The sequence below is a fragment of the Toxotes jaculatrix genome, chromosome 4 (assembly GCF_017976425.1).
Source record: "Toxotes jaculatrix isolate fToxJac2 chromosome 4, fToxJac2.pri, whole genome shotgun sequence".
NCBI lineage: Eukaryota > Metazoa > Chordata > Actinopteri > Toxotidae > Toxotes > Toxotes jaculatrix.
This window is the reverse complement of record NC_054397.1, coordinates 14670584-14737699: the sequence shown is the minus strand read 5'-3', so window position 1 is coordinate 14737699 and position 67116 is coordinate 14670584. Positions and strand designations below refer to the sequence as shown.

Below are 67116 nucleotides of genomic sequence, written 5' to 3'. Positions count from 1 at the left end.
AGAGGGCACATGTAAGTTTATTATGGGCACTCTGTTATCATTCCGAGGGCTTTCTGCCATCTCACAGGCGCTCGCTGCAGGCTTAAGATGTTCTACACACGACCATGACCCCTTGCATGATAATTTGGTCGCATTATAATTTACTCCATAACTCGTGTATTTATGCGTGCCAGGCCTGAGGCAGACGCCTTGCACAGTGAGTTAGATGGGCTGTCAGAACGCTACTCTCAGAAATGCCTGGAGCTGAGCCGCACTGAGCAGAGCAGCAAGAGTCGAGAGACAGAGCTCGGCCACAAGGAGAGAGAGCTGGAGCAGCTCAGAAGAGAGAACCAGGTTTATATACAGTGCATTCTGTGTTAATATAACACCATACCACTGATACCACTGCCATCACATTCTTTTTTAATAGGGTTACATTTACAAGGAAATATGATAAGATACAACATTAATAAAAATTTAGTTCACAGTATTTCTTCATGGCATAATTGGAGCTAAACATTCTCTTTTTTTTTCAGGAGCTTAAAGCCAAACTGGCGGAAGAGATCAGCCGCATGCGTTACTTCATCACGGGACAGAGGACGGACATGGTGTCTCTTGGCAGCACTGAGCGCACTGCGTCAGAAGTAGAGGTATTGATAGTAATTAAGTTTCATGTTTGTGACCAATTTAGATCCTACGCAATCTCAACTCCTGTGAAAGTAGGTGATTCTAAAACATCTTAACCTCTTGCTGCAGCCCAACCCAGTTTCATTTATTGCACCTGGAATTTTAACCTGGGCGTGAAGGACAAATGCTGACATCACTGTCACCATAGAAGCAAAAAAAAACCCAAAAAAACAAAAGACAACAATTGACATATGTGCTGTGGGATTTTGAACCCACTTTATTGAAACAAATATATCACAGCATTTTTACTGTTTTGTCTTGTCTCCCCAAATAATGGTTCCCTGTAGCAACACTGTCCCACCTTCCTTTTTTCTGGTGGCCTCATTTCTGTTGAGCATCTGTGGCTGGTCACATTCTGCCGCAGCAGATATCGCCACCTACTGCCTGTTCTGCAGCACATACTTCAGAATGACAACCTCCTATGTCATTTGGGCAGCAATTTAAAGTTTATCTCTAGACATCCTGGCAGCTCAAACAGGCCTGTTTAGACCTGCAATGATTAGCTGATTAACTGATTCATCAATCAACAAAAAATTACTGATTGTGACTGATAAATCAATTAAGTCATTTATCAGAACAAAGCACAGAACATTCTCTGTTTCCAGCATCTCAAACGTGAGACTGTGCTGCTTTTTGCTGACTGAATATCTTTGGGTTTTGGATTGTTGGTCTGACAAAACAAGCAATTTGAGAAGCCTCCCCCAGCACTAGAAATTTATGATAAACATTTTTGAACTATTTTCTGACATATCACTGATTTTGAGGCTTTTTTAAAAAGTATTTTATTAATGTCACCCATTTGTTTCACTTTAGTTCTAATATGTTTTATATGTTTGTTTATTTCACACTTTTTTTTTTATCTTATTTTGTTCTACATGAAATGGCCTGATTTTACTTTACTGGAAAAGTGTTTTATAAGTAAAGTTTTTTACATGATTAATCAAAAAATAATAAACATATATGAAAATAATGGTTAGTTGCAGTCTCAGTCTTAATCTGGTAATATTAAGAAGTTACACTTTATGTCTTTCAGGTGCTGCTAAGAGCAAAAGAAAATGAGGTGCAGTATCTTAAAAAAGAAATCAGCTGTCTGCAGAATGAAGTGCAGTCTCTGAACAAGGTATGTTTTATAATCTGACCATTTGCATTATACAAAGTATGAAAAATAATATCATCCTATATTTTACACATTTACAACTATGACTCAAACTGATCTCCCTGCTTGACTTTGACACATCTACCATATCTGTCTCAACCCTGGCTCCAGGAGAAAGAAGCAGCTTATGAGCGTTATAAGGAGGCCTATGTAGAGCTGAACAACATAAAGGGTCGCAGCCAGCTGGAGATGGGCTCCCTCAATGAACACTTGAGACTGGCCAACACTGCACTTCAGGAGAGAGCAAGACAGACCTGACCAATGAGGACAGCTGTTTTAAATTTACCTGTAAAATCAAAGACAGCAAGCGAATATAAAATGAAAAAATTTAACATCATTACATTAGAATAACAATATGTGTTGTTATGATGGGATTTGAGACAGAATAAGAATGATGGCAACTATTGTGTACTTGCAAACCACCATGCAAATGAATTTGCAATTTGATAAACAATTAAATAACAACAAGTGTTTTCCACATGTAATTGACTTGTTTATTGAGCTGACAGACATAAACATGCAAACAAGAGTGAGGGCACAACTTGTAGTTTTGATAGCCTCACATGATATGAGATTTCTTAAGTGATTTAAATGAAAACAAGCTAAGCAGAAGGAAGGAGAGATGGTTCGAGGTAGAGGGATGTATTTGGAAGTCAAAGTGCCCCATCTTCCCCGTCTTCCTTGTGCCGCCTGGTATGCTTTCTGTCTGTATTGCAAAGCATCCTGTGGATGTAAATAAAAAAATATCATCAGCTTTCAACTGTTAACAGTTGTCATCACTGCAAACATGCTACAAACTCCACCCTTTGAACACAGATAAGACTGTGCACAAAAAGCACCAAGAAACAGTGTTTAAAGGTTAAGTAAGGTGCGGCTAATGTACACTCTGACTTTACCATTTATTTAAGTTGGCTTAGTCATCGTCGTCGTCGTCCTCAGGGACAAAGATATCATGCTCCTCCAAAAGAGCTGCAAAGTTCTTGCTGATCAGAGTTCCCACATACAGGAAAGGCACCACCACTACTGTCATGCGGATAAGACCAAATGGTGTCTGGAAAACATAAGGAGGAAATGTGACATCAAAATTAAAGATTAATTCAAGAGGGGAGGACACATGAACTTTTCCAATTACCAGTAGACTCTGTGTCAGCATCAGGCTAAGCAAAACATTTTCCAAAGGTTGTGTACTGCATTTACATACACTTTAAAGTTAAAAACTGAGAGAATCCACCACCATTTCAAAGTATTTTTAATTGAAAATGCTTTAAACTAAAGCACATTATTAACAGATGTCACAAAGGTGGGTCTTGTTTTGAAGACGACCCCTGTCAAATAAAGTTTAAAGACCTTCATTATCTCATGGCATATTCCTGATAAATGCGTTTAATCAAGTACCTATTACTAGTTTGTGAATATATCCTTTGTTTTCCTCTAAAGGTGCAACCTTTCATGCCTCGACAAAGCACAGTAATATGTTTAGTGTTGCGGTCAAGTAATTACTCGCCAAACAGGGCATCAGGAGCGAGTCTACACAATGTTTCGCCTGACTACATAAAAACGTAGACTTATAACACGAATGTGAAGTGAATAGTAAAAATAACGCAGACGTTGTAATTGCTTCCTGAAAGTAGTCCATCGTTCGTGTAAATACACGTTGCATTGGTTGGCCTGACTAACCGAGGCCGTCTCCTGGCTTCCGATTAGCCATAGTTGATGTCAATTCAGCGCTAAGCCCCGCCCACTCCGTGACTGCTTTTTTTTGGTCGGTTTTTCAGTCGGAAAAAATACTCACTTTATCCGGTTTCGGTAGGATTGCTCCCGAAGCCGTTGATACTGCGGTTCGAATAGGAGTCGTCCTGGATATGTTCGATGATTTCAAGCCGGCGTTACGGCTCATTAACGCCGTATTTCTGGTAGAAAGCCGCAGCGAGAGCCGCAGTATACTCGTCGCCATTTTTTCAGTAAATAGCAGAGGGAGGGACGACAGTGACTTTTACTATGGGCGTGTGTTGATATTCGACACAAAACACCAGTAATCAATAATTTGGACGCGAAAAAAATAATCAGTTATACATTGCTATATAAATATAAATAATATATAAATAATACATAAATTATATATATATATATATATATATATATATATATATACATTTTTTATTTTTATTTTTATTTTTTTTTACAGATATTTGTAATATCTGTTAAGGTTTTTTTCATTTGTCAAATCGATAATTTTTGTACTTTATTTACAACACAGGTATAACAAAAGTAATATGATAAAACTGTGAGAAACAGGTTTGGTAAGTCAGGATTGTCAACTAAGGATATTTAAGTCCATTTATTTCAAATTTCAACTTAAATTACATTCATTTAAAACATTTAAATTACGTTTAATTAAAGTGTTATTTGGAGCCAGACATAGATGTGTGTAGCCTATGTTAAATTTCATATACATATATATGGTAATTTAGTTTTTTTTTTTACGTCACCACACCAACCAGCGCGCGGGGCTGATTGCAGCACTTCCTCGAGGCATGGGTGCGCGCTCCGCGGCAACGCGCTCGGAGGGGAAGTGGAGAGACGGAAGAGAGGACGTTCAAAAAACTTGCCAACTTTCAACTGACTGGCTAAAAATACAGTCAGAGACTATGTTACAGCAGAATTGGCGATTTATTTCGATACAGATTTAGCCAGCTAACCAAACCGCCCTATCTACAATCAGTCACCGCTGTCTCCACTCGGCTAGCGCACTCCGGCAGTTTTCAAACAGACTTGCTCAGCCGACCCGGAGCCGTCCAACGTTACAAAGTCACATTTAGCCGCTGGTAAAGTGGTGTAATATCCAGCAAATTGTACTGACGAGACACACAACCAGCTCACCGGGCTCAGCGGGACTCGGGCTTTTTCTGCTTGTGGGAAAAGTTGTCCGCGGTGTTGGTGGTGGTAGTGGAGGAACCGCGAACGAGGCCTGCTGTTGAGGAGGCTGCATGTGTGAAGACCGCAGCTGGCGAGGAGTGATTCAAACTGCGTTACTTAGCTAAACACCCAGACAAACATGTCGGCCCAGGCGCAGATGCGAGCGATGCTGGACCAGCTCATGGGGACGGGGAGAGACGGTGAGCTCGGCAGGCTGTGTTCGGTGTCTGATTGATAAAAACCGAGATAGTAGTTTGAGTTGTTGCTAGCGCTAGCCGGGGCGAGCTAACCAGTCTGCTACACAGTGACAGGCAGGCATGCTTTACAAGCCAAGCTAGCTCACATGAGGACAGTCAGCCGGCTAGCTACCTGTTGTCTTTGAGTTTACATGGCCAGTTCATGTGTTAGGCACATCTCCCACAAAACCCATCTTGCTAATATTTTAGCATTTTACTTGGTCATGGAGGGTGTGCTCGTTTTTTCGTGGCTCCGTTTCTTCCCACCAGATGTTGTCATTTTGTCTGAGTCTGCTCGAGCAGCTAACTTTAAGCTTTACTGGTAAAGCTACAGATGTATGACTCATTCATTGCAAGTCTGACTCTAGTACCAAAAACGATTTAGTATGTATCTTGTTTTAGTCGGGGGACTGGCTCACATAAGACGAGATTATACGTCTTTATTCATGTGTGTCTGCTTTTTTGGTTTCCTTTTTACAGGAGACACCATGCGGCAGAGAATCAAATTCACAGATGAGCGGGTTTGCAAAAGTCACCTTTTGGATTCATGTCCTCATGACATTCTGTCAGGCACTGTGAGTATCATATTTGCAACATATATGCCTTTACACGGAGATCTTTCTCATTTCTCATACAGTTAGAGAGTATAATGATGGTTAAATCATTGGTTTTGTATCTGCTCCAGCACATTAGACTTAAAATGTTACAGTGACTATAAGGTTAAAATGTTGGATTCGTCCCTTTTATACAGTCTTCTGATTTCAGGACCATGTTGCAGGCTGGAGATTGTAAATATACAGACAGAGGGTATTTTTTTGTCTGCCCACCATCCAAATGTTTCACTGTCTTTGGCTCAGATTGAAGGCAGAAAGTCCTGAAAGTAAAAAAAAAAGGCAAATAGCTGCAATACAGGCCTTATACAGCATCACCAAATGTCAGCTGATCTTTGTATCATAGACTTCAGCCAGATTTTGACTGTTAAGGATTGAATGTAATTCTTAGCTTGTCTAATTACTTTCTCTTCCCTTGAACCACTGAACAGTTAGGGCCACACTTTGCACATGGTTCGCCCTCAAATCTGAGAGTCAGCACTTGAACTTCAAAAGCATCATTTAATTTCAGATTCAATATGCTGGAATATACAAATCCAAGACAAAAATCTGCTTCTGTCAATACTTTCTCACTGCACGCTGACTTATAGGCCGTCACAATATGATGCCATTTAATGCCGCATCTTAACATTAGGATTGCACGATGAGTATGATGACAAAGCAATTAAACATAATACATTGACGCCTGTCTGTTTCATGCAGAGAATGGACCTGGGAGAGTGTATGAAAGTCCATGACCTGGCCCTCAGAGCAGACTACGAGATTGCCTCCAAGGAGCAGGAATACTTTTTTGAACTTGATGTGAGTGCCACCCAGTACAGTCACTCCTCAGACTGTTTCCAGGACAGCGGATCATACTGAAAGCAAAGCTGCCTCAGTGATGTAAACCCCTGATGTGGGTGGACATCCATCACTTTCACTCTTAACACTTCCCCTGATGTCTTGATGATTCCTGCCTCAACAGTTGACTGTGGGAGGGGATTTAACGTTATGAAGCAGGTCACATCTGACTAGTTTCTTTTGGGGAATTTTTCCTGCACAGATCAGAAGTTTTTCACAGTGGTGTCGTATGCTATACTGTGTGATAGACTTAATACTATATTCACTTATATTAAAAAAAAAATGTGTTGTAATTGTGTTACTGTCATTTCTCAGCATGTCAGAGTTTGGTTTAAGTGGGGTTGTTGAGTTGTAAGTTTAAAAAGTTTAACAAAAAAAGAAGAGAAAGGTGCATTTGTATCTGAATGTTTTGTGGCTGGTAAAGTATTGTTTTACACAATAAATATTCTTTTTATCTACCATAACCCATATTGTATATTGTACATATACAAAAACCCATTTATGTCATGTGTTTTCTTTCAGGCTGCTGAACATCTTCAGTCTTTTATTGCAGACTGTGACCGCAGGACTGAGCTGGCCAAAAAAAGGCTTGCTGAGACGCAGGATGAGATCAGCGCCGAAGTGGCTGCTAAGGTGAAACACTCACCGTTGACACAGTGAGATTAAGATAACATAACAAACTCTAAGATGAGACTTTAAGAAGACAGATAAACGACTATTTTATTGAAATACATAAAAAATAAGATTAAAGAAATGAGAAAGGTGACACAAAAAATAGCTACATACATTACAATACCAAAGACGATATAAGTGAATCATGCCAATATTTGTGTGAAAGAAGTCCAGTATTTCAAGTGATCATGTGTGAACCATATTTATATATTGAATAAGTATATGGTATAAGAATGAATAATAAGTACAATATACCACTCATAATAATAAAGTACAAAATGTTATAATATACTGTACAGGCATTATGTGTAATTTACACACAGTAATAAGAGAATACAATGAAGTAGTATTAGTAATGTAATGTTATTTCCTGATAATACAATGTAATGTAAAGTAAACTGGTGTTAGATCTGTTTCTACTGATTCCATAGTCAGCTCATTATTTTGTCTCGGTTTCTCTTGCCACTGAAAGGCTGAGCGTGTCCATGAGCTGAATGAAGAGATCGGGAAGCTGCTGGCCCGGGCAGAGCAGCTTGGGGGTGAGGGGAACGTCGATGAAGCCCAGCAGCTGCTGGAAAAGGTGGAGAAGACCCGGGCCTTAAAGAAAGAAGCTGAGGTCAGAAATTTAATAACTGCTTTGTTGTCTCATGTGTGTTTATTGTACATTAACTTTATTATAAATAAAATACTTTTTAATATGTGCTTTACTAATGACTTAAAACATTTTTTGAATTTGTTCACTGTGAACTCCCCTCCATGTCCTTTACCCGTGGTCTATACTCAAGTCTATTATGCATCATAGCAGAGCTCTGCATCATGAAATACAAGTTGAAATTGTCAGTGTAATTTACTTCCCCTCCTCTGTGCTAAACCTTTGCTCCTGCAGGATGTGTATAGAAACTCCATGCCAGCATCCAGCTTTCAGCAACAAAAACTACGGGTGTGCGAGGTGTGCTCGGCCTACTTGGGTCTCCACGACAATGATCGGCGTTTGGCCGACCACTTTGGGGGCAAACTGCATCTCGGCTTCATTCAAATCCGTGAGAAGCTTGAAAAGCTAAGGGTAAGGTTTGCTCTGGACCTAAATCATATGGCTTTAATTTGCATGATTATTGATTAGAAAGACCCGTGACAAGAGCATCCATCCGTTTAGTAGGAATTTGCAGTTATGTATGTAGTATGTTCAGTTGCAAGTATTTTTCAGTTGTACTGTATTTTTTTTAAACCAGAAAGCAGTTATAGAGAAACAAGAAAGAATGCGAATGAGAAGACGAGAGGAACGCGAGAGAGAAGACGAAAGAGAGCGACAGTGGGAGATGGAGCGGGAGAGAGAGCGGGAACGAGAGCGAGAGCGGGAACGAGAGCGGGAATGGGAGAGAGAACGGGAAAGGGAAAGGGAGCGGAGGAGGTAAGACACTTCCTTCCTTTCTTCCACTATGTACGCTTTTAAAAACTTATGTGTTATCTGGAGACTGAAACTTTATGCTTTCTCTCTCTGTCTTAGGTCCAGATCTAGAAGTGGAGACCGTTACAGGTATGTTAGATGATTTTTGTCTTGGTCAGAGACATGAACAGCCTATAATGTCACAGAATTATCAGACATTAAATATTTGTATAAAGGTTGGCATGTCGTGGTTTTTGTAGTTGTACAGGGGTTCAGAGTGAGTGTTCAATGTAAGGTTAGTAGTGTGCCATAATGTGTTTCAGAGTACAGTGTATTATATTAAGTTGTTTGAGCTTTACAAAGTATAAACACAAGGGTGTAGTAGTATACATATCTAGCTGTGATAGAGATATTTCTCAGTTATTGGTGCTGCTAAAGTAAACATGAATTGTAATGGCGCAGGTTAAGTAGACTGATTAGAGGATGTTGAAGGAAATGTAGAAATGTGATGAGGCTGTTGCTCAGTGCCATACTCAAAATAATGTGCTTCCTCTGTTGAATCAGAATTGATGGAAAAAGTGCAGACATGCCATGTATTTAGTGGCTGTGGCTACTGTGTACGCTGCATCAGGAAGTATGTAGATAACCACCTCTGCTTCATCATATAACCTTTATCTGAGAATCTGTAGCTCATAGCTACAGAAAAAACCTACCTTTTTTTTTTTTTTTTTTTTCCACCGAAACCTAAAAATCAGTTTGTTATTATTTATCTAGGGACGGAGGCAGTTCGTCTTCCCATCGTTCAAGACGCCACCGCTCCTCTCGCTCCAGAGAAGAGGGTGGAGATCGAGAAAGAGAAAGGAAACATCGACACAAGGACAGACATCGCTCTCGCTCCCACTCTCACAGGCACAAAAGGAAAAGGTGAGGCTTTTATCCCTCACTCAGCCCAGTGAAGCGTCATTAGGACAGGATTACAGCTGTGAGAGAGCACCTCCTAACTAATGTAACTCAGCCACTCAGATACATACACTCCACATTATGCAGCCAATGATCACACATAGGTTGCTACTTTATATTCAGCAGACATGAACCAGGGGAATGCAGACAAAGTCAACAGAAAGTTGGTTGGATACAACATCTCCACTCTCAGCAGTCTCATCTGATGTTATTATTTAAAATGAAATTGTTGACTTGTTGAGAAATTCACCTGATGTGCAAAGTCTCGTGCTGTGTGTACTTTTCCATGTTTTTTTTTCTTTTTCAAAGAAATATCTGTGACTGGTCGTTTTTCCTCAGAACCTCCAAAGACAGGTCATCGCACACCCGCGACAGAGAGCGCTCATTGTCCCAGGAGAGATGGAGAGAGGGTGCAGGAGAGGGATGCCGTGAAGACAGGGTGGAATTCGGAGAATGGGAGGACAAGGAGAGGTCCACCTCCCCGGACACAGCCAGGGGCAGGGAACGAGAAAGATCCCTGTCGTACGAGCGGGACCGGCGCTCCAGCTCCGAGGAGCGAGAGTCTGGGGAGATATGAACGGGAGGGGATGCCTCCAAAGTCTTTAATTTGGATATATCGCTTAGTGAAAGGAGCATGTAGAGAGGAGAGCGTGTTGGTGCAGGTGTGCGAGTGTGTGTGTGCGTCGGCTTTGTATGTGTGTTCATGTTAAAAGTGGGCCATGTACATTAGAGCAGGGGTGAACGGTGGAAGCTTAACAAGGGGATGAGGGAACAGCTTCGGTGGTGGCGATCGAGGAAACATGCAAACCAACTTTTATAAAACTCTGAATTGAGAGGCTAGAGTCACCTGGATATAGTACAGTCATATTTTTATGCCGTCTTGTCGATCTTATGTACAGTTGACATGGATAAGAGATGACTGAGTGAAGAGACCGAAGTCCTACTTAAAGTCTGTTTTTATTTTACTCACATGAAGTGCTGTTATTTTCTTTTTTTATCATTAGTTGGACTTTTCATGTTATCACTGTTTTTCCTGTTCCATTAGGAATCTGTCAGTTTCAGTAGCTGTGGATATATTTACACGGGTTGGACTCATTAATGTGGCATAACCCTCACAGTGATGTTCGAAATGAGCTGTGAATGACTGAAGGCACTTCTGATGTTTGTGTTTTATTTGCTGCCTTCAAGCCATAATCTCATTGAGAAATCTGATACACATCCTTGAGTCTGATTTTTAATTCAGCATACAGTGAAGAGATTGAAAATAAACTTACTTGTTCCCCCGCGAGAAGTCCTCCAAATATTTCCACTCAGTTCCTGATATGTGAAGACATATAGCTGATGTGCATATTTACATACTGACCGTTAAAGGCCCGGTTAAAGGCAGGGTCCTGCTTGCTGTGATACAACCTGGATGTACGAGGAGGGATTTACTTTGCTGTGCCACCGTAGAGTGAATAAAATTTTCTGCTTCCATTGAAACACAGCGTGTTTTACAGATTTCTCTTTAACTTTGCCTTCTGTCCAAGCACAAGGTTTGGTCAAGATATGTCATTTGTGAGCACATAGCAACCCCCCCCCCCCCCCCTTCTGCTTTATTGATGTACAATACAGTTGTATATAATGTACATAGCTGTACGCTCAGTTGCCATTTTATTAAATACAGCTGTATATTCTAATGCAATCCAATACAATTGTTATGCCATAAAGTTTGCTTTAATTTTGTCTAGGTTTTTTCAGGTTTTTTGACTAGAAGTCCAGTATATACTGGACGTCATTATCTTCAGAGGTGTTAATATTCTCCCCCCTTTGTGTATGTTAATGAAGAGGATAAGAAAATTAGAAACACCTCTCAGTATAATGTAATCCAGGACAACACCACCTTTAACTGTGACACATTGTGAGGTTCATGAGGGTAGATGTTGTGGAAGGGCTGTTGTATTGGATCGCATTCAGTTGGACAGGTTTGCCTAACAAAATGGCCAGCTTGTTGATCCTGGCATTCATCACTGGTACTAAAATCAATTTAAAAAATGATAATAATTCTTGGGAAAAAATAGGCTTGCTTGCTAGCTATTAGGAAAAAAATCCCAATAAGACCAGAAAATTTATTTTATTGTAGGGTCATGGCTGAAAATACTTTGTGCACCTACCTGCCCTACCAGAGTCTTAGGTACTTAAAAGTACCAATTCCACACTGTAAAAATAAATTTTCCAGTCGTTACTGACATTTACATAATAAAATATTCTGTACTCTGAAATTAACGCATAAAAAAATGTTTTGGTTTGTTCACTGTTGCAGGAGTTCCATGAAAGCTCAGAGGCTGACCTGGTCTTCATCATGTGAAGCCACTGTCTAGTTCTTATCTTCTAATGTTTTGCTGTAGGATAAACCCCTGACCAACCAGCCTGTCTTCCAATGTTGCTTCCCTTTTTCTCACCATTCTGACTGTAATATGCAGACCTACTTCCTGCAGTTCAGTATTGTCCTAATAATGCATCAGAGGGTTTAGCGACACTGTTTTGTTCTAACACTCCCTTTGTACAGACAGAGGGTTTGTAAATAATCAACGAAAGTTGGGGAACCTGAAGGGATTGTTTGCATTAACTTTTAACTTAAAAAAGGCCTGTTTCTGTAAAATTCATGTGATTTTTTTTCAGTTTTTGGTATCCTAAATTTATTTTTTCTTCTTTTTTTAATCTTGGGAAGTTTACTGCTGACTCTTTTTACCTCAATTTAAAATAAATTAAATTCTTATACTATTAAGAAGAAAGGCAGAAAAGGCTCAGGTTTTAGAAGCTAGAACCATGATCATTGCACATCAAATTAGATGCTAATTAATTTTTTGTCAATTGGCCGATCATTTCAGATGTTATGTAGTTTAACTTATAACAAACCATTGTGTATTATAGGTGAAAATATTCTTTTGTAACTAGTAACTAAGGTTGCCAGATGACAGTGGAGTGAAAAGCTCAATGTTCCCCTTTAAAATGTAGTGGAGTAGAAGTAGAAAGCTCGATGAAAAGAAAAGAAAAGAAAAGAAAAGACAAAGGAATGATCATGAGGAGGTGAGGTGAGTGAGGTGCAGGACAGCTAAGCAGCCTCTAGGTGGCAGAAGACAACCGCCCTGGAAGGGAACACGTCATGACGTCAGACGTACGTTCAGAAAAGAGGCGCGAGAGAAGATGGACTGAAGAGAGGTTGCGCAGAGAATTTATTTATTACATTGGGAAAACTTAGACTGTTTTAAGTGCCTGTTTTTCTAAAATCAGGATGTCGTTGCTGAAACCCTTCAGTAAGCTGCCTGGTTTGAACACAGCGAACGTCTTGGTGAGTCTGTGTTTCATTAGCTTTAACTATGAACCGCTGCAGAGCCTGAACGCTGTGTAAATAACTAAATAAATATACAAATAAATGTGTTTTAGAGTCAGATAAACTAGCTCGTTCCTCAGTTTACACCGGCACCAATGCACCTAAGCGTAAAAATTGAGTTATTCGTACTGCTGAGTGGAAAAAAAAACTTTGCTAAACCTAACAAAATTATCAACTTTTATCCATTATACACGTACTGTTTTAGATAGTCTCTTTACTTTTTTATATGACAAACAAAGCTAATTTTATCTAACCAAAGCAGCTTTTTAAAAATACTTGCTAGTAATACATTCACATGTCCCCTAATGTGGTGGTTACCAGCCTGGGACGTTAAATCACTCTTTGGTGGTACTGCTCACAATTCACTGTCATGTGCACCATGTCAGGAAGAGTTTCAGGCTGACATTGTTTTATTTTAACTGGTCAAATTCTGAAAAGGTTGGGAACCACCGCCCTAACAATATGGTATATGTCAGAGAGGAGCAGTGTATTAGTCTTGTGTTCAAGAGATGTTTTCAGAATCTGTAAAACTGATTGTAATGTATTTTGACCCTGTACATGTATGTGACATGCAGTTAAAGTTGTCACGAAGTCAAAAGCATTTCTTTCTGAAATACAGTGAGGAGAAGTCTGTTTCTCTTCTATTTTTTATGGCAGTGTGCTATAGTGTGAAGTGTTATCATCAGGTTTTGTGCTGACTCTGAGTGCCCCCCCCCTCCAGCTGGTGGAAAGCGAGGAGCAGTTTCAGCAGAGTTTAGCAGACGTTCTGGTTGAGGAAACTGCTGTCACTGTGAATGTGTGAGTTTTGCTCTGTTCTGTTAAACTGCTGACGTCACCTGTCTGACGCAGGAAAACGTCAAACGCCAAGTACACAACTGGAAACACCATCTGCAGTTCTGTCTTATTCATTTTTAACTAGTGCCACTGTACCACTTTAATTTAGTCACAAGTGATTTTTTTTTATAGTCAAACAGTTGATTTTGTCTCTTTACATTCTTCATTTAGTTTAGATCTGCTGTATAATCAGCAAGGATATGTTGCATCATTCGGGAAAAAATTAGGTTTCAGCTCCAGACTGTTGCTGCATTCATTGTATATCAAAGTTATTGTTATTTACCAGATTCCATCTGGTAAATAACATTGACATCAGATCATAAATACAACCGGGAAACTTGTTTTTTCTGAAAGCTCCACTATCCAACTTAGTCCTTAATAAGACAGCTTAATATATTGTGTAATATGGTCAATGCACAGAATTTTAACCATCATACAAACATCTTGAGTTGTGTGATGACGTGAACGCTTGCAAGTTGTAGACATGGGAATCTTTCCCGTCTCTACAATCCATCCTTTTTTGATGTTAGCACAGCATTACTGACTCTGTTTGCTACTCATCAGTGACCACGTTCAGCCTGACAACAAGCATGTTTATTGTACCAATCAGGAGACTAGCCAAGAGTCTTCCTCTGCCCATGGAGAATGAGGAGAGTCGTCCTAGAATAGACCTCGTGGTTTTCATCATCAGCCTCACCTCAGAGCTCAGGTAACTCTCAAATCCTTTCATTTCCATATTTTAGTCTTTTCACCTGTGTGCTTTCATCATTACATACCGATCTCTGTGCCACAGTTTGGTCTACATGTTGTATGTTCATCAGTAACAACTACTGTTCTCTCCAAGTATGAGTAAATAGTTAAAGCATTTGCTTTATAATACTTAATACTTTTTTGTGATAGTTTCCAGTCAGCAGAAGCTTCCCTGAAATGTTTGGACCCTGGATATTTCCTTGGAAAAGTCTGTTTCATGGTCACTAATGGTATGGAAATGAATTAAATCCTTTGTGTTTGTTTTAAAGGATAAAATGGTGTACAATTTATATACCTTATTCTTTTCTGTATTGTTAACTTACCAAGTCTTAGTTCAGCCTTTTCTTTGTGTCACTCTCTTTGACTGGCTGTCCTCTTATGTTTCTGTCCTTTTGTAGCTCGAAACTCTTCAGTCCCCCCAGAGCGTCTGGACGCTGTCAGAAAACTGGCTGCTTCGCTCCACTGCCCCCTGCTGTTTGCAGAGGATCAGGTTTGTATCAACTTTTGTTTGGAATGGTTTAAATTCAAGATGGCATTTCAGAGACAAATACATGTGAAGCAGTGAAATTTGGTTTGAGGGTAAGCAGTAGATTTTTTTTTGCTATTGATGGCTCCAGGGTATCTGAAGGTCATGAGAAATCTTCACAAGCACTAAATTTGGTTTCTCCAAAAAAAGAGGGGGTTAGAAGGTATTAAAAAGTCTTAAATTTAATGTTAGCTATAAAATGCTTTTGTATCTGATTGCGGGCTGCTGGGAGATGTTGCACATCTTGAATTGGTTAAAACCTGATTGTGCATATGAAAGGCTTTTTTTGTCGAGTTTCAGTGAGCACCATCAGACCTGCAGCACTTATCCACTTATCCCTGTTGGGTTAATTTAGTTATATCCCTTGAAATTCTTGTGCTATGCTCCTGAGAAGTATTGAACAAAAATGTAATTCAGCCAATATGAACGTGAAACAGGTTTTAAATTGCATTATGTGTGGTATTAAAAATGTCTTAATACCATAGAAACATTAAGTTTTAGTCACTCATGCATATGGATTATGTAGCTCAGTGTGCAGTATGCATTTAGGGACTCTGTGCTCTTATATAACTCCAAATGTCTCTACAGTGTGTCTTTCTGTTTCCTTAAAAGCAATCTTGTATAATGTTGCTCTCCTTCAGACACCAGATGGTGTGACCAATGCTGCAGAGAGGCTGCTGACCATCCTGAAGGTGGCGGCTGGTCTTGTTCCCATGGCTACTGCTCTCTACTTGTCCAGCCTGACACGATGCACCGTGCCCCCAGACGTCGACCAGCCGAGCTTTGATTAGCTCCTGTGACAGATTTTTTTTATTTCTTTTCAACTGATGTTCCCTTATTTTATCATGTATATATTTATTTGTGGTTCTGTCTTGTCCTCACAGTAGCATTTTGTTTTGGGCTTATCTCTTTTGTTTTTCTGCTGAAGTGCATAAAAGTAGAACTGGGGCTGAAATCCAAATAAGCATAACCATAAAGAAAACATGTGAGGAAGATAGAAGACATTTTGACATGTCACTTCAGGAAAACAGGTGTACATAATAAAATTAAAATAGGTGCTCCAGTTTCAGAGTCCTGGTGTGGCGCATGCTGGCTCACTGTCATACTGGCATGGTTTACTGGGACGCTTCAGTGGAACAGAGCCATTGTTACTGTTATTAGCAACACCAGTGCTTTCCTCACTATGACAAGTCAAAAAGCAAATGATCACAATAACTGAGCTCACTGTTCAGTTGTTGACAGTTATCCTTAGTTTGACATTATAACTTATACAATGACCTTTGATCAGAAACTTTTGACAGAATCATCTAATGGATTAGCAAAGCAGCAATAATTGTCCTTTTTTGTGTATAATTCATTAGTTAAAGACTATGCACTCATGTTGCACTCACACAGGTGATTTTAATCATTCTTGTGGATTAGACCTCCTCTCAGGACTGTGTAGATATGAACAGAGCTCCCTCACTCTCTGGGTGACACAGCACAGCTGTTCCCACCTTCAGCCTGAGCAGAGGACTCATCATTCAGATTGGAAACACCTGTGTGGGACTGCAGGGACTTTAAATTGCACATATGATGCCACCACAGAGTTTTTCTGTTTTGAATAAGTATAATGTGCATGTCTGTGTAAAGACATGTATGGAGAGCGTGTTTGTTTTCACGGTTGACAGACATTTGAACCACCTGCATGGGGATGCTTTTTATAGTCAAGTAGGTTTTTATCAAACCTTAGTGGAAATACAAGAAAATAAAACATATCTATGATCAATAAAAACTTAACATTTATCTTACATCTTCAAACTTGGAAAAAAAATTTTGGAATTCATATTTTTACTTCATGTGCACTTAGGATGACTGAATTAAAGAAGTGTCACAAAACATTTAAATAATTAAAATATTAGTTGTCAGAGGAAAATGTTGGTAATGATTCCTGCTAGGGATTTTCAAGTGAGTGCCGCTGATGGTTTGAATTTAATAAGCAACTGGATTCCCAGTTGTGAAAATTAATCACAGAACTCTTAATGGTGAGATTTAAATAGCGCAGAATTTATAACTAAATACCTAGTTTGTCGTCTGAATTCCTCCCTTAATTATTTCAATGGTCAATTTTAAGCTGAGCTAAGTTTTACACTGAAGGTAAAACTCATGTATCCACTATTATAAACATGTATTTAAACTGTTCAAATTCATTAAACTCAGTTCAGCTCTAAAACACCAGGTTTGTTTGTGTCTGGTTTCCAGGATGTTCAGATCTAAATTTTACATTTTGATTTTGGCCAGTTTGAACAACTGTGAAACTGTTTTTGGACTTGACCTGAATTTTTATTTATTTTTTTAAATCTGAACTGAGCTTGTAGAGTTTGAGCAATTTGAATATAGATTTTGAATACTGGACCATACAGAGTTCACAGACTTATGAGACAAAAAATGACAAATATTAAAAATAAAAATCTAGCACACAGATGGCAATAATCCCTTCTGATTTCCACTGTCTTAAAAGACAATGTCCTGTATGTCACAAAATGGACAAATAACCAGCTGGTCAGGGAGGAGCAGGGGAGGCAGAGGTGTGTCCCCCAGACTGTGGCCAGAGGCACCGTGCCTGGTGTCACGTCTGCAGGCGCGCACTGACACACACACGCACAAACGCTATTAATAGGTTATCATCATGGCAGTTATCCATCACACAGGTTAACCAAACACTGTTATGGCAGCAAGTCAAAAACTGGAAGGACAACAAGGAGTCAGTGGGACTGGGGAATGTCAGTGATAACAACAATATCTTTGACCCTCCTGGCTCTTTTACAGTAACACTTGACCAGTCAGGCAAAGCAAATGCGTACTTCTTTCCACTTGCTGAAACCTACTCCGACTGTTTTATTGTTTAATAGATAAAAACCTGAGAACTGTGAGTGACCTCTAATGTGCCATTGACCCATTTTGTGTTGTGATTTATGCAGCTCCACTGCTTTTATGATCACCTCAGAGGGTACGGCGAGTCTCAGAGAGGGTCAGATCTCTGAGTGCGACAGTGATATCTGCATCTTCATCATCACCATCATCATCCTCACCTGTTGTTTTCATTTATTCTTTAGTCAAGTGTCAGGCCTTCTGCTTAGTTCTCTGCCCAATGTGAGCTATCATCACGTCTGCATAAATAACATCAAGTGCTGAAACATTTAATTAACTGATTAGCTGGTTGACAGAAAAGTCTGCAGCTGTGCTAGCAGCTCTGTGAGACTGTGCTTCAGCACAGCTGACATCAGCATGTAAACATTTCACCAATTAGTACTAAACACAAACAAAGGTCATCACTTCTGCAGTTTTGTCGTGAGTTTTGGACAAAAACGAATTTTCACCTGACAATGGTGCTGAATGGAAATTTGCGGAATGTCTGCATAAATGTCTGTGCAAAGTCTGGAAGCTAATCCAGTGAGTAGATGTTGAGGTATTTCACTAAATAAGTGAAAAGCTTTAAAGTGATGGCTCTACAGGAAAAATCAGAGGATGATCAGAGTAATTACGGTTTATCCTCTGGGGACCTTGGATATCTCTACCAAATTTCATGGCAATCCATCAAATTTCTGTTGAGATATTTCTGTTTGGACCAAAGCGGTGGACCATCCAACTGACGCTGCCACCCTCAGAGTCCTGCCGCTCCCATGGATAAAAATGTCTGACATTTTCTGGCTGCAGTCTCTCACATGTGTCTATTTGCTCTTTTTCTTCTCTTAAATGTCACTGAATTCAATCGAATTTCATTGTGATAGTTTGTTAAAATAATTTGAAGTCATCACCTCAGGCTTTGGGAAGTTGCAATGTGTATATTTAAATGACATTTTATTCACAAAACATTTAAATAATCGTCAGAAACGTCTCTTTGACTCATGCAGCCTGTGATGAGAGGTCATAAGTGGAAATTACTTTGTTTTTAGGGATCACAAGTATAGATTAACCTCACATTGAATGGCTTCATATAGGATTATAAGATGAAAACTAGACTTAAGGTTTTATTAAGGAATGATACAAGAACCCACGCAGCACAGTTAAGGGTTCAGAGATGAGATTAAATGTTGACACCGGAGCAATTGGAGGGTGAGGAAGGAGAAGCGGGATTCATTTGTGAAAAGTGGAGGGTTGAAGGTTTACAGGAAGTCAGAGGACTTGTAATGTCCCTAAAATGGCTGCTGTGAAAGGGACTAAACGGTGGCCACTCTGCTCCGTCACGTCCACATGGATCAGGTGACCAAGAATGAGAGAGTCTGAAAGATAATACTGTGTGTGTGTGTGTGTGCGCGCGCGTGTGTGTCGTTGGTGACATTGGTGAGGGTGAAGTGTTCAAGTGGAGTTTTTTTGAAATGCATGTGCCTCTGCCCACATTTGTTTGAGAGAGAGTGTGTGCATATGCGTGTCCAGGCTCTTGTTGTGAAGAGGTTTTGTCTTGACCCGATTCCTATCTGGACTGCCTGACTCTAATAGTGTGCTGGATTAGCTTTCAGACTTGATACAGTAACTTATCAAAGACGTCCTTTCTCCCGTACTTTATTATTTATAAAGCATGCCAAGCAATTAGTTCAACTCCAGGCCCTTAACACAGAGCACACAGTTTTATGCGGGTTGTGTTTACAGTATGTTGACTTTTAAGATCAAGCTCATTTAATTGCAATAAAAACCATGTTTGTTACAGAGCAGAAAACCTATGCAATCTAATACAGTCTAAGTGCAGTAACCCTGCAGTAAAGTATATGTTTGTGAAGCATTTAACGTTCTTTATGATCTTCAACCCTATGATAACATACGTGGGCTGTAATTTATGGTAATATATTAATGCATTCATATAGAAGATTAAATGCTTTTATTTTCCAAAAAAAAAAAGCACTTGCATGTGGATAATTTCTTGTCAGCCATCTGACCCCAGCATGACTTGTGTGACATTAATCTTCAGCCACTGAATCCCAGCTCTTTGTAGTTGGCCTCCAAGTCAGCGATGACAACAGCCATCACGTTCCTCAGGGCCTGCTGCCCAGCTGGATCGAGTCCCGCCTTCTCTGCCATGACTTTAACAATGACCTCGGTAATCAGCTGTGAAGAAAATATAGAGAAAAGTTCACAAACTTCTTTAAAATGAGGTTGGAAGATACAAAAAATAAAATTTGGACACAACAGATGTAACTTTTAGTTAAAAAAAAAAACTACATGTGGGGGAAGATCAAACTAACATAAGGCTACATAAATAAAAATATCCCCTCATGCACATCAACCTCACCTTGAAGTTATTAATGGGGATCTTGTGCTTAGTGGCATGGCTGTTGGCCAAAGGTTTGAGGATTGCACCGTGGTTGCCTTTGGCCCTCAGCAGTTCAGCAAGTTTCTTTAGCACAGTGGCACCATGGGCAGAAATAGCTGCATTACCAGCCAAGTCAGCCTTAGCAATGCCAACAAACTTGGGAAACAGGTCCTGGGTTTCCGGGTGCTCTGTGAATAAACTGTAAAGAAAAGGAAATGAGAGGATTCACTAACAGGTGATCATACGCCAACAGGGCCGCAGCTAATGTTGAGGACACTGAGGTCATTGGGAGAAAGGGTGGGGGTTGGGGATGGGGGGCTCTTAAAATCTGGCTTCGGTCCCGTGAACCCCCTGACCATCAGGAAAGACTAATCTTATCTTGTCACAGCCACTGACCGGGTCAGAACCAGGTTCCCATGTGTGGAGTAGTCCGCCTCCACTGGACCCCAGTGCTTCAAAACCAGGTCAAAGTCAGCCATGATCTGAGGAGGTGACGAAAAGGGTCATAAAAACACTACAGAACTCTGATTTGAGATATAAAAACCAGATTCTGAAAGAAAATCAGCAGGAAGTGAAGGAACAGTCAGAGGAAAAAAAAACAAGTCTCTCAGTCACATGAAGTTTGTGTGAGTTACACAAACAGTGTTATCATTTTGTCCCGGAATTGCATTTCTCCTGTTTTATTTGATGGCCAGCCGCCAAAAACCACTGGATTTAAGGACAAACCCATTACTAGAAAGAGATGGATACGCTACCTCATCTGCCCTCACTCAATCTGTAATGTGGCCTCAGTGTAGCCCTGCATTATTCATGTGAAGTGAAATCAGATGCACTGTTGGTTTTGATGCTCTTAAACTGTCACGAGGTAATAAAAAGCATGTAAACAATACATTTTGTAATTGAAAACAAACATTTCTCGCCGTGAATGCAAATATCTGCATTTTAAGTTCTGATATAATTTTTTTTTCAGTAGCGGTGGATATTTTGTTTTAATTCAGGGAATTTTATATTTCAAAAGTGCTTTATTTCTTTTGATTTCACACATATATTTATATATATTTAAAAAACAGTCTTCAGGGCATTTATTTGCATCCTGAATGTATGAGATATAACCAAAATAAGTTGATGCGTTGTTATTCTGAGCTCCTGGTTACCAAACTATTACCAGATTCTGCTTTAATCAACCCGTCATGGTGTTTTACAGAAGATAAGCTTCATTCAAGGTCAATATTCCCTAAATCAACACATTTTATCAATAAGATAAAATGGGAATTATTGTAAGACTATGCTGTGAAACTATAAAAAAAAGTTTTTAAAAAACAGTACCTACCTGCAAAGTAGTAAAATATCCTGTGTGATTATACCAAATTCTTCTTGGCCTGACTCTCGCCCCCCCCAAAGCTGACCTTTTATACTCCCTCCCTCTGTCCTCTCACCAAATTATTCCAGCCCTCCCATCCGACTACCTCTCTCACTGCACGTCTCTTAAAATGTTCATAACACCTCTAAACTCAATCTGGAAACTTTTGATTCCACACAAACATCCTTCTCTGATACGATTATGTGTCACTCGGGGCATCTTTTGTGTTTCATCTCTCTGAGCCTTTACATGCTCAGCTTAATCTTATTCGAATAAAGAAGATAATGTTTACCAGAAACGTGTGTGTGTGTGTGTGTGTGTGTGTGTGTGTGTGTGTGTGTGTGTGTGTGTGTGTGTGTGTGTGCGTGTGTGTGCGCGCGTGTGTGTGTGTGTGTAAGAGTTAGGGTTAAGAATTCAGTTTGGATGGTTAATGTTAGGGTAAGAGAATGCATTATGTCAGTGAGTGTCCTCACAAAGATAGAAGTACAAACGTGTGTGTGTGTGTGGTTAGAAACTTATGTTTTTGCTGAAACTGTTTAAGAGAGTTAGTTCACAACTTTCTGGTCAGTTTGGAGGCTGTAGTTTGTTCTGTTGTTGAACTGTTTTGTGTTTTTTAAAAAAGCTTTGCATATAATCATTATTTTCAGGTTTAGTTTTAGATTTACTTAATAAATTACCAACTGAATGAAAAAGAAAGACATGAATTATAGACTTACATGGGCTTCATGGTGATTTCAGAGCAGCTAAGAGGCGGTGTTAGACCCAGCGTGAAGTAACTGGACTGGCTTTACTTAAACACGATAAAATTCACTTATACACTAAGTTGCCAGTTCATTGAGTTTAGCTAAAACTAAAGCAGCCTAACACAACAGCCCTACAATAAATCCTACCTCCATGAAGGTTATAATGTTTAGTTTTTGTTCTAGAGAGTTTAAGAGACTTTGGGATAATTTTGGAGATTATCGTCTGCGCTAGTGTTGAACTGTTCTGTGTTAAAGACATACAAAGAGGTGTTTCTGATATTTTGTCCACCACATTTGCATGAGTAAATTAATTAATAATCAGGATTAGCCACATATAATAAATTCCGAAAGGAGCACCAGAAAGAAAGACATAAATTACTAAATATAGTTTTAATTCTTCTTTAATTCTTAAGTGTTTAGCTACAGTATATAATTCACAATGTCATACTTTCATTTCCTCACTGACACCTGTGTAGTAGATACTGTCTTTTCAAGGAAGAGAAGCCTCTTCTGGCAAGATGAAATCTATATATTTCCTCCAGCTTATGTTTGCTTTTTATAGATACACAAAGGTAGATGTGTGTACATCAAATCAAATACATCAAATATGTGCAGAATAGCACCATCAATAGAGGATAAAGCACATTGGATCATAGCTCACAAACTTTAATTTAAACTAAACAGGCAACATTTCAACCCAGTTAACATGAAGTAACAGTAATTCATCGGGATAATCCACTTAGCCTCAGTTCTGCCTCCCGGGGAGTACTGTGTACATCAAAGACACACAATAAGACAAGTAAAACATATCAGGCAATAATAACAGTCTGCACAGACAAGTGGTTAACATGACAAAATGCAAGTGGCACATACACAGTTTGAATAATATAATGGTGACAATCCACAATAAATGATTATCATAAAACATGGTTATTATATAAATAACAAGCTATGATGTGTAGAAGAGGTTTTATGTGGGTGGAGATACAAGGAAGAATGAAAACAATGTACAAAATAACTGTGGATTTTATACTTTGATGGAAATCCCACAAAACACACATGCACACAGACACACACCCACACACAGGAAGTCAATGTTATTTAAAACACCACCTCTTAGATTTATCTATATAAACCAGCTGTCATGTGATTGTATAAAAATCAACGTTTTCTTGGATCATCAGCGTGCCACGAGTAATTCACACATAAAATCACCCTCATCACACAGGGCCCTTCACACCTCCTCCATCTCTCATCCCAACTCTTCCCATTGTTCTGCTGCTACAAAAAACAGGACAAACACATGTATTCCACAGAGGGTAATTTGATTTAATTTACTGTCTTATGCATTTGGTGGCTAGAATTTGTTTTAAGTTAGCTTTATTCATGAGTCACTGTAAAGTCTTTTAGTGTTGCCAATGGTGACTTTAAAGTCTCCTCAGCCCCTTTAAGTCATCATGGTGACTGTGACCAGTCCTCGTCATCCTGTGGCTGCTCTTCAGTTATATACTACCACTGAGTTACATGCTGTAGTTCAGAGGGATAATATCAGGCCAGAAAAAGGTCAGACACAACCCAAATAAACCCAATAAACCCCCCCAAACATGCGATCAGATTATAAGATACAATTAATTAAAGACTGAACCACTGGTTTCCAAGCTTTTTGACCTGTGACCTCTTAAAGCTGCTGTATGTAACATTCAGAAAACCATTGTTATTAATAACACTGGTGGGCACTGATGCCGCTGAGACTGCATCAGTGCACGAGACTGAATGTGATTAAATGGCATTATGTTGATAGATGAGAGAAAAAAGAGGTTTTGAGCCAAGGAGAGAACATAAACGTCACATCCTTTTGGATTTTCCTGGAAGAATTGTCCTGAATCCTTTACACAGAAGCTGTCACAGGCAACTGAGAAAGTCAGTTACAATTACCACATGTAAATTGCTTCACATTCTTACATACAGTACCTTTAAAAAACTCAGTGTGTGATTGGAGCTTTGTCAACTTTCAGATGTTTATAAGTTTGTTTCCAGCCTGCGTGGTTTTATGAAACTGTTGGGGAATGGAAGGGATTACATTGTACCTGCATGGGTTTATTGTACCACTGGTGTGTGCATCTGTATTTCTTTGTGTTTGTAAGTAAGTAAAACCTATTAATTTTATTGATTTTTACAAGAATTTAAAATTTTTGTTTTGACAGGAACAGCCACTGGGACCTCCAAGAGGGCCTCGACAAAACATTGTCTCTGTATAGAAAATAACAATACTACTACTAATTATAGTGTGTGTGAATAAGCAGTTAATCTATGAAAAAATTCCATTTATGAAAAACTGGATCTTATTCTTTCTAACTTAAGAAAATACATGACATCTCTAAGCCACAGTGAAATAGACGGACCCTTAGGAGATTTCCATGGAAGTAAAATACAGTGTCTTGCCAAAAGAGAGGGAAAGTCTAATATGTCTGAGTGTACAAAAATACTTCATTCAACAGAGACCCTAAATATCGCTGTTAAGGGGTCCATCTTTAAACTGATTCCTAAAGCCTTTGTCAAGATCATAAAATAATCACTCCAGAGTTTAAGAAGTCTGGGACAAAAGAGAAGCACATGGATCGGGTTACAAGACTAAGCGTGACATCTGTTGCATTGGTCTGCAATATCTGGACGGATCTCAGATAGTTGAGATTTTGAAAAGTGAGCTCAGTGTAATACCTTGAATTGTAGAAGTTATAACCTTGCACAAAGTGTACTTCAACATATTCTGTACACAGCTTCATCCCACCACTGATCTGTGAAATCTACCCCCAGCCCCAGCTCTAGTGCTGTCAACCAAATGACCATTAAAAGCCACGAGTTGTTCATATATCTTGGATATGAGTGATTTCTGAGTTTGGGGTCAAAGGTTCATCCCATGGCTGTTAACAGGGGAGGGAAGGGTAGCATGGAAAAAGAGAGAAGGCATAGAGTCTAAGCTGAGAGCAATGAAAAAAGAGGTGGATTTACAAAATGACAAATATCACTTTAAAAAGCTTTAGAAGTTTTGTAGATGCGCCGGGAACAAGCAAAACCTGTTAAAAAAAACTTTTAACTAAGTATTTTTACAGCGCGACATCGCTTCCTTACTTAATCAGATCAGTTGTTTTTACAGTGTGTGTTAGTAAAAGCCTTGAACACCTCTCTGACCACTGTGCCCTCTGCCGGTTTACTCTTATCATCACAATAGGTGAAAGGTTAGTCCCTCCTACTCTGAGCGGTGATTGGTCCAAACTGCAGCTCCACATCTGACGGTCTATCCAATAGCAACATCCGCTCGCATCACGTGGTTTCAAAGCAACCGGAAACAAGAGTGCGTTTTAAGAGGTTAGAAAAGTGTTGTCGTTTTCTTTTTTCTGTGTTCTTTTTTTAATTATTTGCTGCCAAAATACTTAAAATATATGGTTTTAAATACACCGGCAGGTCAGCAGAGGTATTGTCCAAGATGATGCAGGCTTTGAAAGGCGTCAGACACCTGAAGTCCAGTGCAATAAAACAAGCAGGTAAGTGTCAAAATGTGTATGCGTGCAAACACTGGAGGTGTTTTTAAAATCCTCTGCGCCGCTTGTACGAGAACGACGTGAAATGAATCGTCTTTATATGTCAACCAGAGTTGGAGCAGAGTTGGTGTGTTTGTCTCCAGTTTCTTTACTGAATACAACAATAACACGGGACACACTGTAAATGTTAATGATTTCAACAGTTACTCAGAAAATGTTGTGGATTTATTTTATGTCAGTCATCTAATACATAAATCAAGAGTAAATGACATTAAGCACAAAAACCTCTTTGAAAGAGTGAGTATGTTTTTCAGTAAATGTTACTGGTATGATGAAAACTAACATTGCCTCCAGCCTTTTGTCAGTTTAACTAGATCAGTGTGTAATATGTCCAGTTTCAGAGCTCTCTATTCCAGTCCCGTGGGGAGAGATCAGAGGTAAAGTCTGGGGTCCTGATCATGGTCGTCCTGTGCTTTGTGTTCACGGCTGGTCTGACAACTGTGGCACATTCAACACCCTCATTCCCCTGCTGCCCAAAGGTAATTTATGATTTTGGGGCAAATGTCATGTAAAAGTTAGCACTGCTCTCAGTATCCCAGTTTTAACTCTTCATTCTTACATTATACACTATATAAGTTTTTCCATTGGCCTAATTACTCTCAGAAAGTAAAAATCTAACCCATGAAAGTTAGATCTGGGGTTTTGCAACCTAACTGGGAGCTGTTCGCTGTTAAACTCTTATTCACTGCCACTGAACCTGAAGACTGAATCTTTCTTCACTTTGAGCTTGTATACACAGTATACATCAACATATTCAAAAAATAAATAAAAGAACCATTTTTCTGGCTTGCACACACGTTGTTTGATAATGATATTACTACTACTGCCCTTTACTAAGACACTGACATTACAGTTGCAGCTGTTTGATTTGAGATTTTATGGCTTTTAGCTAAAGACAGTTTCTAAAGATTATAAGTTTTAAATATAGGTGATTGTGTCCCTAAAGAAATAAAGTGACAGCCACTTGCTGAGATGCCTCTCTGTCTCAGTCTGATCCAAAGGGGTGGAGTAATCAATGTCATCATCCCTAGAGCCACACCCTTAGCAATAACAAATGATGACAGTAGATATGACACAGGTCTGACACCTGCTGGGGTCACCACCTCTCCAGGTTGTTTCTGAGCTCTCAGCAGTGTGATTCATTTCAAGCTCTCTTTCCTTCCTCTCAGAGTGCAGGTATGTGGCGGTGGACCTGGCAGGTCACGGTCGGTCGTCACATCGTCCTCCTGGAGTTTTCTACCTCTTTCCTTCGTATGTGATGGATGTACGCAGAGTCGTTGATGGTGTGTGAGTTCAAGAAGCTGCATTTTTAGCTACAAATTCAAATCAAATATCAGTGTTCAGACAACAGTAAACAGCTCTTGTGGGAGCTTTCCATTTTAAAGTGTTCTTTAGGAGATGACAAAGATGATGATGGCAGCTAAACTTTGTCCATAACAAAGAATAAAGCTCTTTTTTTTGTCTCATTAAGGATTTTTAAATTTAATTTTGCATCAGTTTGACTTTGCAATATATATTAATATCGAAAACAAAAAAACTATGATTAATATATCATCCAGTGCATCTGTATGGCAGTTACACCACAGCAGTGATGTTGTCTTTTCACTTACAAACAGTCTCAGTGTTCTGTGACAAGATACTGAACCTGGTTGATGATCTGTGAAATTAACTCCCACAGCTCTGCAGTGGAGCAAATTCTCCATCATAGGCCACAGTATGGGTGAGTGCAGCTATACTGCAGAATTAGAGCAATTAAAATGATTGAGGTTATATTTATGTGTCCACTCTCTTTCTCTTTCTGGCTTTTCAGGTGGGAATGTTGCTGGACTGGTAAGTAACTATTAAAACAGTTTTCATATAATATACAGAGACTGTTTTGTGTTATTGCATCATGTCTTTTTCCATATTTTGTCTTCCACAGTTCAGTGCTCTGTATCCCGAGATGGTGGATGCTGTCGTGCTTCTGGACTCCTATGGATTTTTACCTACAGATGTGGTACTTTTAACAGTTTCACCCCTCAAGACTGGTCACTATAGATCTTGTTGTTTAGTTAAGAGAGATTAATGAACTATGAGCCAGCTAGATCATTTCATAAGGTCCCCCACATCTTTATTGTTACATCTGGCCTGCAATTATTTTAAATGTTGTTCCCCATTTTAATTCTACTCTTGAGAGTAAAAACAATATGTAAATGTTGTTTGACATTTTGAAAGGCATCACATTTAAGGAATACTTTTAGTCACCAATGTAACTGAGAGTGACACAGTTTCGTCATTTGGGTCGGTGCTGAGCATTCGTATGGTATTACTGTGTTACTCCTCTCCATAACTTTTTCACAGAAAGCGGCGCTGTACTGTCTACTCTTGTTGGCAGCTTTGAATTGCTCATTGTTTATTATCTGTTGTCTTGCAGAAAAAAATGCCTGAAGTGATAAGACAGGGGATGGATGAGATGCTTCAGTTTGAGAAAAAGACAGAAGAAAAGAAAAGAGTTTATACTTATGAGAAGGCAGTTGAGAGGTATTACACCTTTCTGTTTATGAAGTTTTAAAAATACTCATCCAGTAACTTTCTTTGTACAGCTGTTCTATTAAAAAAAAAAAAAAATTTCTTTCAGGCTTCTGGCTGTAAACCAGACTCTGTCTGAACAGTCTGCTCACGTCCTTTTAGAGCGAGGTCTGGTTCAAGTTGAAGGAGGTGAATTTTTATCTTCCTCTTCTGTGCTTTGAAGTTTGTCATGGGTGCTTCTCTTAGAAAAACATGAGTTCGTCTCTCTGTGTTTTTCCTCTTATGCTGGAAATAAAACCTGTTTTTCTCTTGCAGGAGTTGTGTTCTCTCGAGACTTTCGTATTAATCTGGTATGTTACTGCTGAAGTGCACCAGCTCATCATTTTACCGTTTTATGTCTCCCAGAGGTGTCGTATGAAGCCCATAAAATGCAGGTAAACTGTGTTTTTATTTTATGATTTCAGAAAAACATAGTGCGCATCAGTTTGGAGCAGAGTCTGGAGATGCAGTCGAGGATAAAAGCCTCCGTCCTTGTTGTTCTGTGAGATATTCTTCCACCTCATATTTCCATATTACATGCACTAAACAACATCTTGCCTCACAAAATATAAATGCGATCTTTCTCTTTGTCTTTACAGAGCAGAAAATGGCTTTGAGAAACTATTTACTGAACAAGATCAAAAGAAATTTACATCCGCTCTTCTCCAGGCCTATAGGGACAGAAATGTAAGTGTATTTTTGTCGTGAAGTAGGCTCACTTGCACCTCCGTGTTTATTTTTAGCCGTTAAGCCTCTGTGTAATTGTGCCCAGTAGACAGACAGACTGGCAGACACCTGCAGAGATGCAAAAGTTGCAGCATTGTACAAACTTGTTGCCTCAGAGGCAGCGGAAATTTTTTATAGCTGTGAACCTTGATACTGACCTACATACTTGGTCAGGTGCTGCTGATGAGTGAGGGTGGCTCTGGTGAAAAATTTCGCTATGCAACAAAAGACAAGCTTGGTGTGTTAGAGCACTAATGATTTTTGTCTTTTTTTTTCCAAAGTGACTATAGTCAGTATTTCTGTAATAACAATGCATTAAATGACAGTGTGAAAACTGTGACAGTGTGAAAGGGGTCACTCGAGGTGACAAACCGACTGCAGAAGGCAGCTGCTCTAAAAACCCACTGTACACAACCTGCTTAGCACCAAACATCCACAGACAGCAGCTAGCTGGTTACCAGAGTTGAGCATTTAGCAGCTATAGAGCTGCACATTTCCCTCAGAAGGTGGAGGAGACCAAACTCAGAGTTAAAAGAGAGTTGTTATTATTGGACTCGACTTATAATAAATCATGATGTTGCTCTATAACTGCTGGAAGTGTTAACAAGTTCATCATATCAGCTAAAAAAAACTAGGTGATATGTCAATGTCATCACAAAAAAAAAATCTCAATTTGATCTCTATCACTTGTCTAATTGTGTGTCTGTCTCTTTCTTTCAGCACACAGTGGTGACAGTACCAGGCGATCATCACATACATCTGAACGATCCTAGTGTTGTCGCCCCACTTGTGTCGGACTTCCTGCGAACCAAAGTGCTGGCGCTGTCAGACGAACTGACAGATGCATCCACCTCTAAGTTATAGCAAACACACAAAGAAGCAACAATTTTACCAGCCAGTACTTAAAATCAGCAGCGTAACATGAATGAACAACTTTTTGTTAATATTTTATGGACCGTTGTAAATTGTTTTATTTACAGTGTACTGTACCGTTTACCGTTTGGTGCTTTAACCACAATCAACCAACTGCCTTAGTGTCAACTACTGTAGCTACCACGTGTTACTTTTGGTGGACTCATGACTTATTGAAAGTATTTTAATATATATTAAGGTGTGCTGTTCATTTTAGTGACGGTGACATTGTGAACAAAATAAGTCTTGTTTCACACCAAGCTGCTTTTTTTAAACTCCAGATGGACTCAGTGTGTTTTGGGCACAGTTTTTTTTTTTTTGCTTACTGATAAAATGAATAGTCACCATTCATAACCAGGTGTAATTAATTCTTAATTGTCATACCAAGTCTGTGTTTATCTCCTTTGTACTGGCAGTGGGTCAACACCAGGCTTTCGTGCAATAATTTGTGAATTTGAACAGTAAAATTTCCGTAACTCAGCATTGCTCTGGAAACTCTCATTATCATTTACAGTTTAAAATTAAGAGTGAGATGTAGCACTTGAAAACGTTTGGCTAATGAAGGCACGGTGAGAGAGCTTAAAAGTAACAAGAACAGAACTCTGTAGTCATGCTAATGGTGTCATGAGGCATCAGTGTTTATTACACACCAGAAAACACAACTGTTGAAAGAATGGCAAAATTGGACAGTCCTTAAATCCCTTTTGCCTGAGGGTGGCACCAGAGGAGAGGCTATGTTGTTGCTTAAATCGAAGGAGTTTACCCTCAATACAATGGCCAGTTGAAGACTAGTCAGCTCTACTTCTTCGGTCTCTGAGCATGTTAACATCTAAAATAATCTTAACTCAAGGTCCACTTACAGTGTTTTTATTCAGAGCTTTCAGTGGCACCTCTCTGCCCATTGAGGGATGGAGTTGTTGCCTGTTTATCATGGAGTTACTTGATCACAGTGTGAAATTTTGTTCACGTTATCAGGTGGTCATATGAGTGACTCTGGGTCAGGACACTGAATAAACAGACAGCATCAGATGTGAGCTGTGAACACCAGTCCAAGACCAGTCACAGTGTTAACTGGGACAAAAGTCACCAACCAGGAGTGAGTGTACTCAAAGTATTATGCAGAGAGATCCCTTTCAGAGGGTTTAAATATAGACTATTAATGTGTCAACTCTATTTTAAAGGTGACTAGAGCTGGTTTATCTGTTTTATATGACTCACTGCAAAACATCTAAGTAATGATTGATCAGTTGTTGAATCTCAACTCTAGTTTTCTTTAAATAAGTGAAAATCTCTGTCAGAGTAGTTAAGCTATTTTAACCTGTTTCCTTCAGAAATCAGGTTTTCTTTAGAAATGACTGTGAGAATCTTAAAAGAATAGAGATGCAGCGTGAAAATCTGTCACTGTGGGGTGTTTTATTTATTTATTTATTCGTTTATTTTTTACTTTTAAAAACTGTGGAACAGAGGGTAGCCCATTCATTATGTCTCTTTAGCAGCCGCAGGTGACTGAATAATGTATCAGCCGTCCCCCTTAGCTGAGGCGGCTGCCTGCAAGACCTTACCCGGGGGCGGGAATGAATGGTCTTCTTCAAAGGCCGCCCAGTAGCCGGCAGGAAACACGGAAGTTAGTTTTGTTAAGTGTCGTGGCCCGGGACGTGTTGATCATTATGTTTGTTTCGAGATGCGAGCGTTAATGCAAACAATACGGAGCGTTAGACACCGAGCAACATCAGCTGCGATGGCTAAAGAAGGTAAGACAGGTGTAAGGTATAACGTTTAACAGACTGCCAGCTGCGCGGAGAGATGTACAGGAGTTCAACTCACTATATAATATAAAACGTCTTTTGGCTCAATCCATCTACACACGAATAATATTATATATAAGGTTTGAGACATGCAGTATCTCAGCTGTTCATTTCTGTTATCTCTTGTCTTTTAGCTGCAGACTTTATCTCAGGGTTCTCTGTACCTGTCTCTGCTTTGTTTGAATTAAGATAATTGCTGCCAGCTTTCAGACTACCACTATTCAGACGATTTTTTTTAAAACAGAGACAAACTTAGAGTCATTAGAAACTGAACTAAGCTACAATAAAACAAGCAGGCAGTATAGTGATTTGATTTAAATTTACAGCTTCTGATTGTTTATTATAGAACAATAATAAATAAACAGTGAACTTATGTCTGATCCTGGTGTCTGAGCTGCAGACTGTTGTTGTTGTCTGTGTGTCCAGTTTCAGAGCTCTCTATTCCAGTCCCATGGGGAGAGATCAGAGGTAAAGTCTGGGGTCCTGATCATGGTCATCCGGTGCTGTGCCTGCATGGCTGGGCTGACAACTGTGGTACTTTCAACAACCTCATTCCCCTGCTGCCCAAAGGTAAACAATGATAGGCTAGAAGATAATGAGACTTAATCAGCAAACTGGGTGAACTTTATTTTATGGCCCATATTTTCCTGGTAATTTTCTAGGACATTTCCCAGAAGAAGTTATGTTATTTGGTCATAATTAGATGTAGACAATGTCCAGTTGGTATACTTGCAACTGATGAGTTCAATGTCTAAAATGATTAGATTCTTAATCTATTTGTTGATCAAAAAGATAAGGCAGATGAAGAAGAGTAAGCCTCAGCAATCAATAAATTCATCTTTCATTTTTTAAAATGAAAAATGTTAAATATTTGCTGTCACCTGTCTTACATTGTATTTTATATCATTGTGAATTTAACAATCTTTGGGTTTTAGACTAATCATAATAAATTGTACCTGCCCAGTTAGAGGGGAAACTACCAAATCTGACAACAATGGGAGTAGATAAAAGATCCCTGTCAATCTTTTCTTAGTGTGGCTACATTTACATGAAGTCTTGTGATTTCTTTGATCATATTGGGGATATGGTGACACACACCAGCACGTCAGCTGAAATGTGACAGTGTGAGTATACAGTCTTAAATGAATGGATAATAAAGTTTCCAGTAATAAATAATTGTTTATCAATATGAACTTAAATGGAACTTTTTTTTTTTTACTTAGAATCAGTACATATCTTTTTCCAGGTATTTTTTAATCAAGAAAATATGGACTGTTAAAATAAATTGTGGCACGTGTATGAGCAGTTACAACTGTGTTTTGGATTAGATGTCTCTTGAGTACGGTGTGTGACGGAGTATTTTCCACATCTGTATCCTGTCCTTCCGCTCAGGGTGCAGATATGTGGCGGTGGACCTGGCGGGTCACGGTCGGTCATCACATCGTCCTCCTGGAGTTTTCTACCTCTTTCCTTCGTACGTGGCGGATGTACTCAGAGTTGCTGACGGTGTGTGAGTTCCAGAAGTTGGACAATAGCTCTTAGCCAAACATCTGTGTGGGTTTTAACATGGGGTTAGACTTCTTCAGGACTTTGTGTTCCTATTTATGCCTATGATGATTAACCAGAGTAGGTTTTTTTTTTGGCAACTAAAAACTATCTCTGTTCTGTGATGAACTTGCCTGTTTGATGATCTGTGAAATTAACTCATGCAGCCCTGCAGTTGAAGAAATTCTCTCTCTTGGGTCACAGTATGGGTGAGTGCACCATCAGAACAGAATGTATTTTAATCTCTGTTATATATTTTTCTGTGTTACAAATTGATTTAACATGTAAAATCATGTGGAGCCTCTTTATGTTCACAGGTGCTGACATTGCTGGACTGGTAAGTATATTTCTTCTCTTCCGTGTTTTCACACAGCACACAAACACTGTGTTTTCTCATGTGGTGTCATCATATGGTCTGTATTGTGTTTTCCACAGTTCAGTGCACTATATCCTGATATGGTGGATGCTCTCGTGCTACTGGACGCTTATGGATTCTTACCGACAGATTCGGTACTTCAGCAGTTTTTTGTTTTTTTTTATACACCACTCACTGCAGAGCGTTAATGGTTTGTGTGGTTCACTGCCAGGTGGGAGCCAGGATTTTTAGAAATACTGAAGTCATGAGTCACAGTCCTCCCAATGCACCCCACTCCCTCCATTAGATTAATTTGACTGGAAAATCGTCAATGCCACACTTCTCTGTAAATTTTATTTCCCACAATGAAAGTCAAAGTGTCATTTTAAGAAAGGAAATTCAGATGGGGCAATAATGAATCCTTTATTTGTTTATATATTTTGTTGACTATAAGTAGTCAAAGTCCATATGCAGAATATAAAAATCCTAGAATCAGGCCATTTAAAGCCCACTAATTGGAATTTTTTTATTGCAGAGTGTAAATATCCCAAATCCCCAGAAAAAATACAAATGACATGACCTCAGTGTTCTTCAGTCACAGCTACAGATTAAATGTTACTGCATAAATCATATGTTTTTATTATAAATTAAAGACTGTTCTCATCATCAATGTATCAGCTGGGTCTTTTTCATTCAATCTGCAGCTTTCGAGGAAAGAACTTCAAATTATGTCTGTGGAATAATCCTCATGATTCTTGCAGTCTCACTGCGTTATGCCTCAGTTATCTTCATTTTCCTCTCTGTTTATTCAGATATCTCATATTCTGAAAAGAGCTGTGCTTCAGTTTCCACTCTTGTCAGAAGATTTTGACTTTCTCACCTCATTGTTTCGCTTTTCTTGCAGAAAGACATACCCAAAGTGATGAGGCAGGGGATGGATGAGATGCTTCAGTTTGAACAAAAGACAGAAGGAGAGAAAAGAGTCTACACTTACGAGAAGGCAATTGAGAGGTATTACACTGATCCAGTTCTTGGTTATGTTAAAAGGACTGTTAGTTTTCTTGTAACTTTGTCTGTATGCTCAGCTGCTGGTCAGAGTACTTTATTTTTTTCAGGCTGTCAGCTGCAAACCCATCTCTGTCTGAACGGTCCTTGCACATCCTGTTAGAGCGAGGTCTCGATCAAGTTGAAGGGGGTACGCATTTATCTCCTCTCCTTCTCTCGCTGAGGAATAATCTCACTTTGCTTTCTCTCATGTGCTGAAAGTGTTTCTCTTCAGCAGGATTTGTGTTCTCCAGAGACCTGCGAGTTAATTTTGTAAGTCACTTTTAACCTCCCAAACCATCCCCCATGTTCACCACCTCCTCTCTTATTCGTTACACCAGAGGTTTAACATTCAGACCATCAACTGTGTGTTTCCTTTTTATGTTTTCAGAAAAACATAGTGCGCATCAGTTTGGAGCAGAGTCTGGAGATGCAGTCGAGGATTCAAGCCTCTGTGCTAGTTGTTCTGTAAGACACTGACCTCTGTATTAAAATGTATGTTTTTATGCTGGCATGCAGTAACTCATATGAAGACAGGGTAACAGAAATTCAGCCAACAAACTGTGAAAAAGCACAGGAAATTAACAAACTGTTTAACTTTTGTATCCAACTACTGTTTTTTTTTTTTAATACATATAAGTCACAGATCACTGTCTGTATCATATCTATATGAATATCATAGCTGTCTGTAAATGACCCTCTGTAACCTTTATTCTCAGTATGTGGTCTCTTGTTTGAAATCTCTTTTCCAGAACAGAAGAAGGCTTTGATCGGATATTTTCTGAACAAGCCCAAAAGAAGTTTACTTTACCACTTCTCCAAGGCTTCAGGGACAGAAATGTCAGTTTGCAACTAAATGTGAATAAAAAAATGTTTGAGGTGTTTTGTTCACTGTGTCCAGTTAATATCCCTGTGTTTCTCTTTCTCTTAGCACAAGGTGGTGACGGTACCGGGCGATCATCACATCCACCTGAATAATCCCGAGGTCGTCGCTCCGTTTGTGTCTGACTTCCTGCAAACTAAAGTGTTGCCATCGTCAGCCGGCCTGGAGCAAAAGTTATAAACTGCAAACACTTCCTAACACTGTCACAGTTAAGTCATGTTTTAAATTTGTCTATAATATCAACCCGTGTTTATATTAACAACTCCCACAAAGTTCCATCAGCACATTGCAACTTTATTGGCAATTCTAAATAGGCACCTACATGGCAGTTCCAGCCAAAACTCTTTTTTTTAATTTGTTAGACCCATTAGCACAGCATGAGTTCACCTCTACAGGATCACTGTTTTCCAAGAATGAACAACTTTCGAGGAAGTCCCCAAGTAAAAAGTTGTAGCAGATGTGGTAAGCCACCAAGATCCAGATGCATCCTGTCTCATCATCCGTTGAGTTCGTACGTGAGGACATGAAATAGCTTTTCTGAGGACCTCTTCCCCCTTTTTGGCAGAAGGATGATATTTTAAATCATGACAAAATATTCACCAGTCCACCTCTGCTGTGAAACACTGTGGGATAATTTGCATTTTACGGGACATGCAAACGGAGGAACTCCTTAGAACAAATAAAGAATACATGAAGCCTGTGGTTCACTTATGAATTCTCCCAGGAGGAGAGTCAACAAGAGCAATTCTGCCCTTCATTTCCTTGTGCCTGCCAGCTGAAGACAATAAGAGATCCTAAAGAGATTTGCTTATTTAATACACATTTGGCAGCCTCTGTTATGGCAGTGTCTCTGATTTGCTGCTCTCTCTGCTGACATTAAATGGTGAATTAGTTGCTCTTCTCACCAGTGACTCCAGAAAGTCTTGTGTTTTTTAGAGGGTCTTATGTGCAAGAATTTCTCTTGGTACAGTTTTGGACAGAGCCGGGCTGGCTGTTTCTCCCTGTTTACAGACCGTTATGCTATGCTAAGCTAACCTGCTGGCTGTAGTTTCATATTTACTGTACAATCTTCTCATCTAACTCTTGGCAAGACAGAAAATAAATTGTATTTCCCAAAAATATCTGCCTTGAACTCTCTGCCCTGATCAATACAATGCACTGCTTTTTAATTTCAACTTTATTTTTAATCTGATTCAACCTCCAAAGGTGTGAAAAACTTTCTGTTGCATTCTGTGGAGATAAGTGACTTGAACAACTACAGCTCCATCTCCTCAGCTTTTCTGTCTTGGAAACATCCTGCAGTCTCCAGAAACTGTAAAATCAATTTCCAGGTTTTCTCTTTTTTTTTTTTCATGTGAAGCCCTGTTCAATCTGGCCCGAGAGCTTATCACATCACCGGCTGCAAATTACATACTGTGCTGTGGACATTACACCCGATCACATTGTATTGGGTCCTTATCGATCTCTCAGAGCCCTTTGACACTCTCATATTGGATTGGATTCTGCTGTTTGTTGTTGGTTTCTTGATGGATAGTTTGTAAAAGTAACTAATGATAAAATCATTATCAAATGATGAAATCAAATTTGTCATTCACATTTTTAAATGTACTGTTCTGCTGCGTTTCCATTAACATCTGTGCTTTAAAAGTATTTTGCAACCATCAACCATTGCTATGAATTTGCTCTGTCTTTTTTTTTTTTTTAGATGGATTTTAAATTTAAAGAACTTTCTGTTGCATTTCCTGAGTGAAAGGTACAATATGATTTGTATGTTGTTGTAATTTATGGCAACAAAGCTCTGCAGAAAAAATGCTGCAGTCTGTTTAGAAGAGAAAGTGAGGTGGAGGATGGAAACAGGGCGAGCTCAGCACAGAAACATGATGTGACTGACTGTGCTTTACAGCAATGCACTACATGTGTTTACCCTGTGACAGTGGGAGAATGAATAAGGATAACTCAAAATAATGCTGATGGTAAATTAACTTTATATAGCACTTTTCAGAACAAGGTTACAAAGTGCTGTACAAAACAAATGACAATAAAAGCAAGAGAGAAAAAAAATAAAGAAATAACTGAAAATACAAAATTAGAAGACGCACAATACAAAGAGAGACAACATAAAAGCTTCATCAGGCAAGGGAAAGAAAACTTACACAGTGAAATGATAAAAGAATCTCTTAAAAGTACATTTATAAGTGTCAGTGAGGTCTTTCTAGAGTTAAGGAGCCCTGTCAGAAAAGGCACGATGTGTTTTATGTTTGTTAATATTTGACATTTAATAAATTATTATATCAAGAGTAACTTAAGAGATGCTCATCCAAGATATCATGGTGAAAATATGTTGTACACAGAAAAACAAACGTGGGAATGAAACAAATAGCAGTGTCCATCTTTCATTGACATTTTGGGGACCAAGCAGACATGGCATAAAAATGGGTGAAACTTGCATATCGTAAGGTTTTATTTAGTTATGTTTCATTGATTGGGTCTCACAGACCATAACCAACTCACCTCCTAGGTTAATTTGTCTCAAACTTCAACCTGAAAAGCGAGTGTTGTTCCCAGTAGGTGTTGTGCCAAATTTCATTCTCTGCCAGATGTGCTGTCCTGAATGAAGGCTGCCTGACACGCTTTACTGAGGGAGCAAAAGCACATAAAGGTAGTGCTGTTGTCTTCTGACTTGTTGACAGGTAAGACCCGCCTCTGCAGTGTGTTGTGATTGGCTTTAATTGCAGCCCGTCATTGTGGAAATCCAATAAAATCATTGCTCACCATGTGTTGCCTTTAGGTTTCAAAGGTCAGAGGTTTCTGCATGTTTCATGTGTTGCATGGACACTTCAGGATTTCTTTCAACTTAATTAAGTTTACTGCAGCTGCTTTGCAGTTAGCTTCTGCTGTTTATCCGGCTTTGCAGATGATTTCTCTCTGTTTTGTTTAGACACACAAAGTGAGGGTAATCAGACATCCAAATGTCATCTATAGAGAAACCAGCAGGTACTAACCCAAAACTTTACCACTTTCAGGATGTTGTTGTCAGCTCCTGTGAAATCCTGTTGTTTGTGTCTGAGCTGCAGACTGTGACGGCTGTGCTGTGTTATTGTTTGTGTGTCCAGTTTCAGAGCTCTCTATTCCAGTCCTATGGGGAGAGATCAGAGGCGAAGTCTGGGGTCCTGATCATGGTCGTCCCGTGCTGTGCCTGCACGGCTGGGCTGACAACTGTGGCACATTCAACAGCCTCATTCCCCTGCTGCCCAAAGGTAAGCTATGGCAGACCTGAGGAGAGTTATAAAACCTTCAGTGAGCAAGATTTTGATGTATGGGCAATTATAGCTGTGTTTGGGATTGGTTGTCACCTCACCTATGTGACTCAACCCCCCACCCTCCTGTGTACACCACTACCACCCCCACAGCACAAGCATTGTATAATTTCCTGGCTGTATGAAATAATAAAGTCTGTTGATAGCTTTTTACACTAACTGCTAAAACGGCGCACGTACGTACATGTCAATAAATATGTCCCACATACTGCGTAGAATAAGTATGGAACTGGGATGCAGCTTTAAGAGTCTACAGCCATACCTGCTGCTGCGTGAGGCTGTGCCTTGAGTTAAATGTCTGTACAGAATTTCATGACAATCCATCCAATAGTAGTCAAGATATTTCACTCAGAACCAAAAATGTCCAATTCATGGTGGCTCTAGAGAAAAAGTCAGGAGATCACCAAAGTCCTTAGGATTCATCTTCTGAGGACCATGAAAGTCTGAATTCACTCTCACGAAAGTCTATCCAATAGTTGCTGAGATATTTCAGTCTGAACCAAAGGTATGGACTGGCTGATGTTATCATCCTCAGAGCCACACTGCCAGCAATAATAAATAATGACGGTAGATATGACACAAGACTGGCACCTGCTGGGGTTACCACCTCTCCAGGTTGTTTCTGAGCTCTCAGAAGTGTGATTCATTTTAAGCTCTCTTTCTGTCCTTCCTCTCAGAGTGCAGATATGTGGCGGTGGACCTGCCAGGTCACGGTCGGTCGTCACATCGTCCTCCTGGAGTTTTCTACTCGTTTCCTACGTATGTGGCAGATGTGCGCAGAGTCGTTGATGGTGTGTGAGTGCCAGAAGTTGCAGGACATTTTTAGCGGCTCATTTTCACTCTGGTGCTTCTCTGTGGCAGCTACATCAGAGCTGTTATAAAGCACAGACATATGATTTAGATTTAATTAGATGTGGCCTTTTCTGTGAAATAACTCCCATAGGTCTGCAGTGGACTAAATTCTCCATCGTGGGCCACAGTATGGGTGAGTCACACACTCTGCAGACGAAGTGGAATATAAATAAAACACCATTTATACTGACACTGCACCGTTTTTCACATCTGCTACCATAAAAACCGTGTTAAGCGACCTGATCAGGTCCAATTGATTATATTTGTCCCTGAGGTTTAATTATACTCTGCTGCTCGTCAAACAGTGCTGAAGATAATCGTTAGTTGCAGCTTTACAGTCAGTCAATGCTTGTTCGCTCTCTTACAGGTGGTAACGTTGCTGCAATGGTAACTAAGATTCATCACGTACAGCTTATCACTGTTTCCCCACAATGTACAAAGAATATTTAGCTGCATGCTCTTTTCATGGTGTCATCATATGGTCCATCTTGTGTTTTCCACAGTTCAGCGCACTGTATCCTGAGATGGTGGATGCTCTTGTGCTGCTGGACGCTTACGGATTCTTACCTGCAGATCCGGTACAGTTTTATTGTCACTATAGTGATAAGATGAGACTATGAAGGAAAGATGGTCTCATAGGAACAATGTGCATGGAAATTATGAAAAAAATGGTTGTTGCAGTAATGATTTCATTATCTCTCTGTTATTTTTCTGTAAGTAGTTTTTGACTATCACCTCATCTTTTCTCCTGCAGAAAGAAGTATTCAAAGTGATGAAGCAGGGAATGGATGACATGATTCAGTTTGAAAAAAAGACAGGAGAAAGGAAAAGAGTCTACACTTACGAGAAGGCAGTTGAGAGGTATTACACTATTCCAGTAGTTGGTTATTTTAAAGGACTGTTATTAGACTTCTAGCAGCTCTGTCTGTATGCTCAGCTGTTGGCCAAAGTATTTTATTTATTTCAGGCTGTCGGCTGCAAACCCGTCTCTGTCTGAACAGTCCCTGCACATCCTGTTAGAGCGAGGTCTAGTTCAAGTTGAAGGAGGTATGCCTTTATCTCCTCTCCTCCTCTCACTGAGGAATAATCTCTTTTTCTCATCTACTGAATGTGTTTCTCTTCAGCAGGAGTTGAGTTCTCTAGAGATCTGCGAATTAATTTTGTAAGTTACTTTTAACCTTCCAAACCCTCCACCACATCACTGTCTTCTTCTTCAAAAAAAGACAGCATTCAGCTTGTACAGAACATGTGTGTTTCATTTTAACGATTTCAGAAAAATGTAGTGCGGATCCCTTTGGAGCAGAGTCTGGAGATGCAGCTGAGGATACAAGCCTCTGTCCTAGTTATTCTGTAAGACATTAACCACTATACTTAAATGGATATATGCGCTGCAATGTTATAACTTATTATAATAATTTCATGTGCCGTATAAAATCATCAGAGCATGCTAAAAATGTTCAAAATCTCTGTTTGTTCCTAGAGCAGACAAAGGCTTTGGGGCAACATTTCCAGAATCAGACCACCAGAAACGTATCTCAGCACTTCTTCAAGGCTACCGTGACAGAAATGTGAGTTGGAATTTTTGAAATAGATGCTGGGAAAAAAAAACCTGTTCTAATTTAACCATGGTAGAGTACCAGGAGGGTGAGGATTACCTATAGAGACAGAAATGATCTGTGTGAAGTCACCAACATGCTTTCATTCTACATGTGGCAAACCTGACTCATTCTGCACATTTGTTTATTTTTACACTGATCTATTTGCATTTTTGCTGCTTAGATACTCACCTGTGTTTCTTGTTTTGGTCTCAGTATGTTGGTGCAGGTTTGACACAGCTTTGCCTGAAGCTTCTCTCTAATGTTCTGCTATTCTGTGTTTTTTTTTTTTTTTTCAAAAACAAGTCATTAAACTTTGGTAAAAGTTCAGTTAGTAAAACCTTTGCAGTCGTGTTTTGCTCTGTTGGTTAAATTCTGCTGCATTAATTATGTAAATGCTGCAAATTTTGCACTGTGGTGTTATAGATATATGAATAAAATTTGTTAAACTATTGCATGTTTCCACTCATGCTCATTTCTCTCTCTCTCTCCCTCAGCACACGGTGGTGACAGTAACAGGCAACCATCACGTCCATCTGAATGATCCTGAAGTCGTCGCTCCACTTGTTTCTGACTTCCTGCGGACCAAAGTGTTGACACAGCTGCTGCCAGCGTAGTGGACAGAGACACAAGCAATAAACAGTACACACACACACACATGCACACTGACACATTTCTATTGCGTAATTTCACACTTTAACTCCCAGTACACTGTTCTCACCTCGACTCAGAGCACTGATCATTACCATAATATTGTGCAAGCTTTCCCTCTCCTGATATTTTACTATTTGAACACTACTATAAAGTTCCTGCAGTGTCTTAGAATAATCATGTGTTAATGTGTAAACCTCCACTGAACACATTATTACTGAGGCGAAATAGCTGCTCATTTAAATTCACACCAGTGACTAGACATTTACAGTCTTTACACAAACAGTACAAGAACACATGTATTTTTGTTGTATCGTTTAATTGTATCATCATTTCACAGTTGTTTCTGTGTACATTTAAGACTGTACTGACTTTACATGCATCTGCAGTATATCTTCTACCTTTTCTGATTCCTGAAAAAAAAATTAACTGTTCATCTGGCACATGTTTTCTAGCTTTAGCTTGTAGTCAGTCAGATTTTGAGGGCCTGTCTCCATCTTGATAAAAGTCTGAGGACTGTGAAAACACCAGGGGCAGCACTGGGAATAAGTCTAGGGCTTTCAGAACAAAAATAACAATGTTCATGTGTCCAAGTTACAACGTGATTCATTCAAGGCAGCAAATCCAAATCAACACATCATAAAATCAAATATAAAATCTAATAGAATTAATTAGATCATATGCTGTAACAAAATAAATAAAACCAATACCAGTACAGTTAGATAACAGAAATAAACAGACAAGACTTGATTGTACTGTTCCTAACAAAGTCTGATAACATGTTGTATATGTTTATAAATACATTAGAGACAAACAACAGCCAAAGATATCCACATCTGCTGAGAATAATTTTCATCCAATTATAAAACCTCTAAACTGAATGAAATCCTGCACTGTTGGAAGAAAATGTGGATTTCTCTATGCGACAGGCTGGACATCTCATGTCATCATTTCTGTTCTGAGAAATCGCAGCTCTTTATTTGAAGCTCATCTGTTTAACTCTGCTGCTGCTTTTCACAAATCCGCCGCCTGTGCGGAGTGAGCTAAAAATGGCAGTCATTAAAAAAGATGACAACTTTTCATTATGTGGGCCATCATCTCTGCATTCAGCTTTTGTCTTGGAAACAGCAAGACAGAAGAAAAAAAAGGAAATCTCATGGGAGTGACTCCATAAAACATTGCAGCTGCTGTCAGTCAGAGCAGATATGAGAGGAGCCGCTTACACAAAAATGGCCCCCTCTCGCTCTCAATGTCATATAAACTGTGTGATGGCCTCCGTGTTAAATGGAGTGGAATTGATTTTACGCAGCGGGCAGCAAGGCGGCGAGCATCCAGAGACATCTGAAGGGCTTGTCCACCCCCCACACACACAGACTCTCCCCTCCTCCAGCCCACTCCCCCAATACTGCCACCCCCCCCCACCTTAAAAAAAAGAAAAAAAGATTATAGTTATATAAGTTTTCCCTCCCACTCCCTCCATCCTCTCAGCCATCAGCAGGGGTGTTGTCATGGCAACCCCCACCCCTCCTTTTGAACGTCAGAGCCAGGAGCTGGAGGATGAAGCCGCATGCAGCTTCTGTCTCTTGTGCCTCTCAGAGAGCACCTGTGATTTTGGCCGTCTCACATGCAACAGTGCGAGCTGCGGCGCTGGAAATAATCTAATGGTTGTTTGGACTCACGGCTGCTGCGCATCGCATACCAACCAAACACACAGAGATCCACACTGATCTAGCGGTGCCCGCAGGTAAGCACGATGCCTCTATTTACTACTGTGCGCTATTTTTAGAATCCAACACCTGCGTTTGTTTGCAAGTTAAAAAATTGTGAATCTCAGTCCGATAGAAGTGCTGACAGACACTGTGTGTGGTGTAATGTCTTCACTCCGGTGCCTCATCCTGCATTTGTGATTATAATGAGGGAGCAGCAAGGCTTTCTAAGGAATGACTGCAAATAATGGGACACTGAGATGCTGCAGTTTGTCAAGCATGATACCTCACCCAGCAAAGAGGTGTTTGCAGAGATTACTTTTAAATAAGTACAACTCTAGCCATCCGCCCTTCTCCTAAATCTCTCCCCTCGCCTCCTTTTCTCTCCTTTCCTTCCTCTGTCATGTCTTTCCTCCCTGTCTCCCCATCTATCCATTTCCCTGTCCTTTCCTCCTCCACCCTTCCCATCTCTTGCTCTGACAGCAGTTATGTCGTGGCTGTTTTTGGACTGGTTCGTCCCCCTCTACCTGCTGGTCTCGGTTTTGGTGCTGGCAGGCTTCGGAGCGTGCCTGTACTTCCTAGAGCCCGGGCTGCAGGATGCCCACAAGTGGAGCAACAAAACAGTCCGGCATCACCCGCTGGTGGCCAGTGTGAACTGCAGAGATGATGATAGCAATGCCCTGATATGATCCAGAGGGCGAGGCGGCGGGGCCATCTGGACAGGGGTGCTGCCAGGACACCGGAGGGATGGGAGCCAACACCTTAAAGATGGAGAAAGAAAATGGAAGAGAGGAAAGGTGGAGGAAAGATTGTGTGAAAATGTGAGCCCTGTCCTATATCATTCCAACTTTTCTCTGATCTCTGTAGATTTTTGTTTTTTTGCTGTAGACATCAGGGAAAACTGAAGCAGTGGGGATTTGAAGAAAATCTTTAAAATGAATCCAAATGCACAAGGAGGAGAAGACTACATGCAGAAAGAGATGGTGAGGTGATTGGAGGACACGTTGCCCTTTAGAAATGTGTTTGAAACAAAATGTAAATTTCATGCCATCTTATACTTGTGCCAACTTTTACATACGTTTTGTAAATTGACAATCACTTTACATATATCATGGAGTTTACTCATATTGTGCATTTAATTAGTAAAGTGAGTGACATAAGTGCAATGAATTTGTTGCCAGCGGGGAGGGTTTTTAATCCTCTCTGTGGCGATGTCGGCATGGCAGCTGCTGAGAAGCATGTGGATTGTTTAGTGCCACTGTGCCAAAATGGTGTAGTAGTGACTTTATTAAAACATTATGTACCGAATAAATGCAACCGATTTATTCAAGGTGCCAAGATCATCCTAGATGGACCAAGATTACAGAAAACTAGTGTTTGGTAATGCTGTAAGTGTATTTTTTTTTTCATTGTTTTTACTTAACAGCATGGTGAGGAAACTGTGGGTGTGCAACAACCCTTTTTTGATGATCATATGCTTCCTTTGTTCATACAAAAATAAAACTGTTCAATCTATATTTCTCTTGGTTTACTCTGTATGTTATTATGAAGTCACTAATACCTGATTGAATACCTGAGTGTATCTGCAACATGGGCAACATGGGTGGAAAGTGACTAAGTTCGGTACACACATTCAATGTACCATTTTATGCTGTTTTATACTTCCACTGAAGGAAACATAGCACGTTTTACTCCACTACATTTATCTGAGAGCTGGAAATAATTTTCAAATGGTGATTTTACATAAAAACAAACGTATTGTAAGCTTATAAAACGCAATACAAACCAAACCAAAAAACCAAAACACATTTCAGACTTCCGTGAGTTGCAAGCATTTCCAGCTTAAACAAATATCTAATTAAAATAATCCATCAGTCACAAGGGTCCAGTACTTTTATTTCAGATACCTAAAAGTATCTGAGAATGCTGAGAGTACTCTTAATTTAGAAAACATTTGAAAGCAGGACTTTCACTTGTAGTGGATTATTTCTACATTGTTGTACTGGTACTTTTTACTTAAATAAATGATCTGAATACTTTTTCCACCTCTGATCTGCACTGAGATCAGACAGAGCACATTCAGACTTCACAGACAGTGTCTAACGAGCCAAACAATATGAGGGACCAGAGTGGGAGTGAAACAGTGAAGCCTCAGTGTCGAGGAATGGAGAGAATGGCACTTCTGTGCCCACTACTTCCTACTGCTCTGTTCCCCGTCTCGCACTCTTTGACTTATTCACTCACTCAGAGTGTCAACAACAGAGACAGAGCATCAAGCAGCAGGTTTGTGTCTTTTTCCTCATTTACAGCTTTAAAAACTTACTATTTTTCCTTGTTGATGCTTGTGGAGTTTACGGTGGCCGCACATACCAGTCATGTTGTTTCAGACCACAGTGTTTGACAGTAATGTTGAATATTTAGTGTTGTTATTATGTACAATTTTAAGATACTTGTTCTTTACGTGATTTAAATTTAATATAAAAATATCTCTAGCTCGACCAGCTGCAACAGTAAAATGATACTTATTCATTAACTCATCAGTATCAATGATCTAATAATACTAATTAAAAGCAAATACCATTTTTCTGCATGATGAGAACTTTTAATAATTTATGAACATTTTGCAGATAATGCAAATTGAATGCGTTTTTAAAAATGAGTCCTTGTAATGTAGTATTTTTACTGTTTGTGTCATTTCTGATTTTCTTCCCATCTTCCCATAGCATCAATTTAATTAGTCTTTGTTTTTATCTCCTTCTTCACAACTTATCTAAAACAGAATGAGCGTTTTCGACCGTCTGGCACCTTTGACACCTCAAGTATCTGCATCCTCCAGACTAACAAGGGAACATCCACCCGTCTGTTTGTCACCTCCTCTCCCTCTCTCTTCTCCTGTTATCAAAAAGAAAGCAATTCAGATCCCATCCTTTGATGAGAAGGGTCTCATCTATGAAAAGCACAACACAAAACAAACAAACCCTGACAGGTAAACCGCGTTGTAGATCATATTCTGGCTCGGTTTGTGTTATGTAATACTGTAAATATTGCACTGAAGTCATTTAGCTGTTTACAATTTGTCTTCCTTCTTTTGGCTCTAGGTCTTTTGTTCCAATTTGTTCCTCCAAGACACCCAGTCAGCCCTCTTGGAGTAAATCATGTCAGCAATTGCAGAGAATCCATGGAGAAAGAGCTTCAACCCTCCCAAGAACCAAACCCAAAACATACAGCTCTCCAACTCTCTCTGCAAAGCCCAGCATCTCCATTTTTCCTGCTCCAAAGCCAAATTCCTCTCCCACTCCCTCCACTCTGAAGCCAAAGCCAAGTGATTCTCTTCATGTCCCCGCCTCACGGTTGAGTGATCTCTCTCCATCACTGCACCAGCCTGAGCCAAAGCCAAGTGTATCTCCAACTCTGACTGTCCCAGCACCCAGACTGAGTCCATCCCCAACGTCCCTGTGCCAAGGGGCGAGTTTGGACGGCCAAGGTGGCAAGCAGCCTTCTCCTGTTGCCAAAGAAAGACGTGCTAGATCAATCACCATCTCGAATACTAAAGTTGAGCTTAAACAAAGTTTCTCAAATGAGGCAAAACATGACATTCTCGACCAAGAAGCTTTACTGGACTTTACTCATCCTGAGTCGAGAAGATCTGGTCTCTTGACGAGCAGAGAGTCTCGACATCAGACTCACTCTGACTCCCAGAAACAAGCAGCCACTTCTCAGAATTCCTTCTCATTGCAAGGCAAAGTCGGTTTGGGTAAAAAAGAAAATATTTCAAAAGATAAACCAAAGCCTCCGTTGAGGGATTTAGACTTTTCCGCAATCCCTAAACCGAAATCAAACATCAAACAGCAACAGGAATTTCTGCCAAGTGGAGCGACAGGTAGACAAACGTTTCTTCCAGACTCTGTGGGGATTAAGTCTGTTAATGTTGTTCACAGAGAATCTCAGTCAGTGTTTGACGGACTGGCTACTCAAAGGAACTGTGCACACTATCCTCAGAATAGATTTAACTCTCAAAGTGCAGGTTTTGCCTCCAAAAACAATTCGTATGAACAAATATATTCAGAGAGAAGTACAGCTTTGCCCATGAGTCCCAGAATGCCATTTTCCACAGAACCTCACTCGAGTCGGTCGACTGTGTCACCCAATATCGAGACAAGGAGAAGACGATTTGACTTGCACAGTGAAGCAAAAGTGGATACAGCATTTCTATCAGATTCTAATCTCAGACGACCTAAGGAAGACAACAATGCACACACGGTCACAGGAAACTCTTCGCCCACGCTCTTTCAACAAAGTGGAGCATCTCAACACATCAAGTCCCCTCGGAAACACAGGCTCTGGTCGAAGGTCCAGAGTCAAACTGCCCAGATGGACGTTCAGAGCACAGCAAGTCAGTCTGACTGTTTTTCAAAGGATTACAGCTGCCAGTTAAGAGACATCGACCAGAAAATGGAGGCTTCTCAGCGAGCACACAGATTAAATCGACTTCAGACATGTCTGGTGGCGCCTCAGACTCAGGAGGCCTCCCGACCTGCCACTGTTGAGTGCACCACACCACAGAGGGGAAGCTCTTCCAAACCTGACATCCCATCACAAAAACATCCTTCAGATCATGAGCAATCTACTGGGCAAAATAAAAACCACAGAGAGGTGAACCCCAGTGACACAGGGCTAAATCAAACAGATATTTTTGCACCACCTGACCACCACAGCGTGCCCACAAAGCTACTAGAATATCCCCCAGAGAAATGCGTTGTAAGCTGGCCTCCGTCTGTGGCTCGCTGCCCATTTGACACAAACAGCACTGGCGTCAGTTCAAAAGGGGTCTTTGACCTGTCATCCCAGCCACAGCAGAGAGTGTACCAGAGACCAGGAGAGACGACAACAACATCAACCACAGCTTCCCTTCCACCAGACCAAGTGGATTACTCTCTAGCAAACAGAGCATTTATCATGGAGGAACCAGAGGACCCCTATTACGTCACCATGTATTACCCAGGTTCAGTGTATGTGGGTGAGTACAGAGATATCCAAACCACTTGGAGGACTTTAACTGAACAAAAGTCAACAAATTCAACAGAGCACACATGACGGGGACTCTTTCATCTCTTTTTCTTGTTTTTTTATGTGTTTAGAGTAGTAGTTAAATAATTTTCTTTCTAAAGGGGCGGGAATTCAGATGAGGGGGTGGTCAAAGAGGATAGCAGAGGGATTTAAGACGCCGCTGCTTATCAGCAGAGCAACAGACGCTGGTTTGCAGACTCTATCAAAGTGACTAGCATAAGAGGACATACCAAAACAACTTTCCACAAAAAAAAGGCAAACACGACGAAAACATGCAAAAGACGGGCGAAAGCAGAGCAACTCAGAGATAAAGTGTGAGTACTGTGATACAGTTCCTATAACACTTTGAGGAATAATTCCACTAAATTCTACAATATCACAGCAACACTTGCAAAAACTGCGTTATTATTCCTTTTTAAAGTCAGGCTAGCCCATAAATCCTCTATTAATATCACAGGACATAGATAAAAAAACAAACAAACAAACCAACACTAAGTATAAAGAAGCTGTCTCCATCTCCCTGATGAGAATTACAGAAGTATTATGAGATCCTTTAGCATCTCACTGTGCAGTGGTTCCCAGACTTTGTCAGTTTTTAACTGTGTCACACAATTTTTGTCAAAGGATCAAATTTGATGACTCATTCAGTCATTCGACAAAGTCTGAAAAAATAAAACTGTGTAGCAGAAAAATAACATAAATTCTTCTTTCATCATCTTATGACTCCTCAGATTTATCTTCTAGGTGGGTCCTGACCTCCAGGTTGGGAACCATTGTTGTGGTGATTTTATATTATAGTACATTTCACCACTGGTCAAATGTATCTAAGTGCATTTACTCAAGCACTGTACTTGCACTGAACTTTTCATTTACTTGAGTATTTTCATCTTGTGCCACTTTAGTCTTTTACTTCCATAACATTTGAGAGGGTTTTTTTTTTACTCTACTACATTTATCTGTAGCTGTAGCTACAACTAACTTTCAGATTAAGATTTTACATGAAAAAACTCTTGATAAGCTTAACTAGGAGCCAGGCTTGTGCAAAGGAGCTCTGTCACTTTTGATACTTTAAGTACATTTAGATAATACTGATAATACTTCTGTACTTTTGATAAAGCAGGATTTTGAATGCAGGACTTGCAATTGAATATGTTTTACAGTGTTGTGTTGGTACTTAATACTTCTTCCATGAATGTACTTCACTCAAATAACAAAAGCAGAACCTTAACCTCTAAAGGGGCATTTACACTTTTAATTTTAAATTTAAGTAAAGGATCTGAATATTTATTCCGCTATTGCTTCAGTAAAAGTACAAGAACTTTGAATTTTGAACACTGGATCCAGATCAAACTGGACTCGTTTTACCTAATTATAATACAATACAAAATATTCCCTATAAATAGTCTGCATCACTGACACTGGACCAAAAAAATGTCCCTTTGAGGTATTGTTAAACTGCGCGTGCGCGCTGCATCTCCCCACTCCCTCTCCTCTTGTCGCCATGGGAACGGAGAGGGCGGGGGGGGGGGGGGGGGGGGGGGCGCGCTCACGGCCGGAGGGAAGCAGAGGAGCGGTACCCAGACTCATCACATGACCGTTCCTCTTCTTGTTGTCTCTGTGTTGGACATTCATCGTTTGTTGTTGGACCCGGAGCGACGTTAGATCGGTCAGTGCACGAGGAGCCCGTCCTCTCCACGAACAGATTCGCAGGTCGGTTGAACGGGGACTCGGTAAGTGTGACGCTACGTCCGCGCTGCCGAGCCCCGCCGTTGCTAACAGCTAACACGGGGGCTGCCGCTAGCTGCCGTTATCCAGCATGGCTGGAGAGAGACAATGGGGTCGACAGGCTGTGATGGAGCAAACCTCCTGTTTTGTACTAAAAAGCCAGATGAACGCTGCGTTTGACTCCTCTCGGCATGTTTTATCAGGGAGACAGGTCGCAGCTTTCAGGTCACCAGAGCATCAGCAGCTCTTGTATGGTTCAGTCTCCAAGTGGGGTTTGTCTGCACTATGTAGCTCAGAATTAATGCTGAAATCATTGTGCAAATCTCTTGATCTGTCAGTGTGCTGTACGTGTGAAGCAGGGCCGGGTCTAGGAACTTTTGGATTTTGGGGGGGCAGACCAGTGCACAGGTTTAAAGGACAAAGACACATTTGGAAAAAGCAGCATAGATGTCTCAAGTAGGCCTGCAACTGATTTATTTATTTATTTTATTTCCATAAATGTTTAATCTGCTGAATATCTTCTCAATTAATCAAATAATCACTGGGTCGACTAACATGTTACAGATAAGCGATTAGTAGAATTTGAAGCCTTGGTTCTTTGCATTAACAAACCGTACGTTATAAATAGTTACATTGTTTACTCAGTGTATTAAATGAATGTAAAATAAACTACTTTAAATATACTAATATGAAATCATATAAGTTAATAGCTGCTGTTTGTAACTCCCCATATCCTAGAGCCATAGACAGATTATCAGACGCAATGTTTTTTTTACACAAAAAGCTGTCTTTTTATGGTTGTTTAGTGTTGGTCATTGTGTCTCTCTGTGGTCGTTTCTATCTTATTATCGTCATTTGATTGACTTTCCAACAAGAAGTGTTAACAGTCACTTCATTCAGGGGCTCTGGTCCATAGGTCCTGGGTCCGTACCTGGTAGGCCTGTTCAGTAATCCATCCATAATTCTAACAAGCCAACTACCTATCACCTTCTCACCCTGGAAGGGGGCTACTGGGGTGGCCAATCAGGGGGCCAGTACCGCCACTGGCCACCTCTCTGGCCTCGTTCCTGATGTGAAGGGAGCGGGGAGCGAGAGGGCAGACGGAGACGGGAGCAGAGCTGCATGACCACTGAGTGTTGTGAATCAAAGTGACAGCCTCTGCCTCAGTGACCTGTATGATCCGTATCTACGACTGTGGCTGCGCTGACTTGAAGCATAGCAGCAGGCTGTTCCATGTGTACACCCCAGAGGGCTGAGGTTATCAGCATCTTGGCTCAACCTCGTGTCTGTTACTGTTGCCATCTGCCCACACTGTTTGCTTCACCTATGAAAGACTGGTTCATAAATACACACTTTATCGCTTACCCGTAGAGGTGTCAAAGCCACCAAGATAACCCTGGGTGTGTGCTCATACTGAGTACCTCCACCTGACCTTAACTGGATTTTAAGAGGCAGATACTGATACTGATGAATGAGATATGAGAGGTTAAATAAGGATCTACAGGCTATGGATTGTCATTAGTTTTTTTTTACTTTAACACTTCAAGTAAAACATTTTTATGCATTTTTTTTTTAAATGTGACCAAGATATGTTCTTAGCAGAACTAAACTTGTAAGTGCTCTTTGTGCTTCTTAAATAACTGAAACATATCTTTGGCATTTCTGTACGAGAAGCTCTTATCATTTATTGGTCAATACTAATATATGCGCTAGTTTCAGCTGACATGTTGTCCTAGCCTGTCTGTCATTCTAGCTCTTCTGAGTAGCAAACCGATACCTGGCATATAAAGATGTAGTCTAAAAAACTAAACCATATTGTGCACCATTACACTATACGCAATCACAGTGGCTTTAAAAATAAAGTCTGGGATTTTACAATGATACTGATGAAGAAACTGAATCTGAAACTGAATGCTGAAAAGTCAGCATTTCCAGCAATCTCATCTCCAGTTATATTTATAAATTTCAGCAGCAGCATCTGTTGTTAGAAACAAGTGATGCACACGAGAAAAAATATATTTTAGTAATTTGGGTGAACCAGCTTTTTAAGCCTACTGCAGCAGCCCACCTCTTCAGTGTAAAGGGAGGAGAGGCCTCAGCTGCTCTACTGGCCTATTTCTTACTCATGTGGCAGTCTTTCCTGTTGATGAAAAATTGTCTTATTATCCTCCTTTCTATGTCCTCTGTAGACATGTCAGACATAGTTCCTCCGGAAGTGAGACCCAAACCAGCCGTCCCTGCCAAGCCCCCAAATGTGGGTGCTCCTTCCCCCTCCAGTCCCTTCCCGCCACAAGGGCTGGGCATTGGAGGAGGCGGTGGTGTCTCCGCTCCTCCTCCAAGTGGCATTCCAGTCCCAATTGGAAATCACCCCCCAGGCCACGGAGCCAGTCATGGTGTCGGTCACGGTCTGGGACACGGTGCAGGCCACGGTGGGGGGCACGCTGCGGTACACAGCGGAGGTCACGGTCATGCCGTCTCCCACAGCTCCAGTGGGGGATCCACTCTGCTGGGGTACATTGGTATTGATACTATCATTGAGCAGATGAGGAAGAAAACCATGAAGACAGGCTTTGACTTCAATATCATGGTAGTCGGTAAGTCACAGTCGGGTGTGTCTCTGGACTTTGTTCTCGGTGAAAAGTATTTTATTTCACAATTGCACCCTCCTTCTTGTTTCAGGTCACAGCGGTTTGGGAAAGTCAACTCTCGTGAACACTTTATTCAAGTCCCAGGTGAGCAGGAGGAGCGCAGGATGGGCCCGAGATGAGAAGATCCCAAAAACTGTGGAGATCAAATCAATGTCTCATGGTGAGTAAAGGGAGACACAGGGAGAGAGATCCTGTTCCTCCTTTAGAACCAAGACATTTATAGTAGCATTTAATTTGACAGAGCAAATTAATGATCTTTGACCATGTTCTTAAGAGTCCCACATAGCCTACTTACAGTGCATCAGCACACCCTGGTAGCTGCCAAGAAAGCTTGCCGTTTATTTTCAGCTGAGTTACAAATGCACATGGGCAAGTTCTGCATCTCCTGCAGGTGCTTTGTGTGAGATGCGCAGATTGTTTGTTTACTGTGACTGTCTCCCTACTGCCATAGCATGGTGGTCCACTCAAACTAAACCGATTTTTCTTATTCGTTGGTCAGTTGATTTTGTGTGTTTTCTTAAGGATTGTACCTTATGGTTTCTTTAGATGGGTATTCTGAAAACCTTTACTGAGAATCCATTTTCCTACTGAATACTTTGCTCTAAAATAATTATGTACATCCAGAAAGGAGGCTATGTTTCCAGCCCTGTCTGTTTGCATGGCCTCCAAAAGATAATAAATGTATATGACTGAAATTTAGTAGATCACTGGCAGATGACAGATGGTCATTTTACTAGATTTTTAATGATGATCTGTGTCTGGGACTTCTTTTATTACACAGTTGTCAGATACAGTGTCAGTGTGCCAGCGTAAGTTCAAATATTCTGTATTTCCAGGCAAAGTTCACCGCATCTATGGTGCGAAACAGAGTTTGCTAAAAAAAAAAAAGATCAGTCAGGACAAGCAATCGAATCAAAAAGGGGGCTAGGCAGGGAAGCAGAAGGTTAAAAAAAAAAAGTAGGAGGTCATAACAAAAGGACAGGGAACTGAAGCTAAGGGGACACGTACATATTGCTGGGAGCTGATTAGGAGATTGGTAACAGGTGTGCAGGTGAGCGTGGAGGTCAGGTGGTGCTGAATGGCAGGAGACACTGTGAGGGAATGTCAGGTTCTCAAGTGACAAGGCTGACAACAGGAAAATGATGCAGAATATTAAAGGATAGGTTCTCAGTTTCTCAAGTCTGGCTTAAAACAATGGTCAGGTTAACAGCCAGTCTGTCCAGCCCTTCACCCACGTCCTCGGTATGTTCTCTGTCTCAACTAATGCAGGAGTCAGGAGCTTGCTAGACTCTTGCGAGTCAGTCATTGCAACGTCTTCCAGCAGCTAATAGAAGCGTCAGTGCCAGATGAGTATTAAAACCAGAAGCGTGTTCATGTATTGATTTCCAGCCTTGAGATCCTTCTCTGATTAGTTAGAAGCACAATGCTCGCTGTAGAAGTGAATATCTCTGCACTGCACTAAAAATTGTGAACCTTTCCTTTTAAGACCTGGCCGTCTCTAGATGATAATAAACACAGATGACTGTGACATTAAGGAGGCTGCAAGTGTTGTCAAGATTTTTTTATCAGCTACTATATAATGCCTCTATATAATGGCCATGTGTTATATTTATCAGAACAATGAAACTTGAAGTAAATGATGATAAATAATGATTTTCTTACAGTACCATATTTCTGCATCAGCTGTGATGTGTGGCATTTTGTTGCGTGAAATTCTGAGCACTCATTATAAAAAGCTTGACCTTATTTCAAAAACTCCTTTATGACTAAAACTCTGACTGTTTTCATGACAAATGGTATTTAGTCATCAGTCAGTACAAATTGTTCTTGGACCTACGGATTCCCACTGGATTGCTGACGGCTTTTACTTGATGCCAATTAATCAATCCCTGCGAGTAATGTCCTGCGCTATGGGGATTTTCATAATGGAGGGAAGGTGGTTTTCTTTCACATGAGGCTTATGCAAATTTGTTGATCTGCAGCCCACGCAGTATTTGTTCACACATGTACTGTACGTGCATTAGAACCTCTTTTCAGTTTCATCTGACCTTGTTTGACAGACTGAGCTTTTGAAATGGTCTCTCCTGCCTCACATGACGTCTATCATCTTGTAGATTTTTTTCCTTCTTACTCAGAGTGCAGACTTTTAGCTCATCCAGCCAATCTATGTTCGCCTGTCTGTCTACATTTCCATCACAAAAGGACATTTCAAATGAGACACACATTTTACGGCTTATACTCATTATGCTAATATCAGGGACACGTTTCACAGAGAAAGGAGAGACTGATCTATAGATTTAGGCTTTCTCAGCCTAATACAAGTTAGACAGTTGCATAATAGTGACGATTACATAATTTGAAGCCTATAAAGTTTGCTACCATAACACCAGACAACCGCAGAACTAAGAGCTGCATTTCCATGGTAACAACCAATGACCTCTGCTGACATCTGTCACAAAGAGGTAATCAGAGCTCAATTTGTGGCTTGTTGACAATGTTGCAGGGCGAGGAATCAGAATTGTTCCATTCATCACTGAGTTTTGGTCATAAAAACATCCACGTATTTGTGAAATTCTTTTCCATGACGCACAAGCTCTCTGCTGGAATAAACAGAACTGGGCAGCAACAGTCAGCCATGATTTTGTGTTTGAAAGGAGTCCTAAAAAATCTGGAGTTCATAGCAAAGTACTACAAATCAAAGCCAGCGTGTGTCGTATTTAAAAATGTCTGACTGTGACGCCCTTCCCCCAGTGTTAGTATCAAATCAGGCACTTTGGGAGACAGCCATGCATGGCATTTATGAAATCAGTTGGTGACTCCTCAGTGTGTAGCGTGCAGTACTGTTTTCATCATGGCATCTGGGGCTGGTAAAGCCACTGAACTGGCATTTACATGCGTCCTCACTGATTTATCAGCACCAAGGAAACAGTGGTAATGTGTCAAACCCTTGGACCAGGCTCAGTGCTTGGTTCCTACAGTTTACATGATCATGCACACATTGCCTGCGGCTGACAGTGAACTGACATTACTATGCCCTTGCCAATGAGAGATGCTGCCAGAGACACACAGCAGAAGCGTGGCATCATAAAAAAAAATCCTGATCTGATCATTTCTATCAAATGTGCTGTGTTTCTATTTTGAATACTGCTTCCCTGATCGTTCCAAACATAAACATTTGTTCAATATGTTGAAAATGTATACATCAAATGCATATCAGTTTCTTATCTTTTTTTTTATAGTCATTGAGGAGGGCGGTGTGAAGATGAAGCTGACAGTCGTTGACACTCCAGGCTTTGGAGACCAAATTAATAATGACAACTGGTGGGTTTTTCCTACTCCTGGATTATTAAAGCCTCATGAATGTCACCATTACCAAGAACTACTTTTCTCTTGTCACCTTACCTGTATTTTTAGTTTAGGAGGGTGGCAACGGATGGATTTCTCATTGCATTTCATTTTCTCAAGCTGACCTCTTCTCTTCTACCTCCAGCTGGGAGCCTATTTCCAAGTACATCAATGAGCAGTATGAGAAGTTCCTGAAGGAGGAGGTCAACATCACCAGAAAGAAGCGCATCCCTGACACCAGGGTGCACTGCTGTCTCTATTTCATCTCCCCAACTGGACACTCGTGAGTTAAATGTTCTCAGGACCAGAGATTAGTAAAGTAATCAGTCAGACCAGCTTTAAGTATCTGATCTTCAAAGGGACGTGTTTTCAGTAATCTGTTGGCAAAGGCACCCCTAGAGAGAACAGCATTCATACACACACACACACACACACACACACACACACACACACACACACACACACACACACACACACACACACACACACACACACACAGTGTTCATGTCCATTTATCCGAAAGCACTTTGTTTCACATTAACAAAGCCCTATATCAAATGTGCTACTTTATATTGCAGGCAACACGCACCTCTGTCTCTTATCTCAACACTGCACAATTAGCTCCGGCTGACAGCTGTGAAATTGTTCTTTAATGGATAAACGGATACAGTCTTTTGTGTATTACATCCAGTGTATCTCATCCCTCTTAGCCGGGGTAATTGAGACCGACAGTAAATTTTGTATGCAAGCAAACAAGAACTGGGACACAACCTTTGTCCAGTAATAAGCCCAATGCTTTTTCTGAAGCATTCGAACTGTAAATCTTTTGTAACTGCTACAAGACCAGGGAAAGGTAATGAGACATATGAAAGATGACAAATACAATCCCTGTATCCCTCTGCTATTTGTTACCCTGCACACAAACTTTCTGGGAGAATCCCGGCTCCTAAATCTACCGACTAACTCACTGTCCTTCTTTGTCCTCTCTGCTCTTTCTCTCTCTCAGTCTTCGGCAGCTAGACATCGAGTTCATGAAGCGCTTGAGTCACTCGGTCAACATCATTCCTGTCATTGCCAAAGCAGACACGATGACCATTGAGGAGAGACAGGAATTCAAACAGCGGGTGAGTTTCACCTAAGATCATCCTGCTAAAGCTAGCAGATGCTAAAGCTAGATGATAAATCGGCTTATTGCAGATAAACTGATGTCAGTGTAAATATCAGCTGATGTTTAAACAAGAAGAGTCAGTACAGCAATGACAGATATGTTTGAGGTCATTTAGAAAAAGTGTCTTTATTACATTATATGTCCACCGGAGAGCATTGTCAAGGTTCTCAACTTCAAAATGTCCTGCTCAATGCATATCTTGGTCTTTAAAGCTTCTGTAATCAACATTTCAATCAAAATTGTTATATTAACAATCAATCAAATGACTTTTTGTAAATTGTGTAGCTACACAGAATTATCACTTGTCTTTACAGTTCTACAGAGCATTTTAGCATCTTTTTAATGAATAGGTTCGGCTTTACATCCCATACGTTTACTGTTTTGGTGGACTATCGCTGCTGTCATTAGTGTTGTTTCCACATCCAGCATGTGTTTGTCAAAAAAGGAACTGGTAAAGACTAAAACAGTTATCAAGATGATAATATGTCAATGCTCTGTTTATCCTTGTTTCTACTTCCCCCAAGTGGTCAAAAAAATCAGTTAGTTTGAAAAACAAAATTGTTGGATTAAATAACTCTCATATCATTAATGGTGTCTGCCTCAAAGTCCAGTATCGGGCAGACTATAGGTCCCAAAACCTTTCCAGTATGTTGAGTACATATATTTGGTTTAAGTCAGGGCTTAGAGAAAGACATGTCATGTAAAAAGTTTTTTGCTTGTTTGTTTGTTTCCTGGCTTTGTGTTGTGCTGTAGGTAAGAAAGGAGCTGGAGATGAGTGGGATCGAGTTTTACCCACAGAAAGAGTTTGATGAGGACATGGAGGACAAGAGCGACAATGACAAGATCAGAGTAAGTGGTTCTGTTCTTTCCCTCTCACCCATTTGTCCCTTGATTTTCCTCCCCCCTCCCACCCCTTCTTTCCACCCTGCTTGACCCACTCTCTTTCACCCTCATGCACTGCTTCCTCTGAGCAGAATGTCAAGGCTTTAGGAAATGTAGTGTATTTGTTTGATCTCATAAGCCCTGTGCGGCTCTCTTCAGTACACTGAACCATGTTGAAATGTCTGTCCATAGGAGGCGATGCCCTTTGCAGTGGTGGGCAGCGACAAAGAATATCAAGTGAATGGCAAACGAGTTCTGGGGAGGAAGACAGCGTGGGGAATCGTAGAAGGTGGGTGATATGGCCTTTCTTAATAAGAAACATTTCCAGGCGCTTTGCCACAGAGGTGATACTGATAGTTCTAGGTAAAGGACTTGAAATACAAGATGTGACATTTGATTTTTTTTTTCTTGTTACAGTTGAAAATCCCAACCATTGTGAGTTTGCTCAGCTGAGAGATTTCCTGATAAGGTAAAATAGTGTTTTAAATAGCATATTGAAATCTCAATGCAATGTAATGAACTGGAATTAAGGAGTAATTAGAATCAATGGGGTTTTGGGAAATGTTCTCTGCGTTATAGTATTGTAATAGTTATGTGAATATCCCTCTTTCTTAGGTCTCACCTCCAGGATTTGAAAGAGGTCACTCATAACATTCACTATGAAACTTACCGTGCCAAGAGACTGAACGAGAATGGAGGTCTACATCCCATATCCTCCAACGACACCCAAGAAAGCAACCTGTAGTCAGTCAGGGGAGGAGTTCAGACAGAGTGAGAACAGTGCAATGAAGCTGATAGATGAAGCTACAGAATATTATAATCAGTCACCGCAGCATCGCTGCATGCTTGGAAAACATTAAATCTGTAAAAATTTGTGTCATTTAATCACATCAGTTTTTTCTGATTCCAAACTCCCCCCCAGTCGTTTAATCATTTCAGAGACATTCCTATGAATATTTGGATGAACATACAGTCCCGCCCAGAGACAGTGCCATTTTAAAATTAACATGTTATCTACTGCCAATGCTTTGTCATTTATCATTGTCTGGGCAGTATGAGCTTAGAAAGTGCCATGTTACTACGTGTATAAGAGGCTTATTTTTAAGTTTTAGTGTAGCAACTGATGCCTGACTTCAGACAAATGAAATGATTTGCTCTCAATATAAAAATCACAATTCCTATGTAGTAGCGATGCACGAGCCAGCTCTGCAGTTGACTCCTTACAAATTGCTTTTTTTAAAATTCTCATCAGCAGCTGTTCATTTGAAGAAAGAATCCCTGTGGCTTTACTGTCAGGAGGGGCTTAACAAACATTACGAGCACCGCTGCCTCCTTTTATACGCACCCACAAAAAAAAAAACAAATGAAATTTCGCTAATGAAAGTTCCCTTTCTCTGTTTAAGTTTGTGTGTGCAGATCTGAGTACTGAGATGAGAAACAGCTGCAACATCAGTCACATATGAAATGCAATTCTACGGGCAGCTGTGTGTGTGCGTAATTAAAGAGTCCACAGGGTGCATGGCTGTGTGCTCTCCAGATCCTGTGATTCCATGATTTACCGTAATAGAACAAAACACAAACTGAACAGTTTGGGACAATACAGCTCATCACGTTTTGTTTCACCACAGTGGGTACAGAGGAAAGGAAAGTTGACCAGTGCGTTTGTGCAGTGCTCATCTGCATTGGCTATGTTCATGCATACATGCACCCAGTTTTAATGTTAATCCAAAAGACTGCAGTTTTAATTTAAAATGTATTACTTTATGGGAATAGAAGAGGCGCATGGCCAATTAAAAAAAAAAAAAAAACAAATCTCATACTCAGCAGGAGAAAGTTATATTTAGTGTAAAGCAGTCATTGAAAATCGTTAGCCTTTTCTCAAGTTTTTTTTTCATTTAATTAATTTTTCTCCTCATTGTAACCCCTGGCCATTCATGAAAAGATTATTGTGTGAACCCCAAAGAAATCAATCCAATCCACTGGTGTAATCAGTATCAGTCTGATAACGACTTTTGAACAGACAACTGAAAATGATTATTATTTTTTATTTGATGTCATGTGCCATTCAAAGCATTTATTAACATAGGACAGCTCTGACTCAGAGATGAGGACAGTATTTTGCTTAGTTTTGTGTGAATGGCAGTTTAAAATTAAATTCATCTTGTTCACCACTTGGTGGCAGCACTCTGCCACGTAAAAGCAGTGACTCAACAGAACAAGAAATAGGCACTTGGAAAAGCTTTGTGTCTTCTTCTCACATTCTGGCTGTTGAGATTTTTCAGTAGGTTTTTTCATATCTATGAAATTCAGTCTAATTTCCAAGTTAAGTTTACAGAGTTTGGGTCCTCCACTGCTGTCAGTGATAACTAATATGTTTCTCCAGATCAGGTTTACAGGAAGCTTTAAGCTTTAAACCCAATGGTATGCACTCAACGCAGATGTAATTATTCAAAATCAATACATTTATGAAGTTGTAAACATGTTTACCAAGTTATCTTCAGGAACTCAACATTTATACTGTTCTGCCATGTACTGTCTGCAGTAGAGCACAAAGATGCCAAAACTAAGTATTTCAATCTTTCAATATTTACCAACAGTTTTGTTTTAAGTGGAATCATCATTTTATACAATCATACTCCTTTGTGCGATTTTGATATGAAATGTGATGTCTGCAACTAATGATAATAGTTGTCTGTGATTTTAGTGCAGTCAAAGGTTGTCAAGCAGAAATTTGAAATTGTTCGTGTGTGCATGCTTGTGTCCATATTGCCTGTTTGCTTACAGCCAATCTGTTCACACATCACTGCAACTTTACATCAACTTATCAGCTATTTCCGAGTGTGTGGTGTGTACATTAAATTGCTATGTCATGAGGTGAAGCGCTGCTGTCTTAACTCCTGTAACTAAACTGACAGCCCACTATCCACATATCACACATCCCTTTGAAAAAGTAGAACTTCACAATGCAAATTTATTTAGTAACCACTTTTCTCAAAGTTGCTGTGACACATTTAGACATAATTTTCAGTGTTATATTGAGTTATTTATACATTAATGTCTTATTGTAATTTATTCTTGATTTAATAAAAGCACATTTCCATGTTTTTTTTGAAAGCTTTCTTAATGAATGTCTCAATGATGAACAGTTTACATGATTTATAGTACAAATATTTCTATCATACCCTCAAAATGCTCAAGTTAATATTTGTGATATGTTTGCTGTTATCGGTTGTTATTCGTCTCAGTTTTGGAACTGTTGCATGGATTTTAAATATTTACATTCCTGCAGGTATATCATGAATAATGATAATAGAAAGTTTTAGGGAAAACCACCCATCTCTGTGTTTGTATGCTAAGCCTGTAACCTTGATAATATATAAAAACACAACCCTTCACAAATTGGTGTAAAGGAATATGACTCCTTTCCTGTTTGTTTATTTAGCAAAAAGCTACCAATCATGACAGCTTTTTGCTTCTGTGCTCTGTTTCCTATCATAACTGTAATCTGCTGAGCACACAGTATCCATTAACTGTTCTGTAATCTGAATGCTGGCCCTCTAACATTGTCCACTACCAACCCTGTTTGTATCGTGCTTTATATGCTGCATATCCTTCTCCTCCTCTCCTCCATTCCCAGCTATCCTATCTTCCTCCTTTTCCTCCTTTCACCCAGCCCGGCCATCGGCAGGAGGGTCCCCCATACGAGCCAGGTTCTGCTCAAGTTTCTTCCTGTTAAAAGGGCTTTTTCTTGCTACTGTCGCCTTAAGTGCTTGCTCTGGGGTCAGTCTCTGGGTCTCTGTAAAGTGCTTTAAGATAATTTTGATTGTGAAAGGCGCTATATAAATAAAATTTAATTGAATTATTTGAGGCTCACCACCTGCAAGGCTAGTTATAGAAGAACATGGGAGATATGCTACAGAGGATGATTTTATATCCATCATAAACTGCTTGAGGGGCTTATTCCTAAAACTCACAGCCTGCCTAGATGCGGAAATATCATTGTAAAGGTTCATTCTGGTTTTAACTGGGTGCTCTCCCCTGAAACAACCCTTTGTAATGTCTGCAATAACATGATGGTGTGTGTTTTTGTAGACAGTGCAGGTAACTATTACCTTACTACAGCTTTAAATGAGGTCCATCACAGCACTCTGGCAAAGAAGAAGAAGGGCAGTGGGGGAGTATTCTGGGAAAAGTCCTCCAGTGAGTTTTTCATCTGTTTGAGAGGATTTTTGTCTCGTATCTCTTGTATCTGTTGTTACCTTTTGCCACCAATGGTTTCTCTGTCTTGTGGTGTGCCACAAGGTTCCATTTTGGGTCCATTACATTTGTCTACAAATATGTTTCAACTATATGATCATTTGAAGGATTATAGTTTGTGGTTGTGGTTTCAACAAAAACTGAACACTATAACTTTACTGAAGGTAGAATTTATTACAGGACTGATGTATGAGAAATTTGTTTGTTAAATGTTGTAGATTGACTGTTGAGCTGAAAAGATGGTGACAAATAAAGCAAAGTACTATTAAATCTAGAGGAGCTGTTGAAAAAAACATGATGTAATATTTTAAGTTTTATGTCAGTGGCACTCACTCTTGGTCCTGGGGAACCACAGCACTGCATATTTTCCATCTCCCAGCTGCTCTGTCCAGATCAATTTGATTAAAGAGTGGGGTTTTCTGTTGAACATGGGATGGGTCCTTTTAACTGATTCACCTAATAAGCTATAGTTAGCAGTAGTTCACCAGGGCCAGGAGTAAGTACAGCTGTACAATATGATTGTTATTCAGTGTCCACCTGGTGCAGTATCAAATACTGTATATTACAAGATCCTTCACTGATTGTAAAGGCAGTTTGGGTCTTTCATACAGAGCATGCATTTTTGGACCTCGGACCTCAAAACTGGTTCCAAGACATCAGACAAAACCACATGATTCTTTCAAACAGAGCTTTTTATGCTGTCAAAAAATGCTGAATATTACTGGATACTGTAAATATTGGCATGAGAATGAAGACCTGATACCTGATGTTTGATACCCGATGCCTGAGGTCCGATACCTGAACCCTGATACTTGGGATTTGACACCTGACCTCTGAGGCCTGATGTCCACTCATACGACTTCACAATCTTTTTCTTGTGGCTTAAATTTGGTTTAAGGAATGGTGGTGTTCTGTCTATCTGACGCTGAGGTCTAAAATGTACAGTGCACTATCTTACATTTGTAGAGTCTTCTGAGGTTTCCCCAAGAGTGAGGCCCCTTAGTGGGTGAGAGCATGCCCATCAGTTCCCCCCAGAATATGACAGGGTCTCGGCCTATGACGGGTTTTCCTCAACTGCATGTTTCAGAGAGTAAACTGACTTGTTTACATGTATGAGCCTGATAGATCCCTCAGCTTTTTTTGGGCACTAGAGAAGGCTACAGTCTCCTTCTGGGAAACCTCAATTTACTACAGATGTAGAAAAAGAGGATGAAAACTGTCTGCATATACAGTAAGATGGTTTTCTTTCTGGTTGTATCAAGGTCCCCATTTGATTATTTTGCAATATGAAAAATTTTCATTTTCTCAAAATAACAGCAAAGCAGTGTCAGATATTGTATGTGACATACAGACTACTAATTGACACAATTAAACAATGTAGCTCCTTTTTATGAATACTATATCAATGTGTTTTAGTGCCCAAAAAGAGCAATAACATGCATCATTCCCAAAAGTTTCATAAAGTGTATCAGCATATGGTGAGTGGAGATATTTTGCATCACAGACACTATCAAGAAAGAAAGAAAAATAGACTTGTGCCAGTCATAGTCCCTGCTCATCTCATTGTTTGAAGAATAAATGATGCGTATTTTGAGTCCCTGCAAGTTTTTTATTGTCATCTCTCTTTTTCTGGGTTGTGACAATCAGCTCCACAGAATGAGCTACAGCAACCAAATTTAACGGACAAGGTTCAAACTTACACTTACTGGTCAGGTGGTGGCAGTATATCCAGCAACTTTACAGTTTGGCAAGTAAACCCTACAATCTTTTTTTTTTAAATTCTGTCTCTGAGAGTTAATCCAGTAGAAATAAAAATTAGTTTTATTTCCACCATTTAATATTTCAAGGGAAGTCTTTCTCTTTTTCTTTTCTTTTTTTATTTTTACAAACTTTTTTCAGCATGTTGTTCCATTTTGCATAAAACTTTATACATAGTACATGTGGACATCCTACTTTGTGGCTTACACAGGCATATGAAAGTCAGACTATTTTTCTGTGGTGTATGTAAGACGCATGCATCAAGTAATTGTATTTTTCTTTCCTACAAAACCAATGTCAACCTCTCACTATTTTATATATTTATGTTCTGCTGGCACTGTAGTCTAAGGATGGTGATGCTAATAAGTTTGGTTCAGAGGTACCACAGCAACCGTTGACCAGATTTTCATAAAATTTGGTTTTGATATTCATGGTACCCAGATGATGACTCTTAATGCTTTTGATAACTAGATCTTGCATCTAGTATCACCAACAGGTCCAAATTACTAGTTGACCAACTCGTTCTTTTATGACAAGGTATTCTTAAAAGTAATGGTCAGAATTACAAGAAATTTTCTCCAAATACGTGTGGGGAAATTTAATAGAACACAAATCCGGCATTCGATGACCTCCTGGTCTTCGGTGTAGCACTACCATTATGCACAAAGGATGATTTAATAAGAGAACTGCTGTGACCTTAGTCAAATTCATACTCCCCAGAGAATTAAGTAATTCCTTTCTGTCACTGTGTGACTTTTTTTATTCTCTAGTACCAACAATCAAGCACAGATCAGAATGACACAAAGGAAGTTCATCAGTTGGATATACCTTTACTTTGTTTATAAAAAGCTGACAAGTTAGACCAGAAATATCTGAATCATTAATCTTTTTTTCTGAATTTGCACACACAAGTAACCACTGTTGCTACACTTTCATCTTGAACCATGCAGCTCGCTATATATTGGTTTCTAACTGTCACTTCCTGACATTTCCTTTTAATCTTGGTTTACTTATCTTTGTCCTTGTATAGCACAAGGAGGGACACTGCTGCTTGCACATCTTATTAGTTATTTTTGTTGTGGTATTTGAACTAGAATGTGTACGTACATTGAAGTCTCCAGACAGCAATGGCTATTGTGTTTTTACTTGCACACAATCATGTAATGAGCAGATTCACATAAAATATACTGTGTAGATTCATGTGCCCCAGAGGATGAATCTTTTCCATTTTTAAGCTCAAATTTCACCCTTACACCCATAATATATCAATCTAAAATGCAAATTACCATAAAAGTAGTTGTCATGATCCAGGGGGACAAACCTTATTATTTTAAAACACTGGATTGCCACAGCCTTTCTTGTAATGTCACCCCCAGGCCTCCAGGACAAACTTTTCATTTTTAGCTCCAGATATAAGAAACACAGTCATCTGAATGCTCTTGTACTCTGAATGAATCCTTCTTTCACAGAAGCACAGATACTTATAGGTAAACCTAGCAGTTTTTTTAATGTGGCTGAGAAAGTACAAGAGAGGAAGAGAGACTGTGGCTGTTTTTTTTTCTTTTCTCGTTTCTTGCAATGTAGTTCTGCAAATGTGTTATACAAACAAGGAGCTGCTGGACAGCATCTTACTAAAAAAAACACACAGATCTCATCCTAACAGCTCAGTTTTGAGAAGCAGTCATATAGTCAGCTTCCAACAGTTTGTAAACGTAGGTTATTTTCAGTGTCATGTTTGTGCTACAGGAAGTCAGGCTCATACAGGAAACAGCATAAACAATATAAAATGCCTACCACTGCTTCCAGATGTGATCTATTACCACTTCAGCTTGTCCTAAGTTCTTTATTGAAGTTTATTCTTCATCAAATCAAAATCTGAAAGAAAATTTGATAGACACTGTACATCATGATACAATATTTACCATGACAATATGTGTAATAGGTTAAAAAGTTACAATTTCCATTGTTCTAGCTGCAGTTACTCTATGCAATTTATAATACTGTTCTTTAATTGACTTTATTTTTATTGGCACAAATTTCTTCCCGCTTATGGTAATTTCTAATACAGTGCCCAACAATATCTTTATTTGTTTTTGCACTTTTTAATTGCATTGGTTTTTTTTCCAATACAACTGGTGTTAAAATCTATGATGCTTAAATGCAACACGTATTCTTTTAAGACCAAATCAATTCCAAGAACCGATCCAATCAATTTTTAAGACATGACAGGGATCAAAGGGTGCACTTTTCAACAGCTATTTTATGGTTACGCAGTGGAGTTGTGTGCTGGCCCTAGCTGTCACTATCATCCTATCATTGTCCAAATTATTGTCCATTTTGGTATTCTGCACTGTTGCGCCCTCAGCTGTCCAGCTGGGGAACTCATTGATATATTTTCTCTGAAACTTGTGGTGT

At 39.9% G+C, this 67116-nt stretch overlaps 9 protein-coding genes and 1 long non-coding RNA gene across 19 annotated transcripts in view; 8 read left to right on the top strand and 2 right to left on the bottom strand.

Moving 5' to 3' along the window:
- LOC121180427 (TRIO and F-actin-binding protein-like) overlaps positions 1–2304 on the top strand; it is a 5788-nt gene extending 3484 nt beyond the window's left edge. For all 4 annotated transcript variants that reach the window (XM_041035828.1, XM_041035825.1, XM_041035827.1 and 1 more), the window contains 5 exons: positions 1–11; positions 174–333; positions 516–629; positions 1700–1786; positions 1934–2304. The exon at positions 1–11 is cut by the window's left edge and continues 101 nt beyond it. In XM_041035828.1, the coding sequence (XP_040891762.1) occupies positions 1–11; positions 174–333; positions 516–629; positions 1700–1786; positions 1934–2080 (519 nt within the window). In that variant the 3' untranslated portion in view covers positions 2081–2304. The remainder of the gene's footprint in view (positions 12–173; positions 334–515; positions 630–1699; positions 1787–1933) is intronic.
- On the bottom strand, positions 2303–3794 carry smdt1b (single-pass membrane protein with aspartate-rich tail 1b). The gene is made up of 3 exons (XM_041035832.1): positions 3615–3794; positions 2719–2873; positions 2303–2545 (listed from the first exon to the last, which is right to left on the bottom strand). Exons 1-2 carry the CDS (start codon positions 3774–3776, stop codon positions 2736–2738), a joined length of 300 nt encoding a protein of 99 aa, XP_040891766.1. The 5' UTR covers positions 3777–3794; the 3' UTR covers positions 2303–2545; positions 2719–2735.
- Positions 3795–4366: 572 nt separating this feature from the next.
- zgc:158803 (LUC7 domain-containing protein) lies at positions 4367–11705 on the top strand. The gene is made up of 10 exons (XM_041035830.1): positions 4367–4938; positions 5455–5549; positions 6288–6386; positions 6948–7058; positions 7570–7713; positions 7984–8160; positions 8327–8505; positions 8602–8631; positions 9256–9405; positions 9781–11705. The coding sequence occupies exons 1-10, from the start codon at positions 4878–4880 to the stop codon at positions 10016–10018; spliced, it is 1284 nt and encodes a 427-aa protein (XP_040891764.1). The 5' UTR covers positions 4367–4877; the 3' UTR covers positions 10019–11705.
- Positions 11706–12615: 910 nt separating this feature from the next.
- On the top strand, positions 12616–15987 carry pane1 (proliferation associated nuclear element). Its single transcript, XM_041036340.1, has 6 exons — positions 12616–12772; positions 13536–13612; positions 14259–14357; positions 14549–14628; positions 14797–14888; positions 15566–15987. Exons 1-6 carry the CDS (start codon positions 12716–12718, stop codon positions 15713–15715), a joined length of 555 nt encoding a protein of 184 aa, XP_040892274.1. The 5' UTR covers positions 12616–12715; the 3' UTR covers positions 15716–15987.
- Positions 15988–19516: 3529 nt separating this feature from the next.
- Positions 19517–21628, bottom strand: mb (myoglobin). Its single transcript, XM_041036055.1, has 4 exons — positions 21542–21628; positions 20608–20693; positions 20191–20410; positions 19517–20006 (listed from the first exon to the last, which is right to left on the bottom strand). The coding sequence occupies exons 2-4, from the start codon at positions 20688–20690 to the stop codon at positions 19866–19868; spliced, it is 444 nt and encodes a 147-aa protein (XP_040891989.1). The 5' UTR covers positions 20691–20693; positions 21542–21628; the 3' UTR covers positions 19517–19865.
- A 4026-nt stretch (positions 21629–25654) lies between these two features.
- On the top strand, positions 25655–30575 carry serhl (serine hydrolase like). Of its 2 annotated transcripts, XM_041035231.1 has the most exons (13): positions 25655–25680; positions 25777–25856; positions 26249–26392; positions 27083–27196; positions 27592–27633; positions 27724–27743; positions 27835–27909; positions 28327–28433; positions 28531–28610; positions 28737–28771; positions 28886–28962; positions 29060–29147; positions 29907–30575. In XM_041035231.1, exons 2-13 carry the CDS (start codon positions 25799–25801, stop codon positions 30048–30050), a joined length of 984 nt encoding a protein of 327 aa, XP_040891165.1. In that variant the 5' UTR covers positions 25655–25680; positions 25777–25798; the 3' UTR covers positions 30051–30575. The 2 variants fall into 2 exon arrangements, with proteins under 2 accessions (XP_040891165.1, XP_040891164.1); XM_041035230.1 differs by having other exon boundaries at positions 25658–25856.
- A 677-nt stretch (positions 30576–31252) lies between these two features.
- On the top strand, positions 31253–38036 carry LOC121181234 (serine hydrolase-like protein). 3 transcript variants are annotated; one of them, XM_041037093.1, is made up of 12 exons: positions 31253–31849; positions 32330–32371; positions 33296–33409; positions 33616–33657; positions 33766–33785; positions 33884–33958; positions 34708–34814; positions 34919–34998; positions 35083–35120; positions 35239–35315; positions 35600–35687; positions 35779–38036. In XM_041037093.1, the coding sequence occupies exons 1-12, from the start codon at positions 31780–31782 to the stop codon at positions 35908–35910; spliced, it is 885 nt and encodes a 294-aa protein (XP_040893027.1). In that variant the 5' UTR covers positions 31253–31779; the 3' UTR covers positions 35911–38036. The 3 variants fall into 3 exon arrangements, with proteins under 3 accessions (XP_040893027.1, XP_040893026.1, XP_040893025.1); XM_041037092.1 differs by having other exon boundaries at positions 32330–32473; positions 35086–35120; positions 35779–38035; XM_041037091.1 differs by having other exon boundaries at positions 32330–32473; positions 35779–38035.
- Positions 38037–38559: 523 nt separating this feature from the next.
- LOC121181235 (serine hydrolase-like protein) lies at positions 38560–45317 on the top strand. Of its 3 annotated transcripts, none has more exons than XM_041037095.1 (13): positions 38560–38724; positions 38844–38987; positions 39725–39838; positions 39991–40032; positions 40267–40286; positions 40403–40477; positions 40654–40760; positions 40867–40946; positions 41027–41061; positions 41173–41249; positions 41380–41467; positions 41992–43889; positions 44335–45317. In XM_041037095.1, exons 1-12 carry the CDS (start codon positions 38700–38702, stop codon positions 42109–42111), a joined length of 927 nt encoding a protein of 308 aa, XP_040893029.1. In that variant the 5' UTR covers positions 38560–38699; the 3' UTR covers positions 42112–43889; positions 44335–45317. The 3 variants fall into 3 exon arrangements, with proteins under 3 accessions (XP_040893029.1, XP_040893028.1, XP_040893030.1); XM_041037094.1 differs by having other exon boundaries at positions 41024–41061; XM_041037096.1 differs by having other exon boundaries at positions 38606–38724; positions 39725–39842; positions 41024–41061.
- A 787-nt stretch (positions 45318–46104) lies between these two features.
- LOC121181237 lies at positions 46105–47069 on the top strand. Its single transcript, XR_005893995.1, has 3 exons — positions 46105–46134; positions 46631–46837; positions 46950–47069. It is a non-coding gene; the product is annotated as an uncharacterized LOC121181237 (long non-coding RNA).
- Positions 47070–47824: 755 nt separating this feature from the next.
- sept3 (septin 3) lies at positions 47825–62054 on the top strand. Of its 2 annotated transcripts, XM_041037090.1 has the most exons (10): positions 48924–49232; positions 52833–53237; positions 53323–53451; positions 56531–56612; positions 56782–56919; positions 57643–57760; positions 58558–58653; positions 58879–58975; positions 59104–59155; positions 59302–62054. In XM_041037090.1, exons 2-10 carry the CDS (start codon positions 52835–52837, stop codon positions 59429–59431), a joined length of 1245 nt encoding a protein of 414 aa, XP_040893024.1. In that variant the 5' UTR covers positions 48924–49232; positions 52833–52834; the 3' UTR covers positions 59432–62054. The 2 variants fall into 2 exon arrangements, with proteins under 2 accessions (XP_040893023.1, XP_040893024.1); XM_041037089.1 differs by lacking the exons at positions 48924–49232; positions 56782–56919; positions 57643–57760; ... (2 more) ...; positions 59104–59155; positions 59302–62054 and adding an exon at positions 47825–48868 and having other exon boundaries at positions 54561–56554.
- The last annotated feature ends 5062 nt before the right edge of the window (positions 62055–67116 follow it).

Bases quoted from the DNA above. Each gene is read 5' to 3' on its own strand.
- LOC121181234 (XM_041037091.1), top strand. From the start codon at position 31,780: ATGCGAGCGTTAATGCAAACAATACGGAGCGTTAGACACCGAGCAACA. The intron at 31,850-32,329 runs GTAAGACAGGTG...CTGTGTGTCCAG, and splicing joins AGCTGCGATGGCTAAAGAAG to TTTCAGAGCTCTCTATTCCA. The intron at 33,786-33,883 runs GTAAGTATATTT...TGTTTTCCACAG, and splicing joins GTGCTGACATTGCTGGACTG to TTCAGTGCACTATATCCTGA.
- serhl (XM_041035231.1), top strand. From the start codon at position 25,799: ATGATGCAGGCTTTGAAAGGCGTCAGACACCTGAAGTCCAGTGCAATA. The intron at 28,963-29,059 runs GTGAGATATTCT...TTGTCTTTACAG, and splicing joins GCCTCCGTCCTTGTTGTTCT to AGCAGAAAATGGCTTTGAGA. The intron at 29,148-29,906 runs GTAAGTGTATTT...TCTTTCTTTCAG, and splicing joins AGGCCTATAGGGACAGAAAT to CACACAGTGGTGACAGTACC.
- smdt1b (XM_041035832.1), bottom strand. From the start codon at position 3,776: ATGGCGACGAGTATACTGCGGCTCTCGCTGCGGCTTTCTACCAGAAAT. The intron at 2,874-3,614 runs GTGAGTATTTTT...TATGTTTTCCAG, and splicing joins TCCTACCGAAACCGGATAAA to ACACCATTTGGTCTTATCCG.
- zgc:158803 (XM_041035830.1), top strand. From the start codon at position 4,878: ATGTCGGCCCAGGCGCAGATGCGAGCGATGCTGGACCAGCTCATGGGG. The intron at 4,939-5,454 runs GTGAGCTCGGCA...TCCTTTTTACAG, and splicing joins CATGGGGACGGGGAGAGACG to GAGACACCATGCGGCAGAGA. The intron at 5,550-6,287 runs GTGAGTATCATA...TGTTTCATGCAG, and splicing joins ATGACATTCTGTCAGGCACT to AGAATGGACCTGGGAGAGTG.
- mb (XM_041036055.1), bottom strand. From the start codon at position 20,690: ATGGCTGACTTTGACCTGGTTTTGAAGCACTGGGGTCCAGTGGAGGCG. The intron at 20,411-20,607 runs GTCAGTGGCTGT...TTTTCTTTACAG, and splicing joins GGGAACCTGGTTCTGACCCG to TTTATTCACAGAGCACCCGG. The intron at 20,007-20,190 runs GTGAGGTTGATG...TTTTCTTCACAG, and splicing joins TCCCCATTAATAACTTCAAG to CTGATTACCGAGGTCATTGT.
- sept3 (XM_041037089.1), top strand. From the start codon at position 47,938: ATGAGTCCCAGAATGCCATTTTCCACAGAACCTCACTCGAGTCGGTCG. The intron at 53,238-53,322 runs GTAAGTCACAGT...TTCTTGTTTCAG, and splicing joins CTTCAATATCATGGTAGTCG to GTCACAGCGGTTTGGGAAAG. The intron at 53,452-54,560 runs GTGAGTAAAGGG...CAACTAATGCAG, and splicing joins GATCAAATCAATGTCTCATG to GAGTCAGGAGCTTGCTAGAC.
- LOC121181235 (XM_041037094.1), top strand. From the start codon at position 38,700: ATGTCATCTATAGAGAAACCAGCAG. The intron at 40,033-40,266 runs GTGAGTCACACA...GCTCTCTTACAG, and splicing joins CATCGTGGGCCACAGTATGG to GTGGTAACGTTGCTGCAATG. The intron at 40,478-40,653 runs GTACAGTTTTAT...TTTCTCCTGCAG, and splicing joins GATTCTTACCTGCAGATCCG to AAAGAAGTATTCAAAGTGAT.
- pane1 (XM_041036340.1), top strand. From the start codon at position 12,716: ATGTCGTTGCTGAAACCCTTCAGTAAGCTGCCTGGTTTGAACACAGCG. The intron at 13,613-14,258 runs GTGAGTTTTGCT...TGTACCAATCAG, and splicing joins ACTGCTGTCACTGTGAATGT to GAGACTAGCCAAGAGTCTTC. The intron at 14,358-14,548 runs GTAACTCTCAAA...TTTTTGTGATAG, and splicing joins AGCCTCACCTCAGAGCTCAG to TTTCCAGTCAGCAGAAGCTT.